General features: G+C 35.6%; 2 protein-coding genes and 3 long non-coding RNA genes across 28 annotated transcripts; 1 reads left to right on the top strand and 4 right to left on the bottom strand.

The window, feature by feature from the left end:
• The first annotated feature begins 7,282 nt into the window (after window positions 1-7,282).
• LOC110914703 lies at window positions 7,283-9,027 on the top strand. Its single transcript, XR_002578522.2, has 3 exons — window positions 7,283-7,440; window positions 7,959-8,026; window positions 8,819-9,027. It is a non-coding gene; the product is annotated as an uncharacterized LOC110914703 (long non-coding RNA).
• Window positions 9,028-11,813: 2,786 nt separating this feature from the next.
• On the bottom strand, window positions 11,814-14,396 carry LOC110910320. Its single transcript, XM_022154998.2, has 3 exons — window positions 13,321-14,396; window positions 13,037-13,229; window positions 11,814-12,736 (listed from the first exon to the last, which is right to left on the bottom strand). Exons 1-3 carry the CDS (start codon window positions 13,735-13,737, stop codon window positions 12,222-12,224), a joined length of 1,125 nt encoding a protein of 374 aa, XP_022010690.1. The 5' UTR covers window positions 13,738-14,396; the 3' UTR covers window positions 11,814-12,221.
• A 9,346-nt stretch (window positions 14,397-23,742) lies between these two features.
• Window positions 23,743-25,292, bottom strand: LOC110914702. Its single transcript, XR_002578521.2, has 3 exons — window positions 25,147-25,292; window positions 24,579-24,632; window positions 23,743-24,053 (listed from the first exon to the last, which is right to left on the bottom strand). It is a non-coding gene; the product is annotated as an uncharacterized LOC110914702 (long non-coding RNA).
• A 5,852-nt stretch (window positions 25,293-31,144) lies between these two features.
• LOC110910318 lies at window positions 31,145-37,687 on the bottom strand. Of its 11 annotated transcripts, XR_002576006.2 has the most exons (16): window positions 37,528-37,687; window positions 37,253-37,392; window positions 37,120-37,163; window positions 36,892-36,955; window positions 36,548-36,695; window positions 36,384-36,419; window positions 36,048-36,234; window positions 35,891-35,958; window positions 35,548-35,605; window positions 35,374-35,445; window positions 34,196-34,354; window positions 33,875-34,050; window positions 33,666-33,760; window positions 33,393-33,585; window positions 33,044-33,204; window positions 31,145-31,445 (listed from the first exon to the last, which is right to left on the bottom strand). It is a non-coding gene; the product is annotated as an uncharacterized LOC110910318 (long non-coding RNA). The 11 variants fall into 11 exon arrangements; XR_004881473.1 differs by having other exon boundaries at window positions 35,298-35,445; window positions 36,048-36,419; XR_004881474.1 differs by having other exon boundaries at window positions 34,156-34,354; window positions 36,048-36,419.
• Window positions 37,688-38,439: 752 nt separating this feature from the next.
• LOC110910317 lies at window positions 38,440-44,719 on the bottom strand. 14 transcript variants are annotated; one of them, XR_004881469.1, is made up of 12 exons: window positions 44,607-44,719; window positions 42,901-44,289; window positions 42,759-42,839; window positions 42,556-42,627; window positions 41,612-41,676; window positions 41,456-41,538; window positions 40,855-41,055; window positions 40,109-40,314; window positions 39,915-39,991; window positions 39,677-39,727; window positions 39,459-39,550; window positions 38,552-39,086 (listed from the first exon to the last, which is right to left on the bottom strand). XR_004881469.1 is itself a non-coding variant. In XM_035984121.1 (11 exons), the coding sequence occupies exons 7-11, from the start codon at window positions 40,940-40,942 to the stop codon at window positions 39,083-39,085; spliced, it is 474 nt and encodes a 157-aa protein (XP_035840014.1). In that variant the 5' UTR covers window positions 40,943-41,055; window positions 41,518-41,538; window positions 41,612-41,676; window positions 42,556-42,627; window positions 42,798-42,839; window positions 42,901-44,289; window positions 44,607-44,716; the 3' UTR covers window positions 38,552-39,082. The 14 variants fall into 14 exon arrangements, 1 of the variants encoding a protein (XP_035840014.1); XR_004881467.1 differs by having other exon boundaries at window positions 42,798-42,839; XR_004881464.1 differs by having other exon boundaries at window positions 40,822-41,055; window positions 41,518-41,538; window positions 42,798-42,839.
• Between the last annotated feature and the right edge of the window lie 27,370 nt (window positions 44,720-72,089).

Genomic DNA, 72,089 nt, shown 5'->3' with positions numbered 1-72,089 from the left:
GTGACGGAAGAGGAGGGTAAAGGAAGAGGAGTAGGTTTAAGGGGGGTTGACTCCATTGGAATGTGTTTATATATAATATAATAAAAAATTCATTTTTTTTTAGTTATTTAAATTATTAAAATGGTTTTGGTAAATAAATAGGTAAAAAGACCAATTTGCCCTTCACTTAACAATTTAAATTAACTAAGTTAGGGTCAAAGGACATAACATGCAAGATTTTAAAACATTAAGTACAAAACTTGTCAAATTTAAAAATAAAGGACAGCGCCTGCAAATAGTTATAAAGATAAAGGACAAAATTTGCAATTCACTCTAAATATTTTTAAAATTAATATATCCATGACTAACGTGAAACAAAATAGAAACCACTTTTACTTTTATTTTCTTAAGATTTGCAATGTTAACAAAAAATAAAGCTTGAAATAAATTAGCTAGGAGCTTGAAGTATAATGAAATAAATCAACTACTATTGAACAAAAAGAAAAATAAATAATTTGATAAATTCAAATCGACCAACTCTCCGTTTGCTGGGTCAACAAGTCAATGTCATAATTGATCGACCCACATGAAGGTGGTTCAAAAGTACTTACGTAGCCAAGTTATGTAAGACTAAAGGGTATGGTTCGGCTCATCCTCACGGGGATGAGCCTCCACGTAAGCGCCACGTAGGCGGCTCGTGGGGGATGAGCCAAATGAAGGATGGAGGGGGATGGAGGATGGGGCCCCACCTCATTATTTTATAATTTCCTATGGTTTAATTTAATAACCCAAGTTAATAAAAACTTTATAAAATTTAAAAAACACAACATAAAACAACATAAATAATTTCATTTCATAACATAAAAAAATTACATTTCCTAAAAAAAAATACCGAAAATAAAAATAAAAAAATTACGTTTCCTAAAAAAAAATACCGAAAATAAAAATTAAAAAAAACCTACGACATTTGTTGAAGTTGAGACATTTGTGAGAAGGCGTTGGGTGTTTGTTGGAAACCCGAAAACGGAAATTGCGAAGCCCCCCACGAAGGATCCATAGTCGGAGTGTAAGCGGGACTCGAAAAAAAATTAGGTTGGTTCGGATTGGGATTATTCGGGTTGGGGTTGTTTGGGTTGGGGTTGTTTGGGTTGAATGGATTCATGATTGGGAGAGAATGGTATAAAAATTATGGAGTGTTTTTATAAAAAAAGGAAGAGAATTGGAGAAGAATGGGAGTAGAATGAGAGAGAATGGTATAAAAATGGATTAGATTGTGGTATTTATTTAAAATGAAAATGATTTTTTTTAATTAAAAATGCCGTTATCAAACGGCTAGTTTTCAAAGGAAATGGAGCGGCAACCCCGGCTGTGGGGTGCCGGGTTAGACGAGCCGAGCCCCAGGGGGGCGGTGTGGGGCTCCGGCGCCGGGCCTAGCCGGGCATCAGCCGGCCCCCATACCTTCTAGTCTAAGTAGTTCTCAATCCAACAGGCCAGTCCAATTCAATTACGAGGACACCAAAACGGAAGGTGACTCATTGAAAGAGTTAAGATATGTTGTATTTATTTTACATGTCTAATACTTGTCTCATATGATATTTTATAATTACAATTTTATGATTGATGAAAAATGAAAAATTATATTTCCAATTACATTAAGTATGTGAGCTTTGATAAAAGGACAATTGTGAAACATGATTCCTTACCCAACTAATAAAGAAAGCATAACTTCTTTAATAAAATTTTCCCTTTTTCCTTTTATTTTCCTCTTTAAAGTCATCAATGGTTTAAGTTTTAGACAACTTTTGTTGTTGAGACATCTATTTTACTATTTGATGCCTTTTCTTTTCATCATTAATAATGAAATTTATGATGATCATTGATTGGAATCCCTTTTTGGTAGTATTAGTTGTGATGTTGTATATATCCCTTTAATTTATTTTTATTTTGCTATTATGTTGTTAGTTCGAAAGGAAGTGATTTGACCTATGCAATAGTAAGCTTGTAAGTTGTAACACTCGTTTTTTTATTTTTTAAAACTGATAGTGTTTTTTAAATTGCATATCATTAAAAAGTGAAACCATATTGTTATACTTTGATCTTAATTCTACTTTAAACAATGATTACAAACATGAATCGTGTATCATTTGCATTTTGTTAAGAACATGTAGTGAGTAGCTAATTAATTTATTTTTCTCTAAAATCGCCTGATCGTAAAATTTAAAAACCTAAACAAATTCTAAAATCAGATACTGATCCCGAAGCCTATGGCATTATAGTCTAGTGACATCTTAGAGGTGAGATAAGCTAAGAGACCATTAGGTTCTGAGTTCAATTCCCACAATGATGGTTTTCTCAGATTTATTGGGTTTCCTCCTGAATTAGTGTATAAGCATTATTGCCTAGTGGAGACAAATATAATCGGGTTGTTCCGCTGGTGGCTCGATGATACTCCAGTGGTCCGTTAGCGATCCAAATTTGCCGTTAAAAAAAGACTTATCCCGAAATTTAAAAACCTAAACAACTTCAAATTATAAATCATGTACCGACCCTAAAATTTTAATTGTTCTTCGTAAGTTGTTACAAGTTAAAAATCGAATCAACACCAATAAAGCATTTTAACAATATCAATGATTACCATGGTATGTAGTGAACACATATATATTGTCTTGTGTATTTTTTTTTTTCTTAAGACATAAGTAATTTCATAACCTATTGTTTTCTCCATTTGATCAAATGTAAATAGTGTAGAAGATGTATATTCTCTATAGTTTTAATATACCTCTTACAATAACCTTGTCGGATATTGGTTAAGCTTTATCCAAAGTTGGACCAGTTAAAAAGACGAAAATGGCGACTTCGATAACCAACACATGCCCACTTTGACCGTAATCTAACATCAAGAATCATTTAAATATTAAATATTAAATATTGATCTTTACCTCATATTCTCCGCATACGACTGTCTTTTTGTCTCGTTTCTTTAATTTTATATGAAGAAAAAATCACATCTTTATATATTAATCCTATCATTTAAAAAAACATATATAGAAGATAGATTCTTGTAAAAGATGATTTTGTTTCTTGATAAATATTCAAGAAAAAGCACGACACGTGTGTTTCAGGGCGACGGTAAATGCGTCTCTTATATAAAAAAGTTGGTTTTTAAATGCATGGTTGTAATGGTGTGGACACACCATGATAGTCGCACAGTCCATTCATGCGTCAGGTATGGGTAACTAGAACGCATTGTTTCACATTATACTTATTGTTGTAGATGGTTTAAACACACCATTGCAATTCGTTTACTCACATCGTTGTTATTGTACGACTTAGACGCAATATTGTGGCTAGCCTTAGATACACTATTATAATCAGTACTACGTTAAGATAATAAAGTTATAGATTTTATAGTAATTTTTAATAATAATAATAATAATAATAATAATGATAATAATAATAATAATAATAATAATAATGTATATAAAAGTTGTTTTAGCTTAAATAATAATAAAGGTTGAATTGCTTTTTTTTTTTACTTTTAAGTCATCTGTTATTGACTACTAGTTACAAACTTTTACCACCTCGACTTTAACCAACCTTTGGAATAGTGAGATCTATTAGTAGGGGGTGTTTGGGTTAGCTTATTTTGGAGACTTATTGACTTATAAAAATAATAAGTTGTTTTTTGAGTGTTTGGATTATCTTATTTACAGCGTTTTTGTGTTGAAAAGTCATTTTTGAAAAGTCAGAATTTCTAACTTCTCACTTAGGGTGTAAGGAGTGGTTAAGACTGCGGGGTATGGTGGGGCTTGGGTTGGCCGTGGGTTGGGGCGGGTGATGACACGTCGAATGGGAGCCCCCCCCCCCTACTGCCTGGTACGTGTCCGCGGGGTATGGTGGGGCGTGGGTTGGGTGCACCGCGTGGCAGGGTGGTTTATAAAAAAAAATATATATACAAAATTTAAAAAAATCACACAAACATTTATAAAAAAAAAACATACAACTTCATTATTTATAAAATTACATAAACCTAAAAATTACAAAATAAGAAACCTAAAGCGTTAAATAAATTTCAAAAAGGTCCATCTTGTCGAACGCCTTTTTTTCCTTGCCGCGAAACTCTATGTTCGCCACCGCCACCCGGTCCTCGTGGCTTAACTCGCCCCCGGGAACGGCTTCATAGTAAGCCTTGAAACGGTCGAGCTTGGGACGTAGCTCGCGCCATTTATGTTGGCACGCGTTCATGTTGTGGCGGTCGTTACCGACGTTTAGTCGGTAGGCCGCGAAAGCTTCCGGCCAATATTTGGTTTGGCCCGGTGGCCGCCCCTTCATAGCGTCAACGACGCTTGTGACTAGGGCAAGTTCTTCGTGGTGGGTCCAGGATGCCATAGCGGGTTCGTGGGATGTTGGGTTTGTGGTGACCGGCTGGGGCAGCGGGTGGGTTTTGTCGAATTTTTGGGACCACGGTGGGGGTTGGGATGGACCACCCGGTTGGGGTTTGGGGGTATTTATAGAGGATGTTAGGGTTTGGGTGACCGGTTGGGGTGACCGCTTGGCCAAGCCAACGGTTTGAATTTAAAAATTCAAAACTTTTGGGATGGCCCGCTATGACGTGGCGGGTGAGCCAATGATATTCAGCCAACTAGGATGGCCAATCCGCCCCACGCCCGGCTTGAAACCCATGCCCCAAGGGCCACGCCGAAACCCATGCCCACCCGGGGTGGTGGCTTGGGCGTTTTCCCACTACCCACGCCCAAACTCCCGCCCCATACCCCGCAGTCTAAACACTTGAGAATGACAAACTAAAAAATCAACCAATCAGAGTGCACCACGTCAATCAGTGAAAAGTGTTTAAACTTTGCTGAAAAGTGTTGGCAATGGTTTAGATACTTGCTGAAGTGGTAAACTTTTAAAAAAAAGGAAAAGGGTGTGATTGGTTGAGAGATTGCATGGATCACACCACACACACCTATCTCTCTCTCCTTCCTCCCTTCACCGCAGCCCTCTCTCTCCTGAACACATCTCCCCGCGTCGGCAAAGGTACCCCGCCTGACCAAAGAAACCAAATCGGCAAAGGGTCGGCGGCGGTGTTTGCCGCGCCGCAAAACACTTTGCCGAGCCCACACCGAATACCCTTATGACTTATATAAGTTAATAAGTCATTTCCGAGAAGGAATCCCGGACACCCACTTAATGTTACTATATATGCTTAGAACAGAAAATCACATTTTATTTATTCCCATCTATATATTGGTGTTCTTTTTAAGTTTTAGCCGATATCGAAAACCGAACCCGGCCCGAGTAACTAACTTAACCAATTAATCTGAACCTGAGGGACAGTTAAACCCGAACTCGATATAGTTAATTTGGTCGGTTATTAGATAATACTTTCACCATTGAAAACCCGAGAACCGAAGAACTAACCCGATGAACACCCCTAATATTTATAATCAAATAAGGAGTAAACTGTTAAAATGGTCCCTAAGGTTTGCTCACTTTTGTCACTTTAGTTCAAAACTCAAACCTTTTAAATCTGGGTCCCAGTGGTTTCAATTTTGTTGTCATTTTAATCCAAAAGCAAAATCTAATTAGATTTTTTAGTTAACATCCAGTTTTTTTGTTTTTTCCCTCCATGTTAATGAAAGGCAAATTGGTCAGATTTTTTTAATTTGTTATAACAAAACGGTAAAAGACCATGATGCTCTTCATTAAAAGAGAGGAAAGATACAAAAAACTAGATGTTAACCGAAAAATCTGATTATATTTTGATTTTGAATGGAAATGGAAACAAAATTGAAATCACATGGACTCAGATTCAAAAGGTTTGAGTTATGAACCAAAACTCTGAGACCATTTTGGTAATTTACTCTCAAATAAGAAATGTTTTACAAATTGCTTCATAATTTTTACACGAAAATATCCTTATTATTTAGTCAAAGATCATATACACACAACTATGAACCATCTTTATAAACTATTGGTAATTTGCTCAAATATGTTTTATGAAAATATTTTTTTCTAAAGAAATTTAAAATGATAATTATTAATACATGTCTCATACACATAACAATAACATTATAATAGCATATTTTTTTACTAGTTTGAAGTTTGCAAAAACAGAATATAATAAATGAAAACATAACTTTAAGTATGACTTGTAAGTCACTTTACAAGACATAAAGTAAGTTTGTAAGATATATTATTTACCAGACTCTAAATCGTTTCATAAGTTATGACATTATAGAAATAAATTTTTAAAACCCCGAGTTAATATGTAATTTTTTTAACAAGAAAGTACGATGATAAGCACGTGACTAGTCTTTTAAGAACCGATTAAAGTATGTCGTAAGTTGTAACCCTCGGATTCATGTGGCACGTGAGGGTATCAGGGTCAGGGATATTGTGCCATTTAAACTTCTTTTATTTGAATTTTTATTTTGGTTTCATACTTACATTAATCCATGCCAATGATCTCTATATCAACTGGTGGGAAACTTATATTTCTCTTGTGAGATGCAGGTTTGACTTTCATTTAGTATAAAGTGAGTTATTGGTGGGCAGTGATAGGAGGTTCAGAAAAACCTGGGTTCGATCCTTGAGCCAAACGAGTTTTACCGGTAATTTTATCGTCGTGCCCATGGGCGGGTGAGTTAATAGGTTTTCCCCGGAATTGGTGGTGGACTCGGTTTACTCTCGGAGTACTCCGTTTGGTCCAGTGAGTGCCCCAAGAGTGCTCGGGATTGATTCCGTTTGCCGTTAAAAAATTTACATTAATCCATCATAAATTTATAACAAGATTTTATTTTCATTTAGAAAAAAATAACATATCTTATTAGCAAAATACTTTAATTTCAACATCCTAAATATAAAACCGTATCATTTAGTAATTTCGTCTCTCTCCGGTCCAGTGTTTTAAAAACCTGTTCAAACCGGCCGCTAGTATCGATTGAACCATCCGGTAGAACCGTTTAAAATGGCTGGTACACCTGGTGAAACCGTTTATGAGCCCAATTCAGTACGGTGTAAAAACCGGATTTTAAAACATTCCTCCCATCTATTTTATATCATACTATGTGGCATTCTGTAACACCCCAAAAACATAAACCCGTATATTATAAAGTTCAAAGAATAGATAAACAAGAGTTTACCAACTAGGAATTTAACCTAGTTAAATTCCAAGTCTTGAATTAATGCATGTTATGGTTAAAATAATTAAAACTAGAGAAAATCATAATTAAAGGGGCTAAACTTGTCAAAACTCAAAGATAAGTTACTAATAGTAACAAAATTAACCAAACCTCCCAAATTAGGGAGTCTGGTCGATCAAGAGAGGAAGGGGGCGACAGGGGTTCTCCAAAACCCTAAGTTTCACACCAAAATCTCTTCAATTGAAGCCCCAAATCAGTTCCAAATCAAGCTCTAATCACATATTAGTAAACACCTCGTTGTAAGGATCAAAAGGTATGTGAAATTCAGTAATTTTGTTACATCACAAATTCTAGGTTAATTGTGAAACATGAGAAATTCAGCTTGATTGTTGATGCATGGCTGAAATTAGAAGGAGTGTGAGGTTTAGGATCAAACCCTAGATGATTTCTTGACATTACCTTGTATGATACTTGTAGGGATTACTTAATCACCATTGTAGGTGATTAGAGAACCTTAAGAAACTTGTTTAATGCTGAAATTATAACTCTTGTTTTGCATAATCTGAAAATTTGGAAAGATAAGTTCTGAAAAGATAATGTCAAGATGCATGCAAAATTTCTAATATAGTGAAATTGGATGTTGAATTGTAAAGTCATGAACATGTTTATGAAGGTAGAAAAATCTGACCCACTAGGTGTTTGTAAAAATGCCTAAGTGGGGATTTAAATGTGAAATTTGGATAAAAACGCAGAATTTATAATGGTCCATAATGATGTGATTGTGGTCATAAAAAGGAGTTCTAAACATGTTATAAAAACTGAATTTTCTAGGCAAAGAGTCCGGTTCATCTAGCGGACAAGCCGGAGGGAGTTCACGAGGAAAAGACGCGCTCTAAAAGGTATGAAATTTACTGTTTCATTACATTATACATATCGTAGCTTTATGAGTTGGTTAAAGAGGAATGAAAGCATGATGACCGAGAATTTCCATTATGTCATGAATTTGGCTATTGCCCTAAACAAGTTATAAACATGAAGTCGAGCGTCCGTAAGGTGCTTATACTCCGCACCCAAACGGGTCAAACAAGTTTTGGGTAATAAACACGAAGCATGACATTATTATATTGTGCGAATAATACATGCGGTGTAGGCCGTGTAACGAACACCATAGACAAACTTATAAGCCTTGTTCTTTTTATAGATGCTAAGTTTTGGTTCGATGCATGATCATAGTACGAAAGATCAACTAGAAGTCTTGCAATTAGCGTGAATGTTAATTTCCGTAACATGCCCAATTAAGTTATAGTTGAGTATTGTGATAACCGATATACAAATACGAAGAACTAGTCCAGCCGTATAACGATTCATACGAAAGTATGCTGTTTCGACTCATAATGAACCAGCAAAAAAACTGCATTTTTAAACAAGGGAGTTATGTGCAGAGTCTACCGTAAATTACGGTAGTACCGTAATTTACGGTGACCTGCAATTCTTTTACGGTGGAAACCTACTGAGTTACGGTAGGTCCCAAATGTCCAGAAGTCACCGTAATTTACGGTGACACCGTAAATTACGGTGGGACCCTGTTTGATAAAAATTGTTTTGATCATTTTCTCGAATCAGTGTTCGGACCTGGTTCGAACACGTAATTTCCAAGAAGTGATAGTGCTAATGCTTGTTTAAAATGTTAGTTCTCAGGTACTCAAGTAAAGGATGAAGGTCAAGCAAGCGAGCCGAACCGAACACACAATCTTTTAGAACGCTTCCGCAATTATGACTTTTGTTTTAGATACTAAGTAAACTAATGGTAGTTACCGTCTTGTATGGGATTTTATAACAACAATACATGTATGTTGTAATATTTTGGGTTTATACTATGAAAGTTTTTGTAAAGTCGTCATTTTGGCGTTAAATGCAAGGTTTTTAGGTTGTTAAATTTGGTAATATAAACTGGGTCTTACACATTCTTCGTGTGATGATGGGTGACCTCGGTATATATACAAAATATAAAATATTGTTTACAATAATACTGATCAATTGAGAAAAGTTAAAAAAAAAATAAAGTTTTGAATTGCAGGCCTCTGTTATGAATTACATGCCTGAGTATGGGTGGTAAAAAAAATAGAAAAATATAGATATCGGCTCATACTGAAACCAAAAAAAATTATAAGAATGGATAACGGTACCGTTATTGATGTTGTTAGAGCGATATCGGTTCGGTTTGTTACGTTACCGGTACTCGATAAGAAAATTTATTTGAAATGGTTTTATTACACATAAGTTGTGTGACATAACCCAAAAGATAAAGTCATATTTTACTTCAATTGCAAACTGTAAAAAAACAAATACAACTTTGTTGACGGGATTTAGACATAAATACGAGTGCATTGGCTTTTAAGTCCAATGACCGACAAAAATCTTAGCATGTTTGCTCTAAATCAATTTTATAGTTATATCCACATACATATACTCAAAAATAATAATTACTATACGGCACTGTAACAGTATGAAGAATAATCAAGAGCACAGTAGGCAATAAATCATATAGATGCTTATGTACCAACGCGATCTCAGAGTGGTAGGGATGCTAACGAGGTGTCGACGTTAGTGTGGACTAGGAAAAACATCATGTCAATGGTCTTGCACGTTGCAAACAATGAAAAACTTGTAGGGTAAGGTGCATTTAGGTTGATGGATATATACACAATCCACCAAATTAGGTAAAGGGCATTGTGGACCTATTCAAGATCATTAAAATTCAATATATTGGGACCCATTGTCCTTTATATATTCCTTCAAGATCAAAAAGAAACATCCCCAAAAGACTAACCAATGTCACCTACCTTCAAATACAAGTTAGTGTCTTAAAAGAAAACACATCATAGAAACTTTAGTCATATTAATATATACCCTTAGATGTAATAGAAACTTTAGTCATATTAATATATACACTTGGATGTAAAAAAATTGTCACCTCAGGGTTATAAACACATTGTTTGAACCTCCATTACTATAACTAGAGGCGTAAACAAGTTGTGCTGAGACCCGAGCTCGACTATACTTGAGCTCGACTCATCTAACATTCAAGAGTTTGAGCTCGAGATTGGCTCGTGATTAGTTTTTCAAGCTTGAGCTCAGTTTGAGGTTCAACTAGTTTATTTTTTATTACTTAAATAAATATATACATTTATTACTACTTATTTATACATTTTAATTATAATTTTTATATACAACATAAAATTGATTAATCGGTTATTTTTATCGTAATTTTACACATAATAATAATAATTACTATATTAATATATTTTTATAAAAATTGTTATATTAGTCAGATCGTTTGGGCATGCGAGCCAACTCGAATTTAATAAGCGAAGCTTAGGTTCATTTAAGCTTAGCTTTATTCGAGTTTTAGGAAGGTGATCTCAAGTATCACAAATCACGAGTGCTTTGACTCGTTTACACCCCTACATCTATCATCTATCATCAATACAACCCTAAAAAATGTCACTCGCGGAAAAACACGAGATCATGACTTCTAATTACCAACACATTGATACAACTCTAAGTTCACCTTTTAATTACCAACACATTGATACAACTCTACATTCACCAGAACAGTATACAACACAAGATCACAAGACTTCAATCACTAAACCATCGATACAACTCTAAACAAAGGTCACCCGAACATGAGATAAAGATGAACACAGGATCAATCAGATAATTGTGGAAGTGGTCATTTCTTTTGAGTGTCTTGATAGTCATCTAACTTGGCCATAAGATACATGAACATTTAATCGTGTATTGATGTCACGTTGAATAAATTGAGGGATAGAACTATAACAACCAAAATGATTTTTTTCGTGATTTTGTCATAGATCAGAACTTTCATCACCAGCCCATCAATACAACTCTAAAAAACATGTTACCAAACATTAAGAAACCAAAGATCAAAACTTAACCGCCACGCTTCGATACAACTATAAAGAACTGTCACCCCGACATAAAAAAAAAAAAAAAAAAAAAAAAAAAGATCTAGTCACCTACCAATCCGATAGGACTCTAAAAACCCGTCACACAAACATTTAATGAGAAAGATCGAAACTTTTAACCACTTACGTTTCGATACAACTCTAAAAACCCAGCACCCTGACATTAAAATAACGAAAGATCAAAACTTTGAACACCTACCCTTCGATACAACTCTAAAAGCCTGTCACCCGGACATTAAGATGACAAGAGATCGAAATTTTAATCACATACCGTTCGATACAACTCTAAAAACCCATCCCCCGGACATTAAAATAGCGAAAGATCGAAACTTTGATCACCTACCCATCACCCGGAAATTAAAATAATGAAAGGTCGAAACTTTAATCACATACCCTTCGGTACGACTCTAAAACCTATCACCCAGACCAATTAAATAACGAAAGATCAAAACTTTAATAACCTATCCTTCGATACAACTCTAAAAACCCGTAACCCATATCAAAAATTAAAACCCGTCACCCAGAACATACAAATCACAAGATTTTCGACACTCGCCATAACTACAACTATGATCTAGCATCAAATTGTGCTAGAAACTAAGATAAACAAACGAAAACAACTTTTTTACAAAGTAGAAAAATAAGAAAAGAAACCAGGGGAATCAGGTGGATGCAGGATATACAACAAACCACAGAATATTCAATTATATGTTTATTTATACTTTCAATTATTATAAAAAGCAGTTAGCAAAGATGGACCCTTACAGCAAAAAACACCAAGGGGACTTCAGTCTACCCATCTTATCTTTTTAGACTATATAGGTTTCTCTCTTTTTTTTTCTTTCTTTCTTTCTTTCTTTTTGTACTATTTCCTGGTGCCAAGATGACCCAAAAAAAAAAAAAAAAAAAAAAAACAACAAAAAAAGGAAAATAGTCAAAATACCAAAACCTTAGGGGTCCAAGTCAATCTAAATCCCAATTTATCCAAATCATTTTAGTGATTTGGGTTCCATTTTCAAGATTTTAGCCAAGAAAATCAAGAACCACAAACTGGAAACTGGATTTGGAGTGAATTTAGACCAACTGAACCCTACCACCATTATCATTTGCCTTCGATCACAGAAGCTAGACCGCTAACAACTTTACTTCCGATCTTTGGTACCTTTGGTTTGATCTCTAACGGCTCAAACTGTTTCACAGCCTCCTCGGTACCTCCCACGGCTTCAAACTCATCATTCAAAACCGGGTCTTTCGGTTCTAGAATCGGGTTGGATTTGCTTGCGGTTTCAGTGAACGATTGGTTATGGTTATTCTTATCGTCAGTCGGATTGTTGACCAATCGGTTGCAAGGTGAGAGCCATTTAGCTTTGACATAATCGGCTCTACGCCATGGGGGAAGAGGCATTCCTTTCTTCTTCAAGCTCTGTTTTGCAGCGTCAGAAACTACGTTGATGATGTTCTGGAGACGTTCGGGTTTACCCACGAATATATGAGGAAGTATTTGAAGAACTGCTCTGTAGCTTTTCGTGGATCTTGCAATTTCAAACTCTGATCTGAAATCTATGTCCACAATCACTCTATCCCCTTCTAGCATAGCATCAATATACTCATATTCCCCTGTTCATATACAATCCCCAAAATATTATTACATATTACATAAATTCGACGAAATCAAACCAATTCAATCAGTAATGGGAGCAAGAAATGTTCATTAAACTATAACAGCAATCAAATAACATCATTAATACAAAATTTAATGAAATCAACTAAACTAATTGTGAACAGTGAGTAACTGAAGCCATAAATGTTATAAAGTAAAGTAATTTCCTCAAAATTATAACTTAATCAAACATTTAAACTACCATTTTATAAATTTCATACAAAGAAACAATAAAATTTGGGGAAAATCTGTCTTACCAGCAGGATAAGTAGAAGTTTTCTCCCACCGGGATTTACAGATAGAAACAGAGTATCCGGCAGCCAAGAGCCCATCGGTAACAATCTTTCTGCTAATTTCATCTTTCTTCTTGCAGATCTTGTTCTTATCCACAATTTTAGCAACATCCGCCAATAAATTCCTCTCAAACACCGTCTCACAAGCCACCAAACTCTGTATAAAATGTTCAAAATCAACGTTTTAGGGTTCCAATTTCCAAACCGTACAATTTCATAAGATACTTAATAATATTATTATTTATCACCTTAAGAGGGTCACATGCATCTGTGGATGAACTAATAGAGTTTCCGAAACAATTAAACGAGTCAAGTTCATCTTCAGAGCCATCGGAACTGCACTCGCCGGTGCCGGAATTACACCGGCGATGATTGCACCGACCACACTTGTTCAAACAAACAGACTGTTTCTCTTTCTCGGTACTTTCCTCTATGAAATTCTGAACCATTTTGTCCAAACAAACAGAGCTCGGCTCGAATTCGTCTACAACATCCTTGCCGCATTGCGTTTCGCCGGCGCCGGACCTGTCCGCAACCGCCGATGACCTCAAAAAGCTCGAGAAATCAAACAAACGTCTCAACCGAGACTTCTGCACTGTCTTCACCGACTCGAAACACTCAGGCGATGAACAATCGACCGGTTGTATCTTCATCCTCAACGGCATAACAAAAACCTCTCCGATTATCACTTAATTTGAAGTTTTGAACAAACGAAACCCTAGAAAACCTAAAAACCCTAATTTTCAAAATCAACAACACTAGTACAAAATCAAATTACGGAATCTAAACGGCTGTAATAGTAAAAACACAGCACACGAACTAGTATATCATCAAATCACGCGAAATCAATCGGCTCAAAACCCTAAAACTCTGATAAAATCAAAAAAACATGAAAAATTATGTATTTATCTTCGAATTAGCCGGATTAACATACTCTTTGTGTTCATTTAACATCGATTTGTATGATAATTGATGAAATAACTTCTAATTTCTGCTAATTTTGTTCGATTTCGCTAGGGTTTTAGGTTAGGTGAGAACGGCATCTACGAAGATTAACACATCACGGAGACGAACGGCGGACGGAAAAGTCATCTCCGGCGAAATCATTACACAATTTTACAGTCAGATTATCGCCGGCGACGGCGTACGGTGATCGGAAAAGTTTTCTGGTTGTTGAGTTTTTTGAGTGGTGTTTGGTGTTAACAGAGAAAGCTGAGAGTTTGTATATATAAGGTGTTTTATCTGTTCTGCTGACGTGGATATAATTTTGCCTACGTGGATATTGTTTGCTGACGTGGATATTGCTTTGACAGTCATTTTTCTGATTATGCTCTGCAGATAAACGTCCGTTACAAATCATAGATGTTGCCATAGGTTGCCACGTCGCATTCAATGTGAAAAGACGGGTTTGCCCTTTACCTTTTAATAATTGACACCAAGCTAAGTTAAATTCTGTACTCATCAAAAATACAAAATCCGGAAATAGTTAAGTCTATCTCTAATAAAAATGGATAAAAATAAAGGAAATTTTACACATCAGATTTTATATAAATCTTTCAAATCATGCAAACATCTTTTGTAAATCTTTTAATTACTATATTATCATCAATTATTTTTCAGAGTCAGGTTTCTGCGTAAAGTGTGTTTTTCCTATAAAGTGTAGGAAGCGATCTTGGTCATTAGATTTATGTGTTTAATGGCTGATATCAGGTTGGTGGCAATTTTTGTAATATTTGTGTGACATTAATTAGTTGTTATAATAGGTTAGGGTGGCATCCTCCCCTTCGCCTTAGAGCTTTCTTCGTTCTTTCCCTACTTCTTTGATCCTTGTTCGAGTTTAGGACATTCTGACTTAACATGCCCCTTTTGGAAACAATTGAAACAGGTCTTCGGGTTGCTAGGGCACTTGTAGGACGTATGCCAAAAATAATTTTCACACCCCTAAGAGCCGCGCTATGGCCAAAGCGGAGCGCTTAGGTCGACAAAAGTTGATACGAGGTTTGACTGACTGACTGACATGCAGAGACATAAAGGTGATACGAGGTTTCAGTTGTCCCGTGAACCCTAAGCGCCGCGCTTTGGCCATAGCGCGGCGCTTCGACCCCAAATGCTCACTTTAAATCCCTGCTCAGACTCGACATTCATCATTCGATTTGTTTTTTGTCGATTTTCTTTGCTCTATTAGTTACATGTTTTGAAAAAACGATGTCGTGGTTAAGCAACTATCTTTTCGGTCAATATTCTGACGAGTCAGTTGTTCCTGATTCTTATGAGGGGACCGCTATTTCTGACTCGTTTGAGAAACCGGTGTCGTCCAACTTGAGGGAGACAGAGGTTGTATCTGGCATTCGTTATCGTGATAACACGGTGAAGCTGGATTTGAATACCCCTGTGGAGGACCCTTACGCACAACAAGGTTATTCGAATTTCGGTTACGTTGGCGAGTATAGCTTTGTACAGCAGGAGTGTTATCCAAACGACAGTTACGGTTGTCAACAGAGCTTACAAGGTTATTCGAATTTCGGTTACGGTGGCGAGCAACGCTTTGTACAGCAGGAGTGTTATCCAAACCAGAGTTACGGTTGTGAACAGAGCTTTGAACATCAAGTCTATTCGAACCTCGGTGACGATGGTGAGCCGGAGGATGTGTCTGTTGACGAGGAAGGTTGTTACCCGGTTACATTTTCGATTGATACAACGCAGACCTTTTCGTCACGTAAAGAGTTGGTGCGTTGGGTACAAGACACGGCAAAAGACAATGGTTACCTCATTGTGACTAAGAGGTCGAATAAAAGAGGAGAGAATTACAAGATTTGGTTTCAATGTACTTTTGGTGGGGAGCATAAGAGTATAGCTACACAGAGGAAAACGGGTAGCAAGAAAATAGGCTGCCCGTTCAAGATGATCGGGTTTTCGGAATCATCCGGAAGTGTTTGGAGGATCGAATTGACGAAGGCGAAGCATAACCACACTCCTATTGAAAACTTCGAGGGTCACGCGTATGCGAGAAGGCTTTCTTCGGAGGACAAAAACCTGGTTAAGGAGTTGGCAGAGCAAGATATTCCCAACCAAAGTATCTGGCGAACGCTGACAAAAAACAATCCGGCTAGAAAGCTTATTCCGAAAGATATACACAACGCTGTTCAGAAGATCAACGCCGAAAGAAATGTCGGTAAGTCACCGATGCAAAAACTTGAAAACATTCTTATCGAAAAAAATTACACTTGTTACATGCGCACGAATGAGATATCGAACGAAGTTGAAGACGTCTTCTTTGTTCACGAAAAATCATTCACTATGTGGTGTGCCTTCCCGCATGTGCTAATGATTGACGCCACCTACAAAACGAACATGTACAACCTGCCATTTGTTCAGGTCGTAGGCATGACGTCGACAAACAAATCGTTTACGGCTGCTTGTGCGGTAATTTCCGCTGAGAAGTCAGAGAACTACCTGTGGGTGTTGCAGAGGATCAAGTCTATGCTGGCAGGATGTATGGAACCGCGCGTGATTTTAACAGACAGGGATTTTGCGCTAATGAACGCGTGTGAACAAGTTTTTCCAAAAGCGCATAAGTATCTTTGTCGGTTCCATATTCAACAAAATATTAATAAGAACAGCAAGAAGAAATTCTCTGACAAGGAGTGGAAAGAATTCGTACGTACATTTTGGACATTGTGCGAGTCTACGACCGAGGAAATATACAGGTATAACTTGGAAAACCTTGAAGCACAGCTGAAAGAAGATGACCGTGAACGTGAGTATTTCTTACATAACTATGTTCAAATTTTATATAATAACAAAAACTGACTATTTACATTTTTTAATTTTAGAGGTTTTTGATTATTTGAAGAAATCCTCGTTGGATCCGTACCGTGAAAAGTTTGTATCTTGCTGGATTAACAAAACTATCAACTTTCACCAAACTACGACCAACAGGGTTGAGGGCATGCATGCAACATTAAAAAGTCACTTTCCAAGTCATCGCAACACACTGGATAAACTTGTACTGTATGTTGATCATGTTGTTGATAGACAATACGCCGAGATTAGAAGTAGCTTTGAAACAAGCCTCCGAAAAGTGATGACGCACCACAAGAATCAGCCCATGCTTGCATATATTCTCAGAAAGGTTTCAATATATGCGATTGAGCTTTTGAGTATGGAACTAAACCGTAAGGAAGACGGGTTGAGAGCCTACGGTGCAAGTTGTGGTTGCCAACTTTTTACTAGCTGTGGTTTGCCATGTGTCTATCGTTTGGAAAAGATGGAAAATAACGGTAATTAATATACTATAATTGACCTTTCTCGGTATGATTTTGCCACCTAATTTGTTTTCATCCACAGGTCAGCAAATCCGGATCACACACATAGACGTGTTCTGGAAGAAGCTTGACTTCAAGCCTGCAAGGAATAACATAGAGGATATCGATGTAGACGCGGAATTTGAAAAATTGAAACAACAGATCGATCCAACACCCCCTCAAGTGAAAAGGAGCTTCTTTGAAAAGTTTCAGCAAATCCTCAATCCAAGGAACAATAACAAAAAACCTCCTACTGTTCTGAAGAAAACTCGTGGTCGCCCAACATTGAAAACGCAGGAAGAAAGAAAGGCTGAAACCGCTAGAAAAAGCTCTTACATTCCGTCAGAAGAAACTTGGGTCGAGGCCTCAGACGATCTTCCCCGTCACAGCTCGTACATATCACCCGAAGATTCTAGAAGAGAAAATAATACCAAACCGCTCAACCTACACCCTGATTTCCCGATGATCAAGCTCGGTCCTAAGACAGATATAGCGATCCGCAACTACGCATCTCAGATTCCCAAAGTGATCCATCCATACATCGTTAGAATAAAGGACATGAAACCAGATGGTCATTGTGGGTTTCGATCGGTGGCTGTTGGGTTAGGAGTGAAACAAAATTCATATTTGATGATCCGGAAACAACTTCTAAAGGAGTTACGTATGAACGAATCGCTTTGGAGGCAGGTTTTCGATCCGGAAAACATAGGACATTATGATGCGCTGGTTACACGGATCGATTTCAAGGGGGTGGGACGAGCAGGTATCGAAAATTACATGACGATGCCTGAGATGGGGTTTCTTATTGCCCAACGATACGGTGTGATTGTTCACACCTTCGACATTCGTGGGAGCGATACAATTTTCCCTCTGCTGGGCGGGCCAAACGAAGCTGAGCAACCTCCCCTGGTGGTTGCGGTTGTGTTCGTCGACAATGGGCATTTCATACATGTAGAGCTTGGAGGTTGTTATCCAATGCCTCCCCCAAACCTACTTTGGAGAGCGAACAGAACAGAGCGCGCAACAGCCTGGCACACATTATACATGGATCAGATTAACGCATACGAAATGCTTACGTATTGTTCCCCCTGACCTTAATGTAACCCCATATGTTCACGATGTATCTTAAATGTGTTTAATAATAATCACGTTTGTGTTTGTTCAATATATGCGTTACATCACGTTTAAACCGAATGTCACCGACACGACCCAATCAGATTCAATACGCACTTGTACGACCCAAAATGACAATATACATCATAATACTACAATTAGTGAAAAGTACGTCATGTTCATGTACGGTAGGCGGCTGATACACATAACACTTCTCACAGGAGTACTTGTGCTTTCAAACCAAAATGATACGAAATAACGGAATAAGACATCACACGTAACCGATTTGATCCGGAACTTGCAGTATAGTCCATATATATTAAAAAATGATGTATAATGGAAAAAACGTAAAATTTAGACTATTAATCGACGCGTTTGTGAATTAAAAACAATTTTAAAAAATTTAAAAAAGGCCCAAAGCGCCCCGCTTTGGCCATAACGCTTCATTTTGGACACCAAAGCGCCGCGCTATGGCCATAGCGGGGCGCTTAGGTCCGTCGTTATACACTGAAGCGGGGCAGCTTCTCCCCCACTTCACCCAAAACCAAAAAACACACACATAAGGTGCGATTTCACACACTAGAGCTGGATTTCGATTTTTTCAAGCTTTCAACCGCTAAAAGGTAAGATCGAACACCCTTAATCGTTTCGGTATAACCTACATGTTGATTATTGTGTTGATTGGGGCCGGTTGCACAGATTCGGGGCTGGTTCTGTTCTTCAAAATGAAGAACCAAAGCACCGCGCCGAGGCCATAGCGCGGCGCTTTGGTTCATGTTTATTTATTTTTTATTTGTTATTAGTTTAATTATTATTATCTGTTTAATATTATTTGTTTATTAATATTTGTTTAATATTATTATTTGGTTAATATTATTTGTTTATTTAATATTATTATTTGTTTATTTAATATTATTGTTTGTTTATTTAATATTATTATTTGTTTATTTAATATGATTATTTGTTTAATATTATTTGTTTATTTAATATTATTATTTGTTTATTTAATATTATTATTTGTTTATTTAATGTCATTATTTGTTTAATATTATTTGTTTATTTAATATTATTATTTGTTTATTTAATATTATTATTTGTTTAATATTATTTGTTTATTTAATATTATCTTTTCAACGTGCAGGGATGGATTCCTCCGATGACGAGATTGAGCATATGGAGGCTGAGGGAGAGGTGGGGGACGAGGGAGAGCCGGCATGTCCGTACCTGCAGTTTCCGCAGGGGTCACGGGCGAGGGGGAGATGCGCTAGGTTGCGCACCATAGAGATTGGGGAGCATGTAGGGATAGACTGGGAGTTGCTGACTACCTTGGGAGAGGTCGAGCGGGCGCGTGATATAGTTGGACTAGATACTCCTTGGTCGCGCCTATTTAAGTTAGCGATGGAGGACTCGTACCCTGAGCTTACGGTCGAGTTTCTTTCTACGTTTACATACGCGCCGCATCCGGCGGATTACGTGGAGGACCCGGATTTTCCAGTCCACGAGGTTACATTCCGTCTCGCTGGTCAGGAGTTTCAGATGAGTGTGCGGGAGTTTGCTGTCGTTACAGGTTTGTACACAGAGCCTGAGCTTGATACTGATTTATATACGCAGACGGTTACGATGATGGACAGGCAGACGCTTATCAGTTTCTAGAGGACCATTTCCAGGGCTCCCTTTGGGAAATCCTGGCAAAAGGCCACCACCATTAGAGACCCCTTGTACCGATACCTGCACCATGTTATCGCGTCAACTATCGTGCCGCGGGGTTCCAGCAAGGAGAAGGTCAACCTCAGTGACCTTTTCTTTCTATACTGCCTACTACGCCGCCAGCCCTGCGATCTAGCAGCCAGCCTGGCAGATTACTTTTCTACAGCATACCACCGGCAGCTCCGCGGGCAGCTGTACACTGGCTCATACATCACCGCCATTGCACGCTCGCTAGGGATCGTGCCCGAGCATGATCCGCTGCTGTCTGATCCGGTCCCGTCATCCAGGTTGGGCCGCGCGTTAGTATCTAGCATGCAGATCACCCGTACCTTTGATGTCGGTCTGAGGTTCAGGGGTGCTGACGTGCTGATTTGGCAGCCGGAGGTATTGCCGGAGGTCATCCCGGTTGTTATTGAGGTGAGGCCTGGAGTGTTAGCCCCTCCTGATGTTCAGCAGGCCGCTCGGCAGGCTCAGCTACAGGCTTTGGGCATCGATCAGCCTCAGGCTCAGCCTCAGGCTCAGCCTCAGGATCCGGCTCAGGAGGAGCATGTCGAGGAGATCCCGTTACCACCAGTTCAGCCAGCTCCTGAGCCGCCACAGTACCCGCAGCACGTTTACGCTGACCTGCCTCCGGCAGCGCGTGAGGTGGCTCGGGACTTCGACCGGCGCCTCAGACGTCAGGGCGCACGCATTGACTGGATCGTCCAGACGCTCGTTGATCTACGAGAGCTCGCTGCGTTGCCTCCACTTCCCCTCCCACCGTCCCCACCGCACGAGGATTAGTACATTACTTTGTTTGTTTAGTGTTTTGTTATGTATTATGTACTCAGTTGTACCTTTTTGTTGTGTATTGTATGTACAAACTGATATATATATATATACATATATATTGCAGTTAATCTTCTATTTACATCACGTTGGTTCTGGATTGTTTACATTTAATTCTTATGGCTTTCTGTACATTTTATTTAACGTGTTCGTTTAATTTAACAAAATAAACAACGTTAAGAAGTTATATTATACACATTCTATAAAAATAATGACGTAATGACGTAATTATAAAACAACTATGAATTATATGTAATAAAACTAAAATAAAAATTTTTCCTCCAAAAATCTCTATCAAACTAATTCAAACAAAAATCCCTACCAAACTAACCCACATCAACCCAAATCCAATCTGTTTAAAAAAACATCCAAAGCGCCCCGCTTTGGCCATAGCGTGGCGCTTTGGATGTGCAAAAAGACAAAAGGCGTGTGCGAATAGACCAGGCCTTTAATAATTGACACCAAGCTAAGTTAAATTCTGTACTCATAAAAATACAAAATCCAGAAATAGTTAAGTCTATCTCTAATAAAAATGGATAAAAATAAAGGAAATTTTACACATCAGATTTTATATAAATCTTTCAAATCATGCAAACATCTTTTGCAAATCTTTTAATTACTATATTATCATCAATTATTTTTCAGAGTCGGGTTTCTGTGTAAAGTGTGTTTTTCCTATAAAGTGTAGGAAGCGATCTTGGTCATTGGATTTATGTGTTTAATGGCTGATATCAGGTTGGTGGCAATTTTTGTAATATTTGTGTGACATTAATTAATTGTTATAATAGGTTAGGGTGGCATCCTCCCCTTCGCCTTAGAGCTTTCTTCGATCTTTCCCTCCTTCTTTGATACTTGTTGGAGTTTAGGACATTCTGACTTAACATGCCCCTTTTGGAAACAATTGAAACAGGTCTTCGGGTTGCTAGGGCACTTGTAGGACGTATGCCCTTCTTCCCCGCATTTATAGCATCCTTTCTTACCCAAAAGGCATTCCCTAGTATGAAGTTTCCCACATGTCTTACACGGAGAGATACCACCCTTTGCCTTGTCCTTCTTTCCATGGTCTTGAAACTTTGCTTTCTTGGACGGACTAGAACTTGTCCCATTTTCATTCGATCTCTTTTCACCTTGTTCTTCTTGTCTTTTAATCTCGATTTCTCATCCCGTGCTAAATTGATAAGCTCGTCAAGGGTTTCACATGTCGAGGGAGTGATGAACTCCCTAAATTCCGCCTTTAATACGCCGTAAAAGCGATTGGTCTTCATTCTTTCAGTCTTCACAAAATCCCCACGGAACTTCATCTTATCCATGAAAGTATTTGATATTTCATTTATTGACTCGTTTTTCTGTCGAAGGCGTAAGAAATCCTCCTGAATCTTATCAATAGCTGACTGAGGACAATGGTATCTCATAAAGGGCTCCTTAAACTCTTGCCAAGTCATCTCACTTATTTCCTTGCTATGCGCATCCCACCAATCTTTCGCCTGAAGAGTGAGTTGGCCAGTAACGAACATTACCTGATCTTCCTTATCACTCCGACTTCGTATAAATACCGCTTCTATATTTGAAATCCATCTTTGGCATACGATCGGGTCGATTTTACCATCATATGTTGCGGGATTGCACGCCATGAAGTCTTTATACGTGCACCGTCGTTCTTTGCTTTTACTTTTAGATCCCTCAATCGGTTCTTTCAATTCTTCGATCTTGCTAGTCATCATGGCATCCACGACTCCCAACACCCGACTTTCTACTTCTTGAGCTAATCGTGGAAGATTAGCTTGCATAACCCCTTCCACCACCTCCGTGACCTTATTGTTAAATGCTTCTTGACGAGCCGTATCTTCATCATCATTAACGTTTCTTGCATCAGCCATCTACACATTATCATGTTTTCGTTTAATACAAATCATAAGCTTTCCATATAAAACATACTTCGACCTTTGTTTACTACAATTGTAATCGTGCAATTCGCAATCTTGATCATCTAAGTCTCATTATTCAACTTATGTTATTTACATCGTTACTTTTAATTCTTTACGAATTCTTTTTTGTTGTGATCACAGATTGTGATCATAAGTATCTTATCCTTATGTTTATAAGGATCTTATATCACTATCTAAATGTCTTTTAGATCATACGAAAATCCTGATCATGAAAAACAAGCAAAACAAACAAATTTCAGCGGACCACATTTCTAACAGCCGTCGGCGACGGCTTTAACTTCCGTCGGTGACGGGTTCTAAAAAGTGGTCGTCGCCCATTTCATCCGTAGACAGCAAGTTAATGCGTCGGATCAATGGGGGGCGTAGGCGACGGCATGGAAGCCTGTCGGCGACGACTTCTCGATTTGCTAAAACGCTGCTGTGACATTATTTGGTTAATTCGACCATTTCCCGGGTTTGTTTTCAGCCATACGGTTCTTGGAACTCCCGTATGGCCCCCATATATACTCATCCACGTACTTAACTTATATTTTACATCCCAAACATATTACACATACTAGTATTTTACCAAAAACTTAACGTGTTACCTCATTGGCGATCTTGGAGCGAGCACACTTTCAAATGAGCCGTCAGTTTGAGTTCAAGCATCACATCACATGCTCGAATCCCTCAAACCTCGACTCTGATACCAACTTGTTAGGTCCGCATTTGCGTCTAATAGAAATGACATCCAAAAGACGCTAGAAACATAAACTTTTAAAAATGTACAAACTTTTCACAACCGAAAGGTAAATGTTCTAATATCATTAATGCATGATTTTAACAAAATTTGGGCATGACCCATCCGTAAGACGAGTGTATCCCTGTGTTAACCATCAACAAACAAACAAGTTTACGACCCATTCGATTAGACACGACTAAAAACCATACACCAAGTGTTAAAAAGTGTATCTACTAACAAAAGTTATACAAAAACAAGCATTTGACCCAAAATATTAATACGTAATAGCGGAAGCGCTTGATAATCATAAAGTGTGCATATGCTCGCTCCAATTTGCCAAGTTGCCTAAATTGAGGATTTACCTACATTTGACATAACAAATAGGTTAGTATTTCGCCACTAACGATTCTAGGTAATAAACCCATTTGTTTCTTTCTCGGATTAACATCCTTCAATTACTTTACTAGCCGTTAAACGGTTCCTTACATGCTTGCCTCGAATAGAGTCTAAGCATACTTTACTTAACATACCTGTTAGGAACGGGTACTTGCATCATTACATCACCTTCATTCGATTTGTTCATAATGAACAATTATAGACATTACATTCTTACATCATACTTCGATCCGAGAAAGACGGATCGAGTAGACTTTCGTCCATTACATACATAACTTCCCATACCTGGTTCAACTAAAAGCACTGGATATGATGCGTTAACTTTCGTATTTTAATCATTCCTCACAATCCGTTTATGACGGATTTCACCTTTACTTTCAACGATCAATAAATTCAATTCTAACAACTTTGACATAACAACATAATACAAATAAATTTATTATACATAAGACAACATCAAATATATAGAAATGCGGTGTACACTAACGTACCTTGATCTTGTGAGTCTCCCGTTTTCTTAGTGTTTGAGCTTTCTTCTTTCACGCCTACATTAAACGCATTCATTCAATTAGCCCAACACTTTCATTTCATCATTTACATAGATTTCTCATTTTCAAGTGACAATATTATCACTAACTTTTCAGATTTTTACACATTTATTCTCTTAAGCATTTCATCAAACACTTAGTGTGCGTTACACTAATAAGGCATAATGTACAAGCATCCAAAGCATGACTTTACTAGTTCATCTTGTATGTCATCAATAATCAATCAAGTTCATACAATTCTTTTATTCTACATCAATTTATCTAGCATGCACGTATTACAAGCAAGATCATATATCAAGATTACACATATTTACTTCTACTTGGTCATCTTTTCATGCTAATTTTTCATTAAGTGGGTTTATACAATTATCTTTCAATTGACCTAAAATCAAACATGATTTCTACTCTAGGGAGTAACCCTAACATCCAACTTACACAAATCATACCACAAACTCATGATTGGGTTGAAACCCTTTTTCTACAATTCACCAAATCATGAAATTCGACTTACCACTTCACTATGTATGCTTAGATGATCGAAAATTTGAGACATGCAACTGATTATCCTAGAAATCCGTTGTCAATTGATTGAATTTAGCAAGAACAAGGGTTCCCCCTTGTCTCCCTTTGCTCTGGTCGAACTCAGCATACCCCAGGGTGTGAAATTTTGTTTTTTATTTTATTAATCCTTTCACTACATCAATTTTCACAAATGCCCCTTCTAATTTACTTCTTTTATATAACTTACTCACAACTCATTGTATTACTAGTTCTTATAACATTTTCCATTAACTATATTAAATCTCTAATTTATTTAACTCATGTGTCTAGTAAATCTTTTTGGGGTGTTACATTTTTCATCTGTTTTCAACTTTTCTTCGAGTTTCACACAAACTTTGATGCAATCTGGACTCAATCAGACTCTCGGCTCGTTCCTTGGTCAAGAGCCGGCTTGAAAACGGATTTCCACCGGAGAGATGGACCAATTAACGGGTCAAACATGTAATTTCACTAAAAACAGCTCGTTTGTCCGAAGGGGTGGTACCCATCCGATCGAATGAACTGAATTTGGTATGTTTCGGTTGTTTGACACGTCGTCACGCCGTCTCCGTTAAACTTCGAACTTTGTACTTAGAAAATTTTACAAAATTTCAACCATTGAAAGCTTAAATAAAGTGGCTATAGATACCTGAATAAGAGAAGAAATTTATGTTTTATTTATTTGGGTTTATCCCTAGAAAAACATTTAAATGAAATACGAGTTTTAGCCCATTTATTTAATATTAAGAATTTGGTGTTTTAATAAACTCTGAAATTATTTCTAACTACGATCCTAAATAAAAAAAATTGTTGCGTATTTAATAAACACCGGTACCACTTGACTGGTTCACGGCTCCCGCTCCTAAGGTGGGGTTAGGGGTTGTGACACTCTGCTATCTAGGGGATTTACTGGGTATGGTTGCTGTTGTTGTTGTAAAGTTTATATAAGGTCCAGGCTATCGAACTTAATTTAAGTGCGGTTGTAACATCCCCGAATCTTAATGTACTGGTTATAACATGTGAAATATGTAATTTATATTTCATATATTGTTAAACCAGTCAGAAACAAGTAGAATATTTATTTGAAATGTGAACTATCTTGGCGATATAAGAGACCGTTTAATATTAATAATAAAATATATTGTTTTTGAACTCACTCTGTTTTTAATTAAACTTAGGTTAATACTTAGATAAAAATATTGTCATTTTAATGACATATTCGTCGTTTTATAAAATGTTATATTTTAAAAGTTATATGGCATAAACGAGTTAAGCAGTTGAATTAATTATAATACTAGGCTATAGACCCGCGTATTACACGGGCTGGTTGTATATATGTATATATTATAAATCTCTAAATATATCATAGAACTGAAATTACATTTTATATATGATAGTGGAAACAGTCAATTAGAGTCGTATTTTATCGAAAAGATTTAACTGAGTGACATGTTTCATTTTAAAAAACAAAAAATTGAAATGACCAAATGTGTTTGAATGCTCTCATTTTTTATTAAAAAGAAATCCTATGTCATACTTTTGATAATATGTTTTCGTAGTCATTAACAATACATCAAACATTACAAAATGTCTACATAAAAAAAATGCACAAAAGCTGTTGAAACGTTAGTCTAACATGACTCATATCCATTTGGCCCGTAAAAAATCACTTGTTTTGACATGAACCCGTTACAACTTAAAAATAATGATAAATAAGATTCAAACACTTTCCATTAAAAGAGAAACACAAATCCTTTTACAAATATGTGATTGAATTGAGTAAAGTTCATAGTATTCACATGAAGTATAAATTATTGTAAAATACAAGAATAAATCAGAACCCCCAACTAATATGTGAAATATAAAATTTAAAGATCATATGAAATTACTTAAACATAATTATTCATTTTAAAAGTATTAAAATCATAGGTTTTAAAATTATAGATAACCGCCGTTAAAAGAATAGTTGAAGTATTATTTTAATAAAAGCTTTAAGTATTTTTTTAAATTATCAAGCTTGAATTTTAATTAATATAAATATCAATAGCATAATATTATTAATAATAATCATTAATTAGAAATAGATATTTATTAAATAATATTATTAATGATTAATGATTTGCATAAGAAAAATGCCATGTGGCATTAGTTGAAATTTTGAATAAGAAAATGACATGTGGCATTAGTTGTAGTTTTATTAGATTTAGATAAATATATATTATATTATTTAAACCTTTGAAACGTAGTATGTAATCAAGCAACCAGCCAAGCAGGTCACATTTCAACTCACATCGCCAAAAACATGATACCCACCGTCCATTCTTTTCTTTATATAGGAGTTTTTATGTAACCTTTTAGTACATCAAATTTTAACGGGAATGCTCTAGTATAGAGAATCTCGAGTACGTGGTACTCATTGTAGGTGTTGCTAATAGTCGTTTTTGCTAGTAGTGTTCAAGATCGGATTATCCGCTTTTCGGATATCCGAAAATTTCGGATAGTGAATATTTATATCCGAACCCGAATCCGAAATTTCAAATATCCGATTTTCGGATATCCGAAATTTCAGATACGGATTCGGATATCTAACCGGATATCCGAATTAAAAACAAAAACAAAAAAAAATCAATTTTTTTGCTTCACAACATAACTTGTATTCGATGAATCCAGCCATCAAACAATCAACAAGTCATTATAAAATTCAAGCTTCAATAATTTAAAGTTTCATCCAAGCACAGACATTCGAAACAAACTGATTCGTGAACACAACAATAAAAATGATGAATCCTGACATAAGCACTAAACATCCAATATACATCTTTGTAGACCTGTATTAACATATAATATATATTATTATGTAAAATGATGAATCCAGCCATCAAACCCACATAATTTCAATATGTAACACATCTTCAACCAACTGATCATCATTGCTAGCCCGGATCAGCTGCTGCAGAGCTTCTTTGGCTGAAATAGAGTGGCGAATCGACCCGTCGGATTTAGGGCGACCTAAATGCATCTTGGAAACGAACCGGGTTGACCTCTGAGGGGAGAAATCGGCAGCAAGTTTGGATTTTAATGATGAAACTGGAGCAGAACTAGGGTTCCGGTGGGGGGTCCAGCTGCGACGGCGGTAGGGAGTGGGACAGGGGTTTGGTTATGGTGGTGTTTCTTGGTGGTGGAGGGTGGATGGAGGTGTGGCCGTTGTAGGTGCGGCGGTGGTGGTGGCTGTGGTGGTTCTGGTTGGGCTTAGCGGTGGTTAAAATGGGTGGGTGGAGGAGGCGATTGGTGGATAGGGTAGGGCTTGATGGGCGAGATAAGAAGACTTAGATGGAGGTTCTGATGTTGCGTGAGTGTGGATTTAGGGTAAAAATAAATGGGTTGGATCATGATGGGTGGACCGTAAACAAGTAATACATATGTAAAAAATATTTTTTATTTAAGTTTTTCGGATTCGGATAATCCGAATATCCAAAATTTTTGAAAATTAACATCCGAATCCGAATCCGAAACTTCGGATTATCCGATTTTCGGATATCTGAAATTTCGGATATTTCGGATACGGGTTTTCGGATATTTCGGATTCGAATTCGGATTCGGATTTTTATGAACACCCCTAGTTTGTGTAATAAATATATGTTATGTGAAGGAGGTGTTCGGGCCATGTAAGGCTTGCAACACACCCAAACATAATAAATAAATGAATGTGATGTATCATACCTGCACGGGCATTAAGGTATTCCGGATCCATGGATACGTAATAAGGTATTGAAACTGGGGAAACCGCGGTGAGCCTTCATAGTATGGGTTGCCCAGTAGTAAAATACTCATAATAGGCAGTATGCCACCGTCATGAGGTATTGAGGCCGGGGAAACCGCGGTGAGCCTTCCATATGGGTTGTATAGTAGTAAAATACGCTCATAATAGGCAGTATGCCACCGTCTTATATAATGTCAGTACGCTAGCCCAGTACAGATATTTGTTTAGTATGTAAGGTGGTGAGGATGTATACCCACAATTGTAAAAGTAAATGTGGACATGCAAAGGTAAACAAGGCATGTGCCAACCTTTGTTTATCATGTAAATAGAATTAGTAATATTCATTATTCATAAAAGAAATGGTTGTTTTTATATAACTATGTATGAGCTCACCAGCATAAGCTGACATAAAAATCCTTTTAAACATATTTCACGAGATTATCGAGTTCATAAGGAAAGTTGTGATTCCGATGCTAAGTCAGGTATCAATTGTGCATGATCACTCGAGTTACGGGTGGGGTGTTACAGTTGGTATCATAGCCTGATGTTTTAGCGAATTTGGTGTTATAGGAATGCCAAAGCTTTAACCAGTAGATAGTTATAAGGTTACTAGCAAACTCAAGCTAGGCCAGTTAATAAGTTTTCAGGAAAAGTTCTCATATGGTCCTTTTAGTGGCGTAAGAAGAAATAACTTCTATTGTTCCTTTCTATGTTCTCTCTCTCTCTCTCTCGCTCTATATATATATATATATATATATATATATATATATATATATATATATATATATATATATAGGATCACGCTAAAATGAGAACCACCTCGAGTTGTAAGAACCGCAAGAACTTTTTGATCCGGGCCTTGGTGGACCAATTTTTTTTTTCAGAAACGTAGATGCATGTATAAAAACAACATTTGTAAAAAAAAATTCAAAAAAAAAAATGTCGTGGGTGTAGTTTTGAGCAACACAAGTTTGTGTTTACAGGACCCGTAAATTTTCCGACCAGATTTACGGGTCCCGTAAACACAAACTTGTGGCGCTCAAAACTACACACACGACATTTTTTTTTTGAATTTTTTTTACAAATGGTGTTTATATACATGCATCTACGTCTATGAAAAAAAAATTTGGTCCACCGCGCCCCCTACGGTGTAGTTCTCACGGTTCTTACAACTCGAGGTGGTTCTCATTTTAGCATTCCCCTATATATATATATATATAACTAGGTTATCACCCGGGAATACTCCCGGGTTGTGAATCTTTATATCTAAAAAATAAATATATATCTATATATATTAATTAATAAAGATATACCATGTAGTTGTGAATTTTTGTAACCCAGGAACTTTCCGGGCAGAAAAAATCAATTTATAATCTAATTATGTCATTAAATAAATTAAAAGACATGTTTTCAAACGTTATTAAGTGTTTAAATAAATAAGTTAAAATTTGGTGTCAATACTATGTGGTACCAATGTTGAAATTAAAAGACATGTTTTCAAACTTTATGTGCCGTAAAGTAACACTTTTTTTCCATGGGGCGCCTCCTTCCTTTTCTTTACATGTGCACCCCTATGCTATGCTATGCGATACAGTACCGGTTAAGCCAAAACACTTATGAAGAAATGATTTGAGCCAAACCACCTTTTTTTACCATAATCCCAAAGAAATAAAGACACTTATGTTTTTACCTTTTTTAACCAAAACCCGATTACCAAACCTGACCCAATGCTACCTAAACCGAGTATTTAACACAATTGTACATGAAGCCATACATAACCTAAGTAAAAACACAACAAAAACTTTCCACATCAAACTTTCCACAACAAAACTTTTAAACACATTAAAAGAAGATAATTGAGATATATTTCCTTTTTTAAACAGCCAACAAATCAAATTTTATTAAAAAACATATTAGCATTGTGCTAATCCACATCCAAAAACAACCAGACACCAAACTACATCATGGACCAAAAAAATTAACACGAAATTTCGTCAGTTTTCCCATGATAAACCAACGGATTTTGACTGATGTTTAACCTATAGGTATGCCAAAACTCTAATTTCCTACTTTAAACTCTCCACCTTAGGTTGTTTACGGTTGAAGATAATATTGTTTTGACTTCGCCAAATGCACCACACGACCGTTAGAATAATGGAGTAATAATATATCAAAAATGTGTTTTAATACATTACTATAAGTAATAATATATCAAAAATGTGTTCTAATATATTAATTTCTCAACACCATAAGTAATAATATATCAAAATATTATGAAAGCATAATAATTCATCCATAAGGTACCAACTTCTAAAGCAACACTTTAAATATGTTCTTTTCTTACTCTTAAATATGTTTTGCAGGCAGTAATATTCATTAACTTGCCTACAAATAACTCATTCTTCATACTTCTACATTCATTGTTCTTTTCTTAGAATGACCTTTTGAATGTCTTGCTGATTGAAAGGGCAGTCAGAAGTCTTATCCATTCCATCTTAGTATCAAATTACCTGTTGCACGTATTCAAATTATTAGAAACTTAGAGCTACAGGTGGCATTCCAATATAAGATGCTAAGATGCATAATCTAACAACACTGCAGTAGCTTTTTGAGACATATATATGTCTTTCGGCATTCACAATAATAGTATGTTGTAGAGTTGTAGCAACTAATATGCATGCAGGTCAGGTAAATGATGCACACGCTGCGTCTTGGGAGTGGACCTTGTGGCTCAACACCATAATATAGCCACCCCATGTCCTTAATCTCGTTCGTGTTCGTTCGTTTAACTTTAACTGAACAAACGAACGAACACGAATACTTTCATAAATGGCTTTTTTGTTCGTGTTTTTTTATATACATATTACAACACTTTCCAAAAAGTGAACTGTTGCTTCCCTTTGATTATCTCCATGCCAATTCATTTTTTTGTAAAATCGCCAAAAAATTAACTAAACGCCTAAAAGTTGTTTTTTGGGCGGGGTATGGTGTACTCCAATGTGATGGACATCTACAAAACATAAAGCAATAAATCCCAAACCCAATTTCCAACTTAGACTTAGACCATCCGTAGTGGTATCAATTTTGGCACACCCTAGGCGTGTTTAAGCGTTTTTTTTTTTCAAAAATTGGTCCTCCGCGTTATTTAAAACACGCCGGTGCATGCTTTCTCAATTCTTGTTTGTCCAATAAGAATATTCCAACTAACATTATTTGTTTTATTTTTATTTTTTTAAAATAATTGGGTAATCATTGATGGGGCATTATTGGGCATTATCCCACTACGCCTATTTATGAAAAACGCCCATAATGCCCCTTTGCTGACTGGGATGACACGTGTCGCACAATGCCCATGGATGGGGGCATTATTCATGTGTACCACTACACATGGTCTTATAAACCAATAAAAGAATTTTTATTTGCCCATAGATGATAGCTACAACACCAAACTTTACCAACCCATAGAGTAGTCCACTTTAAAGAAAACCACCAATGATGGTCCGAAAAAACTTGTGGGCCCAAACTTTGTAAATCCAATTGTGCTTGTATCTAATATTTTAGTCTAGTCTAGTTAACTTTCCAACCTATCCTAGCCGTATGAGTATTACAAACTAATAGCCGATCATATATCCACTTAACCACTATCCATTCTGTTTGGACCCAAGCGTCTTCTAGCAATTTAAAATATTGCGCTGAGCAATGAATTTTGACCCAACTAACACTCTCATTTATATCAACCCAATCCCTCTCTTATCATATCTTTCCGAGTTAGATCCAATAATAAAAACCCCATACCAATTATAAAATCCTGCACTGTGACTCGGTACCGAGATAAACAACTTGACTCCAGCCTCAATTAATAAATAAAAATATATTTGTATCTTTTACTGTAATGTACTGTTGTGGGCTTCTAGTTGGCATTTATCCGCGATGCAAGTTCAATGATGAATGTGCCATTAAATTACAATCCAATTTTTATAACGTATTATCTCAATATATGATGTATTTGCGTGGAAAAGGTGTACTCAGTTATAATCAATGAGTATCATATTTTATTATGCACTTAATATTGTTATTATCGACATTCTACATTCAAGAACATGTTTACCTGAAAAAGTAGGAAGACTGATATGAGCATGAACCTAATGATACAAACTGGGGTCTATCAAGCCTGGATTCTCTTCACTAAATTCACAAAAGTTGTTTCAGTTGCATCAATTGCCTTTTCTATCACTTCATTGGATAATCCTTCATGTTCAGCAACAAATCCTGAGATATTAATATGCATAGTTAATATACGTAATTCACAGGTACAACTAAAATATCTTGATTAATCAAATCATGGAGACCAAAATCAGAGTGTTGGACCCATCCTTTTTACTTTTATATATTATTTATTTTATCACGTGGACCCGATTTTACTGCCATACAGTGGATAACTTGTCTCCGTTACTAACCTGTAGCGGTTTCCTTCAAGTAAAAAGGGCATAACTTTCAGAAGCTGACAGAAAATCATGTGATTTTTTTTTGCGTAGAAAAGCTTCATATGGTCTTGACCTGGTTGCCTGGGGTAGATGTATGGAGCGAGTGGGCATGCTTAGCACCAGGACAGACAAATGGTCTGTTACACTTGAAATTTTGACCAGACACCTGCAAATAGGGAGTATGAGCCAACATTTATTAAAGAAAAGAAGACTGATTGACTGAATACATATTGGACCTCGTTTTACCTCATTGTATATTTACAATTAGATGGCTAGGTTAAAGCCTTGAAGCAAGCGATAGTGGCTAGGTTCAAAAATTTGGTCAGCTTTTGACCCGTATCCTTTTAGTGATAAAGCATAAACCGTATCAACACATATATAAAGAAAATTTTATACAATTAAAAATATATATATTTTTAAGGTTATTGAAACTATATCCATAGAACATAGCTTACTTGTTGGCCATTAGTGAGACGTGGAACTGGTTGCTGAGACTCATGTTTAGCATATGAAGAAAGGTCAGCATCATCACCCTGTTAATGGTGTCTAGCTTTGTTGTCCCCTTAATCATAATTGAACTCAATGTCCAAGTCATCATCATCCTCCTCATCCTCATCAACCTGAGGGCTCCCTAAAAAAAGCATTTACTTAGTTTAAAACATAAAAATCTAATAATCTATCATTGACCAAAAGTCAACATAAAAGCATGTTCATGATGAACATAACCTAAGTGAACCTTTGTGTCTTCTATATCTAGTGTTGCATTAAGGTCTGACCTGATTCTTGTCTCTCCTTTCGTACTTATAGCATGGCTTTCATACTCGGAAGGCACACCTGTTGCAAGCAACAAATGTATCACCACTTTCAGTTAGGCCTACGGTGTCACCACAAATCTGGCATATCTGCCCACTCAAATTCTTCAATGGCTTGGGTTGCTGCATGATTAACGCATCAAATGAATCACTAAAAACAATAATCGATCCACATATCAAAAGTCATTATCAAGACATTTGACTAATTAGAATCGTATGATTAGTAGATTAAATCTAACCAAAAGAACCTCAATGAAATCAAAATAAGATTAACAGAAACAACATCAAAGTTAGGCTAAATTACAAATCCATTACAGCAAAAAACATTCTATCAAACTCAAAATCAAATAGAAATCCAACATTAAAATCAAATCAGATAAGTAAACCACAAAATCGAAGTACAAAATAGAAAAAAAACGAAGAACCATGAAAGACCACGACGTAGAAAAGAAAGCAGGTCACCGACTTCGGAGCGGAACCCTAGCCACCGCAGAACCGACTCTCCGACTAATTGCCTTTTAACTCGAAACAAAATGATATTTAGCCAAAACGGTCACCCTAATCATTTCAACTTAAATTTGTTTTGCTACCCTTACCCCTCTTTGACCAAACCAATCTAATACTTTTTCAAAACGGCCAGCTTAAATAGTTAAACGTGTGAGCAGGTTTTGTACACCCAAACCTGTGCTAGGCAAAACATGTATATAGATGCAACCTTAACAACTTTTAAAGACACCCTAGCCATTTCAACTTCATTTTATTGAACATACATCAAACATAGTATATGTGAAAAAAATGATTTGAAAGAAAATTAGAATATGGATACCATTATCGCCGGTAGCAGGTGGATCTATTTTGTTACTTTTTTTATAGGCCAACTCCATATTACCCTTGCCCATTTAGACTTGAAACAACTTGATATTTTTCTCAAAACAGCCACCCTATTTCAGCTATCTCCTAACCTGTTTTGACCTGAACCTGTTTTGTTACCCTAAACCCTTACCCATAACACATTTCATTCATCACCATTATGACCCGAATATGTTTTGTTACCGAAAATGCTTACCCCCAAACTTATTTATTTCATAACTCGTTTTGACCAAAACCTGTTTTGTTCAGAAACAGGTTGGACAGTTTCCGACCTGAACACATTTTGAGCTGTCAATCAAAGCAGCAGACCACCCCATCAGCTATGCGGATATCAACGGAAAGATCTATGAAGCAAGATAACAAACTTAGACTAAGAAATCATATTTCTTAAAAAGATATTAGAACATAGTGACAAAAATGACAATAAATGAAAATTCTAACTGTACCAGTTGCAGTTGCAGAAGCCTCTGATCTTGCTGTCAAAAACTTGATTACCCCAAAAAGCTGCATAAAACACCAAAATAACTTTATGATTTTTATCTAGAAAGTTGTAAATAATTAAATGCATAACCAAATTATTCGAAGTAGAAAAAAATCTCAGTTAAACAAAAGGCTACAAACCAAATTACAATTACATTACAATTAGAAATAAAATATAAACTTTAAATTATGAACAGTATAGCGAATTCTTTTTGCATAAATCAACCTATTCATCAAAAAAGGGTCATGTTGTCACCCTAAGATTTTAGTGGCTGCCAAACAATAAAAAAGATGAAAAAACACTCTCACCCGGAATGCAGTTGTTCCAACTATCTCTAGAGCAGTGTCGCCAGCATTACCTAACCTATTCACCCAGTCTGTAACATAAACACAATTTACAATTAACAATTAAACCAAACTTAAAACTAAACGTCAAGTCCATTTTCAAATAGAAAAAATGAATCACCTGGAAGTTTAGGGACACCAGTCTGTCGCAAAATTCATCGCAGAAGTGATTGCAATTCTTTAGAACATATTAACATCTGTGTTCCCAAGAACAAACGACTCCCGATATGTGTACATGGAATTTCTCCCAAACAAACACTTAAAAACCTTATCAGTTTGGGCTGCTTCTAATCTACCTTCCAAGTTAGCTAGATCACCAATAACAACCTCTTAAGTCAGAATATATAGAAACTCAAAATATAAGCTCAATATGAAAATGTTATTTAACAATACAACGCTCAAGGTATCTGCCCAATTTTAAAATAAGATATGAATATAGAGTATTATCCAACGACACCTCGGTTTGGTCAATCAATGCATGCAGACCTTCAACCTACATAATAATCGAATCAAAACCATGAGAAGAACATCCAAGTGAAAAAAAATAAGTTTACCCTTACTCAAAAGATTAAGCCAATATTGTCTACAACCATGAGTCAAAAACATCATATATAAACATACTGTTGGGGCATATATCCATTCACACACAAGCTGAGACACTTATTTTTGCAGGTGACCGTTTTTCTCTAATAATAACTTGTTCATAGTAGATAGTTTCTTGTTAACCGTCTGAAGGCTAAAAGACTCTTTCCTTTGCTTCTATCGACATCTAAACACAAAATTATACAACAACTATAAATATTAAAAAACAAAATTATATGCATTCAATTTCCCCTTTTATTCTAAACTAAAAAAATGTGAAATCACTTGTTCTCCCTAATTAGTTATCACATATGAGATTCAAAGATCCATATTCTCTCTAAATCTAAACACAAAAAAGTAGATCATAGACAAAAAAAACTAACCTCAGTTGTCCGACCAAAAAGCATTCCACGTTCAGACACCATCAAATGAAAATTCCTTCAAGCCCTAGAAATAACACGTGCAGGTAGAATTCTTTCAGTACTTATCATCAAAATACTTCTTGCTAACATGAATCCGTTATGGAACAACGAAAAAGATATGAGGTAGATTATATGCGAAGAAACTAAATAACATCAGAAAGAGAAATCAAAAGAATAAAAAACACATACCTTCAATAGCGGAAGAAGATCCGATTAGAGAGATTAGAAATTGCCTGGAAGTGACGGCCAGATCGAATTATCCTAGATGAACGAATCACAAAACAAATCTAAAATAGTTGATGAAGAAATCAAAACAACATACCTTCGATTTTCAAAATTGTTTAGAAAAGAAACCTTGAATCAGAAATCGTGAATGGGATTTAGGCAAGATCGATGGAATCAGAATCGCTTTTTGAAAGTTAGGGTTTCAATTACAAATAAAGATTGATCCACTCTTCAATTCTGTATCACAATCGTGGAAACAAAAGAAGAATAAGAAAAAAAGAATCCAACAATGATGCTAATAACATTCGAATCACTATTTTATAAAAAGATGAATCTACATAATCTATATAACATAAACACGACAGATATAACCTTGGATCTTGTTGAGATAATCAAGAAGATGAATTTAGGTCACAACGAAGAGAGATGTTAATCGCCGACAGAAGAAGGATGCACGCTCTCCTTTAGGGTTTGGAGAAAAAGGAAAACGTGAATTGAGAGAAAGGATTTATAGGATCCATATTGTTACTCGGTTTCTTTGAAAACCCATATATCCTACCCGAATGTAGCCGGATCCCGCGTCCAAAGTGATTTTATTTGTGTATTGAGAGTTGAGAATGGATTTCCCTCCTAAACTAAATTGCCACATCATCCTACATGGCCAAAGACAAATGCCACATAGCCCAAATCCATCTCATTTATATATATATATATAGATTGTTATGTTATAAAGATGTATAGGACATACCAGTAACTCCGTATAATCATATCTTATAGGAAAGAGGCACTGTCTGAACATAGAGATGGATGAGGATCTAGACATGAACAGTGGTCTAAACACAAACAAATTAGCAGTAAAAGAGATGAAGTTCCTCGTAGGGCTCGAACTCCTTCTCACAGTGTTAGATTCCAATCTCATGTGATCATGCATTAAATGCCGAAGATATCCATAATATAGTTGTGGAAGTGGCTAATATAATAACGAATGCACAAATCGGAAATGTTAACCAATTAAGAGAACGACCTGAAGAAAGCTCGGCTTCCCCCACACCATTAAAAGGGGAAGGAATGGGCGAAAAAAAAGACTATTGTAACTAAAAAATATAGATATACACATCATACGCTTATTTTCCATCTTTACAACATTAAATAACACAGCAACACAATTTTGGTAATGTAATTTAAAAATATCACTGTCATTGTATTTTTTTTTAATTTTTTTTAATTAGGTTTACTTCAAAATTATCCTTATCGTGATAAATTAAATTTTAATATATATATATATACTAGGTTAATGCCCGCGTAATACGCGGGCTTCAACCGAAACCGTATTATTTACTTTGAAACAAAATATTCTGTACAAATACATACATTGGAAGAAAAATACAAAAAACTATTCAAATGCCGGAATATTTCGTTTTTTTTTTTTTGAACGGCAACTCACTATTTATATATATAAATAGAACCAGCAAGGGGCTGAAAACACAAAACAACTACAAAGAAACGGAAAGGAAACAGAAAACAAAAGCACAGCCATTACAAAATTTCCGAAACACTAAACTCAGCCCACTTATCCCAGTCCAGCTTTGGTAACTTCATTCGATGAGAAATCCAAAGGAAAACGTCTTCTTTTATGAGATCGACAGTTCTCCGGGTTGGAACAAACTGCCCCTCAAAAACTTTAAGATTCCTTGCATTCCAGGTTTGCCACATTGTAGCCTGAATAACCATGTAGACGACTCTCTTCCATCTAGCCGACCCTATGTTGCCAGTCAAAGCTTTCACCACTTCCTTTAAACTACACATATTAGTCAGAGGGGGTATGCACATCCAAACCGCAATTTGCCACCATATACTTCGGGCCCAAATACAATTAACAAAAACGTGATTCGCATCTTCTGTACCGTAACTCCATCTATCACAGCAATTACCTGCATATCACATAATCATCCGTACATTATTATTGTTCAATAAATGTTTTAACCTACCAACACTTTTTCATCCAGTTTTTTATTTTTTTATAAATAATAAATATGTTAACTTTGATTACAAAAATCAAGACTACTTCAATTTATTATTTTAAACAACATTTGTCCCATTTCACTCGTCCCTTTTTAGCTCAAGGTAATAATAATCTGAATCGGTGAGAAACACTTTAAGAGGTTGTATGCAATAAAAGTGACTTTTGATAACTTGCAACCCGTTTGACCCGTTTCCTTTTTAAGTATTTTTTAAAAAATCTAAACCATTTGACTCGTTTAACATAAAACACATACCAAATCGACCAAATTATGAAAACAGACCTAAGGAGGGGTGTGACCAAGAAGTTCATGTAATAGCATTCTTCAGCTAAAGGATGTTCGGCAGGAAGTTCATACACGATTTGATTGAGAACCTGACAATTTTACAATCTTAATAATGACATATATGAACCAGAATATATGTAACCGTCTAATAACTTTATGTAAAGTCTATTGTTCCGTAAGATTTTGCACAAACTTTTTAAATAGGAGAGACCAACCTCCGCTTGGCGTCTTGCTTCCAATCTTACACCACTCGCATCATACATCACCTGTCATCAATTTCAACTTTAGAATCACAATATACAAATTATAAAAAGTGATAATGTATACATATAGACAAAGTAATGTAAGGATTTTAGAAGATATTATATGATGACAAAATCCCCTAAAATAACACGTCTACCCAATTCTTCTATTTGAGGAGTGAATCTCAAAGCATCGAAATTTACTGGGCACCTTAGCTTTTGAAGTTCAAGGGATTGACCGTTATTGGCAAGCCGAGCATCGGTTTTGTTCAAGTGCACAACTTTGTACTTTTTAATCAGCGGAAGAATTTGTTTGCATTGTGTAAAAACAGAACACCATCAATTATACTGTATATATTACATAAAAAAACAAAACATTTTTTATAAGAAATAAAGAAAAAGTACCTGATTATGATAGTAATAGATATCAGACAAACTAACAGGAGGCATGGTATGCACAATTCCTAATTCAACTCTCTGTTTAAGCCTTGGCGGAAGCTCTTTAAGTATCCGGACTTCATCTCTCAAAGACGTAATAAAATGATCGACGTCAAAAATGTGCTCAAGCTCAAGCTTTTGAGTTTGACTATCATGCATTCCTGTCGGGGTTGCTGTCACGTTCATTCAACAAACAGAATAACTCATGTTCCATACCTAAACTTTTATATAAAACTCAATGTTTTGCTTCATAAAACCTCACACATTTTCTATCAAAAATACGAAAAAAAAGGAAAAAAATAATAGTTGCCTGAAAATAAAGAAAATTGCCGGAAAATCAAGAAAGTAGCCGGAAATATTTACTATGGATTTGATTAATTTTTAAGCCACTTAGGCTATAACCTAGTGTTTTCTATAGGCCTTTTTAAGAAATAAAACCACAAAAGCCACTTAGGCTATAACCTAGTGGTCAAGAGAAATTATCTCTTGTGAAGAGACCAAGGTCCAATCCTTGGGAGATGTAAGTATTTAAAGGGAAAAAATAGCCGTTAAAAAAAATAAATAAAACCACAAAAAAGGAAAAATATAATATTATATGTGTACATATGATCATGTAATTTTTCTTTATATATAAATCTCAGCGCATATTTTTTAAACACACTAATGGACATACCCATTACCTGATACCCGACGGGTAATTACCGCATAAATACCTGACGAGTTTTGGGCCGGTATGCGTATGAGATTTGCCATACCCGTCCCATCCCGACCCATTGCCATCTCCACCGACTCTGACCACATTTAGAAAACTTTATCGCAGCCCGGTCAAAACCAAATCCGTCATCATCGCAGTTGTTTGGAGAATGCACTATCTCTGTCGTCTCCCTTGCTCTAGCATATATATCTATCTTATTCTGCAAATTAGCACTACATTGGTGACTCGGGATGACAAAAGACGGGTGTTATGTGAGCTTGAAATGCCCAAAATACCTCTAACGAGCTGTAACTAAAACGTTGTATTAATATATAGTAAATGTTATATTATTATTTAAAAAAAATTCCACTTAAAAATAACTTAAGTGATGGTCTAACAACGAAGATATGCGCCCAATAGAAGGACTTCAAATCACGTATCTTTGACCATGAAGATCTGAATATATTTGTGGACTAATTATGTTGGATTACATGATTGTTAATCATATCTATTTAATAAATAAAACCCACATAATAAACAATAGGGTCCATTTTGCTTCCAAACGAAGCATACTTTGGTTTCGTTTTATTAATGTAATAAAACTGAAATCACCTTATTACCTCATGTAACGCTAAATTTCAACACGTAGAAAAGTACATACAAACTTCAGCAATCAGCATACCTTGGATCAGCCGTTGCTTCCCTATAATCAATATACACATACCCCAGTAAGCTTAGTTTATCATGAAGCATAACATGATCAAGAAATGACATACTTTCGCCCTGAACGCTCATTTCGAGTGATGTGTATGAATGGATCCACTCCTTCCGGTAACTGAACCTTAGAACACAATGTTCATTGTGTTAGTTGAAAAGAACATAATACATATAGCAATATCAAAAATCATAGTGGATTGAGGTGAAACTTATCACAAAATTGTGTACAATTCTAACACCTATAAATGTGAATCATAATAACATCAAAGGCACTAAGTGATGCACGCAAATCTCTTCAAACAATCAAGATAAAGGAACACTACAAATGTCCTAGATGTACAACATATTCAAAAATGGTTAGATGAGGTCAACAACTCAGTTTACTTTTATTTAAAAAACACACCACATAACATAAATATTAGTATTCACATTTCAATAGTATATAGTAATACATTAAAAAATGCAATTCCAGTTGCAAACCAGGTTAACTTACTTCAGCGTTAAGGTCAAAAGTCAAAAAATTGCATGGAAATTGGAATTAGTGTAATGTATTATTGTTCTGATTCCAGCATGTTTTCATGGTATTTCATATACATATCTTCAAAACCTAATGCATATGATTAGTTCCACAAATCAAACCTTTTACAATAATCATGATTGTTTCATTGGAGCATTTAATCAAACAACTTATGTGCATAAAATTTAAGAACCATTATCAAATGTGAATCTTTTTCAATAAACCTAATCTTTCCAATTCATTCACATCATATCATGAAAATATCAATAATGATCCATACATGTATCTATTAAAAATAATGCCACAACTTTTTTTTTCATTACATTTGCTAAAACTAATTGGGTTTCTTAATCCCGAGTAAATACTTTCTTGAATCCCCTGGAACATCAGGTATAACTAATTATTCACGTATTTAGGAACAAATACTCTACTCAACTATGTAATATCATAAAAATTCTTTTTGACCAGTTAATGAAGAGGGTATACCTGCAAACTTCAAGCAAAACCCTAAATAACATCCAGATCCAGCCGTCACCCAAGCACACCTTCATTCTTATTCTGCATTCAAATAAAAAAACACCACCAACAATAAAAAAACCCTACCATGATTAAAAAAATGTTGAAACATCGGATAAAAGAAAACGAAATCCTATGTAAAAGATGGGGATATCGGAATCACGAATTAATACCGTCAAGGAAGACTATTATCTAATGAAGATTGATTATACCTCTTCACTAAATCGCCGATTTGATCTCGAAGATTTGATTTCCTGGTAAAAAAATTCAAATCAATTCTATAATCGATCATGAAATAGTCAAATTAGAGAGTACCGTAGAGTTAGATCTTCAAATACGTTGATTCTTGATCAAAATTATTTGATGTTCGGTCATCGTGTTCGCCAGAGAAGAGAAAAGAGAGACTTTGATTAGGGTTATGAGAGAATGAGAGAGAGTAGCGTATGTTAGAAGCTATATTCAATCCTAATCTATGAGTTATGCCAAGTGTATGATGACATGGCTGCTTATTTGGCATCAACCATTGGGTGACATGTGTCCCCCAATGGTTTTGTTTATTATATATATAGATGTGTGTGTGTGTGAAAAGGAAAGGTGGATTTTGTAAGAAGGTTTCACAAATTTAATTTAAACCATACTTGTCAACTTAGAGATAAAGTAACACGAATGCTAATGTAAAGATTTTAAATAAGCAATGTTGCCACGAGACATTCAAGATATTAACTTGATTTAAAAAATCAATTTTAATTAAAAGTAATTTATTTAAGGGTATACTAGTGGGAATGCTCGCTTATATCAAATGGTGCATTAAATGCATTACATGGTCAAATAATCTAATGTGTACTACTCGGACAAGTTAGCCTAATTTTCTCTAACCTACATGGCTCCTCTAATTGTAATAAAAAATAGAAAATAATTAAGAGCGTGATTATAACTCATATTAAAGCTAACATATAAAGATGCATAGGCTTGTTAAAAAGTTGTTATAATCCCAAATATTTCAAAGATTTTTTTGTAGAAATCTGAACAAAAAGGTAAGATTAAGGAGCAATGGAATTACCAGATTGTTGTTAATAGTAGATCCAAGCATACATATTAGTCAATCCAACATAATTTCAAACAAACCATATAAAAATGTACATATTAGTCAATCAAACTTGTGTTCCAAATGAATCCTCTAAAAAAATAAACAAAAAAACCCTTGAACCCATGGAAACGACAATCAAACCCTAGATACAACCAAACGAAAGCCTGATTTGAAGTCATAAGATTCTTGTTGATGGTGGTTCAAGTAAAACACCAAAATTAAACCTCGTTAAAAATATGTAACCTTCAATTAAAGAACAATGAATCACCAAAATCAAACTTCGTTTTAACATATCAAACACTAAACTTAAGAACACTGAATCACCAAAGTGAAACTTCGTTTAAAATATTAGACCCTAAATTTAGGAACTCAGAATCAAAAGAAGTTAACATTGATCAATTAGACAAAAACTAATTAAATTACCTCTTGAACCTTCACAAAATCACTCGAATCGCCAAGAGATAAATGATTCTGAGCCCTACTAACATTTATAAAGACGATACAAGACTATACACAAAAGACTTCTGGTCCTCGTCTGGATGCAATGTCTCACATATCAAATGCGTCGAAGAGAAGCAAGTCTCTTTTCAATATCATCAACATCATTTGGCACAGAGCTGCACAGAAAAGTTATTTACAAATATATATATATATATATATATATATATATATATATATATATATATATATATGAACTAACTAAGTAAAATGAAATCTTTAAAATTGAATATGCTCTCATGACAATATATGCAGTTTAGGCAATTAATGTTTTCTTTCGTTACGATATCATTTTATTGTGTTATCCAAAATGCCAAAAGTTAAAAAAAAAACTGATTAATGAGACTTCAAAGTTACAATGATCAGATATTCATTGCAATTAGGGGTGGGTATAGTAAAAGTTAATGACTTTCATTATAGCTACTAATTGGCATACCCGGGGACAGTATTGTCACCTTCTTGGGTCCGAGTCGACCTTTTGGTGCAGAATATAACTATAAGAAAACAAACAAACATTATTAGAAAGTTGTATAGTCATTCTTTCGAGTAGGATGGGTAAACGAGTTATAGAAAGTTGTCAATTTTCTTGAAAAAACCACAAGTCATGTGTAGAAAAGTTGTATAGATAGTAAGTAAAAAATGTAATTCGTTTAATAAGGCATTTAAGGAGGTTGTATACTAAATATACAATTTATTTTACAAACCTTAACCAAAATTACATGTGAAGCGATGCGTACACCAATCTCATCAAGTCATATACAAAACTCACCTGTGAAGCGATGCCTACACCAATCTCATCAAGCACCTACACAACAAATGGGCCAAAAGTGTTATATTTTTTATTCAAGGATGCTAAAAACTGACAACATAGTTGCATAATTTCTACCTGGTTTGTAAGCTCCTCTGTTTCCTCTTCAGCCCCGTCTTTGTCTAGGGTTTCATCAACTGACTCAGACTAAATCTCGATCTGTCAACAATAATTGAAATTACCTCTTCAACCTAATAATCGCCTTCACCTCTGATAGTTGAAACAAACTGGCGTTGACAAGTAATTTATTTAAGGGTGTATAATACACTGACATTCTTTATAATCATTTATTAGAGTTAAAACAATAAAAACAAACATAGCATTTCTTAAATGTATGTGATTCTTGTATAAGACCCATTTTATAACCATTATGGCTCCTACTATTCTCACACTACTATATCTTATTTACACACATTTTTTACTCTATCTCTCTTTATATATATATGTATGCATAGAAACAGATATAAAGGCGGATGTGTGAATATTAACTTTGTTTTATTATCATTAAGATGCCGCTCTTTTAATTTTAAAGTTGTGAAACCATAACATAATCAGATATATTAAAACTTTTAAAATGGTGATTAAAAATATTGATTTTTTGTTTTTTAGGATTTAGCCCGTTTAAAGTTCACCATAAGTTTCCAAAACGATACATTTAAAAAAGAGTTAAATGTCATTTTAGTCTCTGTGGTTTGAGTCATTTATCAGTTTAGTTTAAATGTTTCATTTTTCACATGTGGGTCCAAAAAAGTTTCATCGTTGCCATTTTAGTTTACTGGGTTAACTTCATCCATTAATTCTGTTAAAGAGGAGGGCAGTTCGGTCATATAAAATGAGCGAATTGCCCTTCTAGTTAACAGAATTACATATAAAATGACCGAATTGTCCTTCTCGTTAACAAAAAAATAGACGAATTTAACCCAGTGGACCCACAGGCGAAAAATGAAACTTTTGGGACTAAACTGGCAAAATGGCTCAAACCATAGGAACTAAAATGACATTTAACTTTTTAAAAAAGTTCTAAATAACATTTGTGCGGATTTCAAAACAATTATTGGACTACGATAAAATGTTTTTAATTTTTTTAACGGCAAGTAACGGCGTGCTAATCACTGCGACACCGGGCGCTGTGGCCAAGATCGACTACTCGACCGCCGCCAGCTCCTTAGTTCTCCCAGATGCGCGGAAACCCGACCTCCACCTGCCCGAACGCACGACAGTGAAATAATCAGTAAAACCTCCCCTCTCATCCAAGACGAACCGACGCCACCCTTATTCGCCTTTCACCTGGATGCCGTGGAAATTAATGGAGAGAGTGGAGTCGAACCTAAGTCACAAGTAACACTAAATCTTTTCCCACTCACTCCACCACTTGTTCATTGGCAAAATGTTTTTAATTTCTTTTTCTATAACTTGAAATGGTATAAAAGTTAAAACAATATTATTTTGATTTATAAAAATGTATTTGGTAAAACTATTATAACTTTATAAGTAAAACATATTTATCTTTCATTGTCTTTAACATTTCACATATGTATATGGAGATTGTCTTAATATACAGTTAGACCACACATGAGCTAATTAAAAAGTGCAAAATTTACAATCATGTCATTATTATGTAGACATTCAAACATTAATTACTAAACTACACATTCCACATTCATAATAGTGTAGTAATTCAAATAATATAAAAGAAAACAAAGAAATGGATTATAACAACCGTGCCGAATAGCACCAATACCATATCGCCGACAGCGACAATCAGTACTGAAGTTACGGTGTAATAATTTAAGAATTAGACTGCAACGTAAAACATAGAACGGAATAATTAAGTCGATTTAGGACCCCGCATGTTGTAACGAACCTGTCAAACAGGGAAAAGATAGACGACGTAAAAATGTTGAACCACACACGCACGTTGAGCCGTGTTAACTCGCAAAATCTAGTACAAAGCGTAAATGTAAAAACGTTGAACTATACACACGTTACGCCGTGTTAAGTCGCAAATTTTAAAACGAAAAATCAACAAAATATGAAAAGTGTGGGGACCAAAGTTGAAAGTACAAAACTTGTAAGGTTGAATTGCAAGAGATGAAAACTTTTTGTGTCATAAGTAGAAAAACAAATAGCTTTGGGTTAAAAATGAAACATCAATTTTTTTTTAAAACCACCCTAAGCATAAGGTACACACCTATATGCATACAAATGTTGTTTATTTATAATTTGTTAATGGTGAACCCTATCACAACTTCGACATTCAATGTCGTTAAGGATATAACGATAAAGGAAGGCTCGATCCCTGATGAAACAATGGTTAACCGGGCAGCGTTAACTCACTGGTCTCGTCAAGAAGGGTTAATCCCTTCCTCTCGAGGATCGCTGGCTGGATCACCGGTGGGTTGATCTCCTGCACAAGGAAACAAACCGTGACTCGTAACAAGGAGGATGGGGTGGGGGTGCTCCTTGTTACCACTCTCCGGCGTGAGAATCAGTAATCTGCTTAGGAAGCAAAGTATGATAGTAGTAGTAGTGAGAGAGTTGTGAAGAGATACCTCAAACCTGGTTTGGGGTTGGTATTTATAGCCGAGGAGTGAAGGAGGAGGATGATGGACGGACTGACGACGTGCTGCACCTTTCAGGTGTGTCAGGCTTGTCGGTTGTGGATGTTACGCCACGCCAGTCCGTTGCTTACGTAGCCCTGACAGGTGACTGCCATTGGTGCCACTTGCACTGTGGTGTCAGTCCCACTTGTTGAGCGTATAGGATGCGGTGCGAGCCGCATCGCTGCCTGCGGTAACATCTGATGTTATCGCGTCTCTTGCTTGTGATCAAGAAATACGCGAGATGCGGTGCTGGCCGCATCGTCGCCTGTGGTGACTGTTGCTGTTATCCAGCTTCCTTGTATTGATAGAAGTGTTCACTGGACGCGGTGCGAGGCCGCATCGCTGTGAATACTTCCGTTTTCATACACCAGATGTGATGCTATGTCGCATCACTCTACCGTTCTCATGTTCCAGGTAAGTCCTCCTCCATCACTAGACAAATTGGATTCAACTCTTGTGTCGATGCGTTCTCGCATGGGCACAAGTAGGTTGTTGGCTAGTGGGGGTTTTGATAAGGGTAATGGTCACTCGCGGTCGATGCTGACGCGAGATCTGGGACCATACCCCTTCAATCCCCTTGACGCCCTTGTTATTAGGGGTGTAATGGCTTAACCAAGAGGATAATAGTGACATGGCGAAGTTTGGGGGTCGATTTTTCCCAATTCGGAGGGGGGGGGCGAAAACGTATATACCTAAAAAAATTTATACGAATGTACTGTTCATAGCACTACGCGTCGAAAATTTCGGGGGGCGGGTGCCCCCTCCCGCCCCAAGGAAGCTGCGCCCATGATAGTGACTTGGCATGGGCTTAACGTCTTCTACACGGGTCTAGACACTTTCAAATCTAGTCAATGGCCTAGGGCTTTTTATAAAATAGGGCCTCAATTTTATTTTATTTTTAAAAAATTTGTATATAGCATGCGTGTATTAGGCTCAAATGAACAAAACAAAAACAATATTTATTGCAAGACCTAACTAAAGAACCAATTTTAAAATAAAAGAGACGCAATTCCAACTCCAAACAATATGCAATTTATATTTAATTTAGGTTGACATCGTCATTCTCGCTAACCGTAATGTCGTACATGTTCATCCCGCTCAATGGAGTCACAAATTGGGGAGAAATTAGAGACGAAATTAGGAGAACTTAGTGGTGCCGCAAGGATAATGCAGGTTGTTTAACAACTATTTTTTTATAGGAATCTCAATATATTCTGATTCACTCAATCTCGTCTGCCTATATCCCTAATTTATACTTTTAAGTAAAACTAACGTTTTTATACCAATTCAAAAGGCTCTCGCCTTTATAGTTTGCTTAAGGTTTTCAGAAACATTTCCCTACTAGTAGGTGCAAGCAGCCTTTAAGTAAAGAAGTTATATTTGAGTATTGTTGAAGTTTCTAGGAAAACAAATTTGTTTTTTCATTTAAAATTAAATTAAAAAATAGATAAATAATATTAACCCGTGAGTTCTGAACGCAAGGGGTCACGCTCCCATGAACCAAGACCACAAATGCGTGACCCTTTATTCACCAAACTACCCTCAACAAACGAGCATTATTACAATAATGACCCCTCTGGTGACAGCAAAAGTGGGAAGGTAGACAAAGGATAATTTGGTCATTGTAATAAAACACGAGTCGTTGGTGTTGGGTTGGTAATTGGTTGAGTGGTTGTGCTGGTTCGTTCGAACCGGGGGTAATTATGTAATTTCACTTGCTAAAGCAGTTTTAAAAGTCTGTGGGTCTGAACTTTGAATTTTGATCTCAAAACGGTGTCGTTCGGTTTCAAAATAGATGGGTAGTATTGTAGTAATGTCATTATGTGATATGGGTCCCACGCGTCACTCTAATAGCCTTTTGGGAGGAATTTTCTCTTTTGGGAGTTATCGAATATTCGTATGTAACTTTTGCTAAGTTACAAGAATTACCCCTGGAGTATTGTTTTTGGCATTTCGTCGAAAAGTATAAGCTCGAAATTAATTTGTTGGGTAATGCCTAGTTGTCGAGTTAAAGCGTTCTATGTATCTCGAATTCAGACCGTGTTATAACATGTAAACCGACTTGTAAGATGATGAACCATTATCAATGCCTTAAAAGACATTATACCGTGTTTTGGTGTGTAGAGATACGTTTTTTGTCAGTTATGTTAAAAATATGTAATAAATTTGTACGTTTTGATGTAATTGTAATATAATTGTGCACACCACATTCTCTCTCATAATAGATTATCATAGAGAGAGATGAGATTTGGAGAAAAACATCCATTAATGCTAATAAGTTGTTCTTGATATAAGATCATCCATAATCTTAGACCATAGGGTATGGTGGGGCTTGGGTTGGGGGGCATGAGTTTGGTTTGGCCATTGAGAGCCTACCATGTCATTTACTAACCCGCCCCACGCCCGGCTTCAAACCCACACCAATGGAGGCCACGCCAAAACCCACGCCCAACCCAAGCCCCCGGGGTGGTGGCTTGGACGTTTTCAGCCAACTCACGCCCCAACCCAAGCCCCATACCCCATGGCCTTATGGTCTTAGATTTGTCATTCGCAATGCCACATTATTACTATCATGGTCGTTTTTAAATACCAATCAATTTGTAAGGACAATAAATGAATCAAACGAACACAAACAAAGGTATGCTCTTATTCGTTCATTTAACTTTAACCGATTATTAACATATAACAAAACAAATTTTTTTTGTTTATGTTCATTTATTAAGAAAACATTCATGTTTGTGTTCGTTCGTTTAATACCTAAACACAGTGGCGGAACTTGAACGGAAAATTAGTCGAGGCCGAACTCTTAAAAATTCAATATTTTACACTACAAAAAAACTTTCAGAAAAATTAATACTACGAGCGACAAATCAGTGGGGGCAGAGGCACCCCGCCCATGCCTAAACGAACAATTCAATAAAGTAAACGAACATAAAAAAAAAAACTTAAAACGAATATAAACATAAAGCTACAAATGAACAAATATAGTCAGAAATCCCATTTTATGTATCTATATAAATAAATACAACTATTATGTATCTATCTATTAAAACTTAAACAAACACAAAAGAACGTACATAAACGAATATGAATAAACAAACATAAACGGACCGCGAACATACATGAACGAACAAAAGGTGTTCATGAGCACTTCATAAACGTTTGAGTTAATTACAGACTTTTTCAATTAGAATAATAACAACGCTTGTGCAATAGACAAAACTTCATAAGGACCAATGTTGTAAAGCATAAAGTTCAATAGACAAAACGAGTATACCAAGAAATAATTCATGGACCATCATAGCATTTCTCTGATTCTCTTTGTAGGCCCCAACTGTAGTGGCTATTTTGGGAATTTCGTTGAAGCCGAAGCGGTGAGTGACGTTGATTGCGTACGACACGCGGCAAACGTTAAGAAAGACGTGTGATAGGTGTATGGCGAAGATTGCTCCACGTGTCCATAAAATGTGCGTCGCGATTGATACCCACGTGGGTCATTGCTAACTATAGTAAGTTTGTAACCATACCCATTAGGTCATGGATATGGGGCGGGGGTTTGGGCGTGGGTTGGGGGAAAACGTTCAAGGCATTACTCTGGGTGGGCTTGGGTTGGGGCGTGGCCCTTGAGGCTTGGCTTTCAATCCGGGCGTGGGGCGGGGGGACATGCTAGCTGGCTTGCTCTTACTGACTTGCTCTTTTTGTATTACTTTTTTTAACAATCTGCCACACCCAACCCAAGCCCAACCCACGCCCCGCCATACCCCGGGGACACGTAACCAAGCGGTGGGGGGCTCCTATTCCACGTGTCAACAAATGCCCCAACCCAACCCAAACTCAACCCAAGCCCCACCATACCCCATGGTCTTAAGACCGTAGGGTATGGTGGGGCTTGGGTTGGGGGCATGAGTTGACACGTGGAGTTGGAGCCTCCCCTCCCCCCCCCCCCCCCCACCGGCTAGTGACGTGTCCGTGGGGTATGGTGAGGCATGGGTGCACCGCTTGGGTTGGCAGATTATTAAAAAAAATAAAAAAAATTATAAAATTCACACAACTTTTATAAAAAAAACCTAAAATTTCATTAAAAATTTTAAAAATTATATAATCCTAAAAGTTACATAATCATAAAAATTACATAATTCCTAAAAATTACAAAATAAAAAACCTAGAGCGTTAGATAAATTTAAAAAAGGGCGATCTTGTCGAACGCCTTTCGCTCCTTGCCTCAAAACTCAATGTTCGCCACCGCCACCCGGTCCTCGTGGCTTAACTCGTCGCTCGGAACGACTTCGTAATAAGCCTTGAAACGATCGAGCTTGGGCCGTAGCTCGCGCCATTTATGTTGGCACGCGTTGAGGTTGTGGCGGTCGTGTCCGACGTTATGTTGGGGGTTGGGGTGACCGCTTGGCTTGGCCAAACGGTTTGAATTTAAAATTCAAACTTTCAAACACCCGCTATGACATGGCGGTGGACAGCGAATAAGAGGACGCCACATCGGATGTCAAGCCCGCCCCACGCCCGGCTTCAAACCCAAGCCCCAAGGGCCACACCACAACCCAAGCCCACCCGAGGTGGTGGCTTGGGCGTTTTCCCCCAACCCAAGCCCCATACCCCATAGTCTAACCTGGAATTAGTTTCGTACAATAAAAGTAACGGTAAATTACTTTTTGAGTCCATGTGTTTTAGTAGTTTTAACTAGTTGAGTCAAAATCAAAAAGTTTAACGACCTAAGTCCCTATAAGCATTTTCTTTAACCATTTGAGTCCTTTTGAGTCCAAATTTTAACATTTTGAGTCCAATTTTTTGGACTCAAATCGTTATAAAATGAACAAAATTGGACTCAAAACGTTATAAAATAAATGGCTAGGGACTCAGAGCGTTAAATTTTTTTATTTGGAACTCAAGTAGTTAAAACCACTAAAACACAGGGACTCAAAAAGTAATTTACTCTAAAAGTAATTACTCTCATAGATCTTTTTTCCTTTTGGAAGATACAGGATCGAAACAATCAACCTATTGATAGTTGAACAATGAAAATAGATGGCGAGTGCCCGATCGAATTGAACGGGTCATGTATATATTAGAATCAAAACTGAAACCGAAATGTCTTAACAAATAGGTGTGCAAGGTTCGGTTCGATTTTTTGGCAAAATCAAAACCGAAATCGAAATGTCGGTTTTCAGTTTTTAAAATTCAAAAATAAAAAAATAATTTAAAATTTTAGAATCTTTTCTTATATATTTACATTTAACATTCTAATCTATTTTTATATTTCTTCAAAGTTTTTATTAGGCCATAATCCTTTATAATACTTTGAAGATTATTTAATTTTTATATTAAATTTTGTTGTTAGTTGTAGGCAATAAATAAATCATCTTAATTATAAATAAACATGATTATGCTTTTATTATAAACTAGAATTACTACCCGCCGCAATGCGGCGGGAATTCTTTAGTTATAACTAAATCGATTTAGGATAAGCACGTTATGTTGAACCCGTCAAACGGGAAAAAAGTAGATAATGTAAAAATGTTCACCCACACACGCAAATTGCGTCTTGTTAACTCGCAAAATTTAGAACGAAACGTAAAAACGCTATATCAAAGACACACGGTGCGATGTGTTTAGTCACAAAATTTAGAACGAAGCATATAGCGAAAAATTTTGGGAAAATGAAAACTATAAAGAACCAAAGTTGAAAGTAAAAAAAGTTGTGAGGATAGATTGCAAAAGATAAAAAGTTTTATGTTAAAAGTAAAAAAAACAAATAGTTTTGGGTTAAAAGTAATTTATGAAATACTTTTGGGTGAAAAGTAAAAAAACCAATTTTTTTAAAAACCTCCAAAGCCAAGGTTACAACAACCATATGTATAATCATTTTTTCTTTGAAAAACCTCCAAAGTCAAGATTACAACACATAAGTAAAAAAAAATCAAATTGGTTAAATCGCAAAAGATGGAAACTTTTGAATTAGAAGTAAAAAATCAAATTAATCAAAGGGGTTAACTTACCAAAAATTAAAACTTTAAAGTTAAATTGTCAAAGATTAAAAGTTTAGTGTTAAAAAGGAAACAAAGATTAAAAATTTTAAACTTAAATTGTCAAATATTAAAACTTTAGGGTAAATTGTCAAAGATTAAAACTTTAGGGTTAAAAGAAAACAAAAATTAGAAGTTTAAACTTAAATTGTCAAACATTAAAACTTTTGGGTTAAAAAGAAAATTTTCCATTTTTTTTTTTTTTTTGAAAAACTCCCAAAGCATAACTTACAACACATACATGCACATATAACTTGCTTCTTTATATAGTGTTTAATACTTAATATTCATGAATAAAAGTAACAATATATAATAGTATGGGTTAAACACTTAAACATTAAAATATATGTTTTTTTCGTTTCGGTTCAGTTCGGTTTTTCTCGGTTATTGAAAATGGTTATGCGCAAACCGAATCGAAATTTTTGGTTATTAAAAATTCGAGAACCGAACCGTCAGTTTTTGTTTCGGTTCGGTTTTGTCAGTTATTTCAAGTGTGGTCCGGCTAAAAAGTTTAAATCTCTTCAAAATTGTACAAAGTTATAAAACACTATAATTTCAACCTTAAAACACACCCAAAACCCATAAATGATAAAGTGAAGATTACTAAAACACTATATTTAAACCCTAACACTTCATAAAAAAAACGATAAACACACTATCGTACAACTATAAATATTAAACACAACATGATAATCATAAACACATAATGTTAGTCATTAGATAATTAGAGCGTTATCATCCAAAATACAAAACAAAACACACATATATGGTGTTTTTGAAATCTTTATTATGTTAGTTGTGGTTTTTTGGTACATTTTGTGTTTGACATTATGGTATTTTTTGGGCGAGGTGAGGTGGTGGTGAAAGGTGGAGGTGGTAGAGATGGGGAAGATGAAAAAGCTAGGGTGGGTGGTGGGTCCCACAACTTTTTTAAGTATTAATATTTCTTTTAACTTTTCAATTATTAATTTAACAAGTAAGAGTATTTAGGTTATTTTTTTACAATAACTTAATACCAAAAACTAACCTCTATCTGATTCAGTGACTATCCGAGAACAAATGTGTAAAAGCTGGAAAATATAGCTGTAATTTTATAAGTGTAGAAACTATAAGTGGAAATGGAGCAAATAACCGAGACTATTCGGGCATTTTTCTCTATCTTTTCACTTAAAAACTTATATTTTTTGTCTATAAATATTGCCAGATTTACAGTTATATTTGTTAAAATATTACCAAAAACAGAAAATAATGACAATAATTTTTGTTTTTAGAATGAATTCTAAAAATTTCAAATAGTTAATGTGGTTAAATGATTTGAATGTTAAAAATATGTTAAATAACAATAAAAATAGATGATATTAAAAATATCCGAATTTTAATATATAATATTGTATACCTTTTAATATTTATGTATATGGGAAAAGATCAAATAGGAAGTTTATTTTGGCTAGGAAGTGTAGGAAGCAATAGGATTAGAACATGTGGCAACATTTAAAATAAAGATAAAAGAGTATTTTAGTCAATCCAACTCTTTTTTCTTCCTTTTCAAAACCCAGTAACTTCAAAACCCACCATTTTCAAAACCCACCATCTTCAACCATTTCTTCACTTTCTATCTCAAAAATCACAACATTATAGTGCGATTTTCATCACAAATCAATGATTCAAACACCCGATCAACGTGTTCTTCAGTTTTTTTTAAGAAACCCCAGTTTAATTTCATAAAAAATCTTGTTTTTTCCGGTGATTTTGAAGATAATCACTCGATTTGTTCGATTCGAGCGCTGATAAGTGTTTCTATCATTCAAACTTCGTCAATTGTTGAAGAAATCACTTCGATCCATGTAAGAAATTCTTTAATTTCATTTTTACGATATGGGTTTTTGATTTAGTCATTGCGTTTTACGATCTTGGCGGGGGTCCGGGGGCAGCGCCCCTGGTAGCGGGGTCATAGGGGCGGCAGCCCCTGGCGGGGTCCAAGGGGCAGAGCCCCCGGCTGGGGTTTTTTCCGATTAAATTGCTGTAATAAAAATGCATCAGAAAAATTAAATTTATGTAAATTGCCTCTGGAAAACTGCATTCGTAGACAGTGTTTCTGGTTCTGTAAACAACAGGTTCTGGTCACTGCGTTTTAGTTAGATTCTGGTTCTGTGAACAACAGCTTCTGGTTCTGTGAACAAGAGTTTCTGGTCATTGCGTTTTAGACAGTTTCTGGTTCTGTGAACAACAGTTTCTGGTCATTGCGTTTTAGAAATAAAACATTTTTGAAGTGTTTTTACTCATTGCGTTTTAGGTAAACACATTTTTATGTGTATTCAGTTCATTGCGTTTTAGAGAGAACAGTTTCTTTTGTGTTTTCTGGCCATTGCGTTTTAGAAATAAGACATTTTTAAGTGTTTTCTGGCCATTGCGTTTTAAAAATAAGACATTTTTAAGTGTTTTCTGGCCATTGAGTTTTAGAAATAAGACATTTTTAAGTGTTATGGGTGCATTGCGTTTTAGAAATAAGACATTTTTAAGTGTTTTCTGGCCATTGCGTTTTAGAAATAAGCCATTTTAAGTGTTTTGGGTGCATTGCGTTTTAAGTAAAACACATTCAGTCCATTGCGTTTTAGAAAGTACATTTTCTTTTGTGTTTTTAGGCTATTGCGTTTTAGAAATAATGCATTTATTTGCGTTTTCTGGTCATTGTGTTTTAGAAATAAGACATTACTTTGTGTTTTTGGTGCGTTGCGTTTTAGAAAAAGTCATTTTTTTACGTTTTTTTTTCATTGCGTTTTACGCATCTGGGTTTTCTCCATTGCGTTTTACGCAACTGGGTTTTCAAAAAAAAATTTCGAAAATATAGCAATAGTATACTCGTTTTAAAGATAAAAAACGCTCGTTTTTTTGGTGCAATTTTTATAAAAAAATAATGTCGTATGAAAAAGTTATTAACGTTTAAAAAATGGGGGGATTGGAGGAGAGAGAAACTATTGTGCTGGATTGACTAGAATGCCCCTAACAAACCCACGCGCCTCTTTTTTTTTTACTTCAATTTCATTCATTTAATCTTAGCCCTTGATTAATTAAATGGATGGTCAAGATCACTTCCTAGCCTTCCTAGCCAAATAAACTTCCTATTGTATCTCCACCCTTATGTATATTAATAAATGTAATTTAAGGTAATTTAAGGGCTATTTGACAACTTCTGAATGGTTAATTATTGAACCAGTAAGATGTCTGAACCATTAAGTGCTAAACTAGTAAGAAGTCTAAACCATTACGAGCTAGTATGATGCTTAACCGTTCAGAGGCAAATGTCTGACAATTCGAATTAGAGGTCTTAACCATTTAGACTCAGTATAATGCTTAACCATTTAGAGGCAAATGTCTGAATCATTTAGACATCTGCTCGCGAAACAAACAGTCTAAGTGATCAAGTGCTGAACCAGTAAGAGATCTGAACCATTAAGAGCATCGTTAAGAGATAAACAAACAACCCCTTAATTGTGTTAAAATGACATTCAATGAAGTATGCAAATTTAAATTGAGTTGACATTTATCTATTACATAAAAAAATTAATACACAGTAGAAAATCTTTTAAAAATTAACTTAACAGACTTTATAAATGTAACACCCCACGAAAACTCTTAAGCGCACTAGCTTCTTCAGTGACTGCTTGCCAAATTTCGGGACAAAATTTCTTTCAACTTGGAGATGACGTGACAACCCGTATCTCCGAGGTAAAAACCGTTCACTTTCTACAGTTAATTTATTTACGTTTCATAAACATTTTATTTTACCTAATGTTCTTAAGTGGAGGGTTCAAATGAGAAGAATTTTTTTGTAAGAAGAAAAAAGAAGAAGTTTCAACCAATAAGAATGCTTCATTTTACTTCATTTAATATTTGCATTTAATTTTAATATAAGGGTATATTGGTAAACTTACATAAATCATTAATTTGTATTCTTCCTCTTTAATAATAACTAAATTAAATGTGTAACTTCTTTTCAAAATATATACTTTTATCCAAATTAAAAAACAACTTAATTTTACATGTAGAATAGATTACTAGTTGTGTAGGATACATTACAAGTTGTGTAGGATATATTTCGAGGTGTGTAAGATAGATTTCGACTGTGTAGGATAAAATTCTATAACGTGTAGGGTATATATAAGAAAATTTTGATATGTGTAGGTTTTGTAGATTATATGTAGGATAATTAATGATTAGTTGACTAATTAATTAAAGAGAGAAAATTAATGATATGAGTTATAAATGAAATTGTATTTTACTAATATGCCCTTTCTTCTTTTTCTTCTCACATAAAATTTATTCTCAAATGAACCTTCCCCATGTTCTTAAATGTGTGTGTGTGTATATATATATATATAGCTATCTAAACTCGAGATATTTCATTGCCCTATATTCGTACGAACCACCCTACATCTATCCGTGCGAACCACTCTATACCCCTTCGTACGAAACCCCCTCGCATGAACCCACCTTCCACACTCCCCTCCACACGAAGGCTCCACGCGAAACAAAGGCCCAAACCCGTCCCCATAGACCGTCGGCCCAAAAGAGGGTTGCGGCCTATACCCAAGCCCACTTAAATCCCAAACCGCCCCCAAACCCACATCGTTTTAATGTTACGTAAATGTAGGATCGTTTTCTGACCCGAACGAGTCGTTCAGAAGACTTTTTTGCTCCATACGAGTGGCGGAAACAAACGTATTGAGTCAATTCAGCCAGATATTCACTTTAAACTGTCTTTTGATTGATTTGACAAAGATTTACAGCGAGTAGACACTTCGGCAGCAGTTCGGTACTGAAACCGGAAAAATTACAAATGAAATCATCAAGGCACCTATATATAGGCAGTTGGTTTCGCACGAAACCACTCATGCGAAACACTATTTCGTGCGAAATAATTCAAGCGGAATAGCCAGGCTATTTCGTACGAAATGACAAAGTCATTTCGTGCGAAATACCATATCCCTATTTCGTGCGAAATGAACTTCTAATATGTTTTCTCGAATTTCGTGCCCTGATCTATCTAGACAGATACAAGACTCGATACAAGACAAAGTCGACAGACGTATGCACCAACAGACTCCCCCTCGGATGTTGACGAAGTCTTCGGTGTCGAGTCTTCAATCTTCAGTCTTTATCAGTCTTCTCGAACTTTTTCGAAGTATCTGACAATGTAAAGCATCCTCAATCTTCACTCTTCTCTTCATTTCCAGGATCTCGACCTAGCTATTTCTTCACTCTAGTTCTCTTGATCAGATCTCTTGATTCCTTAAGTTCATCAGAATCATCAGATCCAAGATCAAAACCTGGCTCTATACAACTTCAAACTCCCCCTTGAGTTGTGCTTGGGATCGAAGTCTGGCTTTCACAGGCTTTAGATCGTGACCTGGCTCACATCCTGCTCAGATTCTGAGATCGAAAACTGACTCTCTCTAATCACAAACTTCTCAGAAATTGAAACCTGGCTTACCTGCACATCCTCTACCTCAAAATAAATTTCACAAATTTAAAATTTGACAAATTTATTTACCATTTGCAGGAATCAATCAATAACAAAATGATTTTACAATTTACATCTCTGATGAACCACTTGTAAAAATAACATTTTTCTTTTCAAACAATTTTTCATCTCAAATAAATTCTCCCAAACCTTTTGTTCATCATGTTTAGCACTTGGAATTTTGAAAATCAGCTTTTCAACATCAGTTGTCGAAAATAAGATGAAATAAAATCTTTTTGGATTTTCAAAGCTTTATGCTAAAATACACAAAAATCTTTTTGGATTTTTGATTTTCAAGAAAACAGCAAAGAAATATTTACATACAATATTTTTGTGAGTTTGTGTAAGAGGGTCATATCAGTTTATGAGACAAATCACTAACACCGTTAAGCTTTAAACATTTTAAGTTCTAAACGATTCACTTAGATTGTCAGTATACTGATTCCCTTAAATTTTTATACAAAGTTCAACTGTTCCGAGATACGAGATTAGTGTTTTAGGCACTTAAACTTTTTCGCGTGTCCCACCTCAGAATATACACCCGTATCCAGACTTCTATATTCAGTCTTACAGGTGAATGTACACTAATGATATCTGTAAATGGGTAATGCGAGACCGTGAGAGCTCAGGCTAGAACTTCCGTTCGTACAAAGAGATGACGGCTCGACTTGAGGTGTGTCCCGTTTGGGGATATTTTCTTCAACAGCACATGATTAGCATTTTTCAATGTTTCATCATTTTTTGTACTGAGGGCTGGCTTTTAAGATTAAAGCATATGCAAAGTATTATACGAGGACTAGGCTATTTCTCCCGCAAAATCAGAAGTCCTGGTATAATACCCCAGATATCACTACGCACAAAGACCTAGTATGTCAGAAATAGAAAATCTTTCAAACAAGATTTCGGGGGTTACCCATATATCCGAGAGATGTTCCCCACGATATAAGTAAGTATTTGAATTTAGGTTTATATCTCGAAAACAATCTACTAAATGTATAAAAAGCTACTGGCATATCCATAGTGAGACCGTTTATCACATTTTTGACTTTACAATTCTTTAGCGTGTTGTGATAGTCCATTGATGTACTATCATTTCCTCTTTTTCACACTAAAACTCGTTTTGAATTTATCATGTTTTTGGATTTTTCAAATTTTCTAATGTTTTTGGATTTTCTGAAAATTTTTACTCCCCCTAAAATTCAAAACCATTAAAAGAAATTGAAAATAAAGTGTACAAGTAAAGTGACAACTATTGTGAATTGCTTAAATTCGCCATCCATTTGGCATAAACAATCAGAACTCCCCCTTACAACAAACTATTTCCCATTATGATTTCAAAACACTTAAGTTTGTTTTAATCAAAATGGTTTTTCCGGAAAATTAGTTTTGTTGATTTTACCACTTGTAGGTTGGGGATTACTTCATCACTTTGTTTCATCAACCACTTTTATGAAAAATTTAACAAATTTAGGTTCTACCAACAAATACCACTTGTAAAAAATCAAATACAACTTAATGTCCCTGATTAACCACTTGTAAGTCGAAATATCACATTTACCAACCTGTGAATTTCTCAAGAAAGATGCCGATTCCTACTCCCCAATTACCAACCTGTGAGTTCCGGCAAGTCAGGTTTTTCAGTTAAAGAGATTCTCCCAAGCCTGACAGACCTTGGGAGATTCCGAGTTGTCAACACTCGGTTTCTTTCCTTTCATCTTCTTCTCATAATATTCCTTTACCCCTTTGACTTTTCCATCAATCATTTTGCCAAAAATATGTTTCACTTTGGGGTTAAAGGCCTTTTCAACATCAAATTCTTTCTTTTCAGAAAAGAATTGATTTGAAATCTCAACTTTGCCAACTTTTTGTTTAAAATTTTCAACCCTCAATGGTGGAGAATTTGCATCATCCATTGGAGGAACTGATTTTTCACTTTTTGATTCAAATTGTGGCTCCTCTGACTTTGTGGAATCAGATTTATCGCCAGAAGATAGCTCCTCTGATTTTAATGAATCAGAATCATTGCCATAACTATCATCAGATCTCTTAACAATCCACTTTTGATTGTCAAGGTTTGCTTTTCTCTTGTAAAATCTTTTTGAGCATTCACCAACCTCAAATTTTGAGTTTTTGAAAACTATAAAAGGTTTGGTTGGTGGTTCATTTTCAATCATCTTTTCTTTCATTTTAAGAGACACTCCCTGTTTTGATTGAATTGCCTTGGGACAATTCTTGGAAATATGCCCAACTGTTTTGCATTGAAAACAAGTTCTTGTCTCTTTCTTCTGAATATCTCTATTTTTCATTCCTTCTTGCTTCTTTGCAAGGAATTCTCCGTTGGTCTGTTTCCAGAATGAACTCTTCTCCTCTTCTTCCGAGCTTGCTCCTGAAACAAATACTGTTTTTGTTTTAGAAATTTTCTCATTTTTATGATTTTCTGGTGGAATAAATCCAAGACCTTTCTTTTTGAAATTACCGTTATGGTTTAGTTTCTTTCGATAACCTGAACCAGAACTGTAACCCTTTTTCTTGTTTTCTCTTTGTTGAACTCTTGAGGTTTATTTTTTAGGTTTATCATAAAGATTTACATCTTTTATTTTAGAAATATTAATTTCTGTTAGTTTGAAAACCTTTTTTATCATTTCAGTTTTGACACCTCTTATTGGAAATTCTTCATCAGAATATAATTTGTCAGAATCATTCAAAGTATATGCCACTTTGAATGTTTCATCATTCAAATTAGATTTTGATAACAAGAATTCTTTATTATAAACTCTTTTGCCCTGTCTGACTTTTGAACTTGACGTGTCGGATTCTGACTTTGACTCTGGTTTTGACTCCGACTTTGACTCCTCGGTTTCATCGTTATCCAACACCTGATCGACCACTTTCTTTATTAATTCTGACTCATGATCAGTGTCAGATGATGTAAAAGTGACATCAATGTTGTCTGGCAAATTTTCTGAAGACTCAGACTTCCACTGTAAATTTGTTGCCTTTTTTACTCTTTCTGAATTTGGATTTCGTGGAGAATATCCATTTTCAAGCGGGGGTGGACACTTGTTGTAACTGACACTCTGTTTCTTACCAGAAATCTTCACTTCAGTATCCTTTTTCTTTTCACAAGTCTTTTCTTCATATGTTTCTTCTTCAAATGTCTTCATGCCTTCAACGGTTGGATAAATCCTGTCAATAACATAATAAGTACATGAGTAACTTTTTAACAACCTATTTACTCTTTCTGTTTCAATCCTTTGGGTTTCCAGTTTTTGTTCCAGAACAGCACACTTCTCAATGCAATTGTTGACGACTTTCTGCTTTGTCATGAAAGCTCCTTGAAGTGTCTTCATAGCTGTTGCTTGTTCACTGCTTGTTTGATTGTACTGATTCATTGACTTGTTTAGAATATCATAAGACTCTTTCAATCTGTTCAAGTTGTGAATCAAAGTACTGTTTTGCTTTTTCACTGCTTCACAATTCTCACATTTCACCGGAATCTTTTGTGCATCAGCTTCTGTATCAACCTTAAAAGCTGGAACTTCTTTTACCTTTCTCTTTATTACAGGAACTTCTTCATCATCACTGCTGACTTGTTTCTTAGCTTTCTTCTTTTTCTTTTTAACTTTTCCATCATCACTGTTACCCTCTTCCATCATTCTTAAATGTTCTTCCATTCTTCTTGCATAATAATCATCATCATTATCACTATCTTCAGCAACTCGAGCGACAAAAGCTTTGGCTTCTAAAATCTCTTTATCCGGACAATAAGTATCCCAACTAAAATTTTCCCAGCTAAAACCTTCTGGTAATCTTTCATCATCTTGATCTATCAGAAATGCTTTGCTGTCAGCTGAAATATATTTATCCCAACTGGATCCGTTTGTTGATTTTTTGTCATCTTGATTCACCATACAAGCTTTCTTTGATAACTCCTCAATCGCCTTCTTAGCATGTGCAGTTTGAGGTTCTTGTTGTTGTTGAGCAACTTGATGATAAATTGCTTTCCGATAGTAGTCATTGTTGTTGAACGGATTTTGAGCTCCACTTGCTTCGCGGTTTGTGCACTCTCTCTTGAAGTGTCCTTTTTTCCCTGCAACGAAAACAAGTAACTTTAGATTTATCAAAACCTAAAGTAGAAACATTTGCATCACGGAAGTCATCTCTTCCTGTGATCTATTTGAATTTCTCAGCTCTTCTTAACACACTCGCCAAACACCACTTTATATCCATCAATTCCATCTCCTCAGCGTCAATCTGATCATAATCCTCTTTTGTTAGCATTGGATTCCCAATCCTTCCTGCCACTAAACTCCCATACGACTCCAACACAGTCCCCAACAAAGACATTTGACCTTTTGCAACTTCTTCTGAATAATCCTGATCATTCTCAAGATTTAGTACAATGTTGCATTGTACAACTTTGCCATTCTTTTTTATTGACAAGTTTGGATCAAATGATGGATATGAAGAAAAACTTGTTTTGCTGTTTGATCCTTTAGATGACCCCCCCCCCCCCCCCCAGATGAACTTTTAGCATTGAATGCAGTTTCAACCTTTGGTGACATGTTGGTCTTATCACTGATACCTCCTTTGTAATAAAGACCGATATCTTGTTCACCATCAAAATCTTTCATTCTTGAAATCTTCTGTTGTTCCATCTCTTGAGCTTCAAGTTTCTCAATAAACTTACTCAATGTCAAATTGCTAAAATCTTTCTTATTTCTCAACATCATCAGATATGTGCCCCAAGTTTCATGTGGCAAAGCATCAGCTAACTTTTCAATCAATTCCTCTTTATCTTTAGTGATGCTTACTCTCTTCATGTTGACTAACAAATTACCTTTTTCAAAAGTGAGTTTTTGTTCTTAATCATCTCTTTACTTCCAACAAATTTTGATTTTAATGCTTTCCAGATAGAGTATGCAGTTCTATTGTGTTGCAATAAAACCAAGATATCTTCCTTAACAGCTTGATGTAAAAGACTAGTCATCATTTTCTCATCTTTGTATTTCTTTTTCTCTTCAGCACTAAGATCTTTAATTGCAATAATCTCCTCATCATCATTCATTGGTCTAACATATTTCGTTTCAACACATTCCCAAGCATCCAAGTAATATGCTTGTACCAAATTCTCAAATCGTTATTCCCATCCTTTATACTCCTCGATATTCATGAGCTTAGGCGGTTTTTGCATGGTACCCGTTTCATTTTCTAACATTGTGTTCTGTGCAATACTCATCGGGGTAGTAAAGGCGTTGTAAAATTCCTCGTCCATGTTTCGGTTTTCAAAATTTCACAAACTTTGACTATTCAAACGAAATAGGCTCCTTTCAAACGAAATGACCCTTGGTGCAAAATACCTTTTCAAGCGAAATAACCAACCTGGTGCGGAATCACTGGTTTCGTGCGAAATAATGCAATTTCAAACGAAATAGGTGATTTCATGCGAAATAGACTGATTTCGTACGAAATACCCGGTTGATTTCGTGCGAGATGAAAGAACCTTAGTGATTCCGTGTGAAAAGAGTCTGAGAATGCTATTTCGTGCAAAATGAAACTCCTATTTCGTACGAAATACTGTTGATGTCATCATCTCGAGCTGATTTTGTCAAAACTGATCAGGTTTTTGTCCGATTTAAGTCTGAAACTTTCAAGGGTTTGTTAAAACACAGTTTCGCACATTATGTGTAAAATTCAAGTCATTTTGACCGTGAAAACTTGTTAATATTGAAAAAGAAGTTGTAGAAATCAGAATTTGCAGCTGAATTGGTAAGAACTCATCCTCCTGAGCTCTGATACCATTTGTAGGATCGTTTTCTGACCCGAACGAGTCGTTCAGAAAAGTTTTTGCTCAATATGAGTGGCGGAAACAAACGTATTGAGTCAATTCAGCTAGATATTCACTTTAAACTATCTTTTGATTGATTTGACAAAGATTTACAACGAGTAGACACTTCGGCAGCAGTTCGGTACTGAAATCGGAAAAATTACAAATGAAATCATCAAGGCACCTATATATAGGCAGTTGGTTTCGCACGAAACCACTCATGCGAAACACTATTTCGTGCGAAATAGTTCAAGCGGAATAGCCAGGCTATTTCATACGAAATGACAAAGTCATTTCGTGCGAAATACCATATCCCTATTTCGTGCGAAATACCATATCCCTATTTCGTGCGAAATCAACTTCTAATATGTTTTCTCGAATTTCGTGCCTTGATCTATCTAGACATATACAAGACTCGATACAAGACGAAGTCGACATACGTATGCACCAACAGTAAACTGCATGAGACTCATAACTTCTTAAACTAAACCTTAATTTGTGATCCCTCCCTCTCCATTTACTGTTGACGAAGAACAAGTTCCAAAGCTCCAAGAAATTCGATTTATATGCTCAATCGAACTCCCTTTCATCGCTATGTAATCACATCTTGAGTTTTATTTATAGTTCTTTTAGTTCATGCATAATTTTGGTTATTAACACTTCATATCTTGGCTGCGTTTATTCGATGTTCTTGTTGATTGTGATAATACTTGTAATTCTAATTGCTAAGGATCATGTGTATATGATGTTTAAATCGATTATGAGTTCGGTTAATCGTAGGGTTTCGTTTCTTTCATAATTTTAATTTAAATCTTGTTGGCTCTTGATGAATGGGTGTTATATGACTTAGTTTATGGGGATAATCTGTTGTGGTTAAGGTGTATAAGTCGTTTTGTTGGTTAAGAAATCACTTATGGGAGTCGAGTAATGAAACAAAATCTGTCTAGAATGTTACAGCCGACTTGTGTCGACAATTCTGGATTAAAAGTTAGCAAAAATCAGTATTTCTTGAGTGTACAACGTAGTTCCAGCAAATACCTTTCAAACTCCACTGGAATTGCATTTTTTCGACATCGTTTGATCTTTCAAATGAATTATTTCGTAACAAAGGTCCAGGCTATGTTTTCTGTCAGAATTTGCAACTCATTACTAATATCATAACTCAATGTAGGAATTGAGTTATTACCTAAAATTGTTTAATGTAGATAGTTCCAGCTGATATTGAAAATTGACAACTGGAATTTCGTTAAAAGAGTTAATGAGGATTTTTAAATGATTTTCGTCGTAAACTATCATTAGAATGTTACAAATCAGACCTTTGTGTAATAAATGATTTTTAGTGAATTTTCTGTAAGTATTTAAGTCATGAAAAAAAATATACAAGTGTTCATGAACTAATTGACATGTCTTGTTAAAAATATCATAACTTTTTGAGTTCGTTTAGTATTTTAAATAAATTCCGGAAAACTGCATAAATTCTGATGTGAAACTGAATCGTGCAGAAAGTGATCTTTAAATGCTTTAGGTATACATATGTGTTATCGTAGGGTGTAGTAATTGTTTAAAACCTTAGTAAGCGTCTATGAATGTATTGCACATAATTAGATGATCACATCCACTAATTTACACCAAGGGGTAATTGAATGTCAAATGTGATTTCATGGCTATGTGTTAGAATACGTGTAGGATTATGTGAATCTAAACTAAATGAAATGGTAAACATATCAAGAAGACATTGATCACTCCTGATTACCTTTCACACTTATTTATGCCGAGCAAACTAAGGTGAGTTTGCAACCTTTTACCAAAAGCATGCGTTCCTAGTTTGGGACAACACTTTTTACGATAGCTCTGGTTGGGGCTACACACGCGTTCCTAGTTGGAACCACAAAACATATTATCCACTGGAGGTGGAGTAGTACACTCAACTAAACGAAACACTATATCTGGAAGTCCCTACATGTTCAACGATTAGTATGTCGGTGAGGCAGGCAGGGTATTTGTTGATAGCGCTATTAGGTTTGACAAACCTCACACCGTACTGGGAGCCGGGTGTGAACTATTGGCCTTCATTTTTACACAATTTAGTTACGTGATGAGGGTTAATGAGGGCACAAAACGAAACATCAATATTCGGTACACAATTTAGTTACTTGATGAAGGTTAGCTACCCAAGTCATCCATAAACCAAAACAGTTGTGAACTTCACTTTTGCTTAACGAAAATTTGTGAATTCGCCAAATTTATTGTTGACACGTAATTGCATGCTTTGCAGGTCATTAGGTACAGCTGGGACGGACAGTTGCAATCATTGTCGTGGTTTAGTTTGATAAACTTTATGTTTTAAATTATTTACTAAACTTGTGGTTTTTAAGTCTTGTTGGGATTTTTAACTTTATTTCCACTGCTACTTAAACTGCGTTTTGAGAATTAAAACTTGATCGCTAATCATGTTGTTAGTGATGTTTTTATGATTTTAAATATTTGGTTTAACATGATTAGTGGTTAGATCATGGTCAGTCGCACGCTTCGCGGTAAAACCACGAATGTGAAATTTGAGGGTGTGACAATAAACATCACGTCAAAGTTCAGTTTTTTATGTACATAACTTGACGACTGCATGTGTTAACATATCACATCCAACCTGTGTAATATACATAATTCTAACCTAGTATTTTATAAATAAGGTTGTCCTCGTTGTTTACATCCTTTATAATGAACCATTGATCGAGTTTTAAATTTGGTTTTGTATCCTAGTGGGTTGGACTTAGAAACTTTTCAACTGGTTATATCATGCGGTTCAACCAGGTGACTAGTCAACACTATAGTTCTACAAAGATACCATCAACTCAAAGAATAATCCAAAATTACATAATGCCATAATCGAAAATCAAAATTGAACAAGAAGTGTTTCATTTTGGATAAGTAAAAATCAAAATTGAACATGAAGTGTTCTATTTTTAGATAAGTACAAAATCAAAATCGAAAATCAAATTTCCATTAATTTTTGGGGAGTTCAAAACGGATATCTGAAAATTCGGATATTCGAAATTTTTAGATACCAGCTTTCACTATCTGAATTTGTATCCGAAATTTTGGATATCCGATCGGACAGTGAATCGGATATTCGAATATCCAACTTTTTATTTAATTTTTATTTTTATTATTTTTTGATATTCGGAACCAGATATTTCGGATATCCGAATATAAGTTTTCGGATATTTCAGATATTTTTCGGATACTTCGGATATTTTCGGATATCAGAAAAAAAATTAAATTTTTGGATATTTCGGATATCCGAAAATCCGAAATATTTTAAAATCACTATCCGAATCCGAACCCAAAAATTCGCATATTTGAAATTTTGGATATCCGAATTTTTGAATATTTCAGAATCGGATAATTCGGATCGGATTTTTGGATACGGATAGTTTTGAACTCCACTATATAACACGGTTCATTGGTATTCACTACTAATACCGAATTTAACCACGGTTCAAAAACTAAACTGACACCTTAATTAGACCTAGGGCATGTTTGGGTAAGCTTATTGAAACAACTTATTGACTTATTGGCTTCTTAGAAAAATCAGGATTTTGTGACTTATTGACTTATTGGCTTTTCCCCCTCACATACACCCTCTTTGCCAAACATCATTTTAGAGCTTATGACTTTTCAAAAAGCCAATAAGTCAATAAGTTGTTTCAAAAAACTTACCCAAACATGCCCCTAACTTCATCATATCGATGATGTCTTTGTAGGGATGGCAATCAAACCCGAACCCGTTGGGTAAACCCGAAACCAGACATATTTGGGACGGGTTTAGGGTCGGTTAATCGGGTTTGGGACGGGTTTGGGAATAGTTTTTATTTTTTTCGCGGGTTTGGGACGGGTTTGGGATTTAGTGATATACCCGTTTACCCGACCCAATTACCCGATAAAGTGTACCCGTTTACCCGATTGTATACCCGATATAATTTCTTTTATATTATTAAATATGTATATATATGACGCATCCATTTTTTACACATATAGGTATTCTATTCCGTATACATTGTAGTTATTTGATATATATTTTTATAATGACAATACAAAATGTAACCGGTTAGTAGTTACCCGATAGATACCCAATGGGTTTTGAGATGAGTATACCCAACGAGTAATCTTTTTAAATTAACGGGTTTACCCGAAACCCGCGGGTATACCCAATACCCGATGGGTATTTACCCGCTAGAAACCCGACGGGTTTGGGACAAGCTTATCTAACCAGGTTTGGGTTTGGGATTACCTAAACCCGTCCCAAACCCAACCCATTGCCATCCCTATGTCTTTGGTATTTGATTAAACCGGTAATACCTGCCGGTTTGAACCAGCTTTAAAACATTGCTTTTAATCACTCTGCCTCTCTACTTGCTTATAAATTTTGTAATGATAATATATGTTCAATTAAAATTACGTCATGACCTTTGATGCAGAATTTAGGGGGTGTTTGTTTTTTCTTCAAACATCTTCAAAGGAGCTGATGTCTGCAGGCGCGCAGACGTTACCTTTGAAGACTGTTTGTTTTTTTCTTTTAAACAGATCTGAAAATGGCTTTTTTCAGCTTAAAAAAAAGCTATGACACCCTTTCTTCTAACATCTTCACACAAAAAAACCCCTCTCTTTAGCAGCAAACTGCTTTCCAATAGCCGGACACTCATCTTAACATTCCCATTCTCATCTCTAACAACCGTATACGACACCTGCTTCGACTCCTCATCCACCTCCGCCATCTTCCTCCCAATAAACCTCTTCACCTAGAAAAACGTATTCTCCGGATTCACCACCGCCTACCTCTTAGCTATCTGCCCTACCAACTGGTCCCCGTTCTTCGTGTACGCCACCACCGACGGCGGCGGCCGACCACCTTCTCCGCCACAAGTCTACTTCTTCTACTGTTTTAGGTGAAAAGGAAATGGATTTTTTGACCACCTTCTCCGCCACACTTATTTTTATTATACGAAGGATTTTTTGTGTGAAAAGGAAATGGATTTGGTTAATCCTCTGCGAAAAAGACGATTTTAGGTGGAAGACGCCATTGCTGCTAGAAATGGAGGTTGAATTTTGAGGTATGTATAAAAGGGGGTACGAAGATTGGGAGTGGTGAGGTTTTGGGGATAAAAGGGGAGGCGGAGGTTGGGAGGAGAGGGTTAAACATTCTGGAGGTAAATGGTTTAGGATGTTTTGATTTGGAAAATAAAACAAAGTTCATATAGTTTGTACAGACGGTATCAATTTATAAAAACAAACAGTCTTATGTTTTCAGCTTGAAGAGCTTCAGACCACATCTTTAGTTACAGACATGAAAACAAATGAAACCAGCTTGCAGACAATTTATGTCTGTAAAAACAAACAGCACCTTAATAATTGCAGTGATGGTATAAATGAATATTGACAATTTAAAAAATCACATTCTTTATTTATTTAGTTATATAGCACTTACTTTAATAAATTAAATATTAATAGTTTGTTGTGAGTTGCTTGCGGGCCCCTCCTTGTAAAATAAAGTGATGGTATCGTTTGCTTCTTGACAAAGATTAAAATAAAAGTTGAAAGCGTCTTCTTTTCTACTAACTTTGATCATATTTAATGCTCCTGTTTAATGTTTTATTTAAGAGTAAACTGCTATTTTGGTCCTAAGGTTTGGTTACTTTTACCATTTTAGTCCAAAACTCAAACCTTTTACATCTGGTCCCTGTGGTTTCAGTTTTATTGCCATTTTGGTCCAAAAATGAAATCAGGTCATACTTGTCTTATAAAATCCTGCAATTTTGTCATTTTCCTCAGGGGCAAATCAGGTCATATTTGTCTTATAAAATATGGTATTTATTTATAAAAAAGAAATGATCATTTTGCCCATGCGGAAAATGACAAAATAACAGGATTTTATAAGACAAATTTGACCTGATTTCATTTTTGACCAAAATGGCAATAAAACTGAAACCACAGGGACCCAGATGCAAAAAGTTTGAGTTTTGGACTAAAGTGACAAAATTGACCAAACCACAGAGACCATAATGGCATTTTACTCCTTATTTAAATTTAAATTCAAAATTTAGTCAAAGTCTAAATTTAAATTTAAAGTGAAACTAAATTTAAAAGTATACTGAAATAATAATTAACTAGTCTTAATACTCCACTTTGCGGTGCCGGGGATACGGGGAATAAAACTATGCTAAGTAATAATCAAACGACAACCAAAACCGAGAAAAGATGCAAAATAAAAACACAAATTTTTAACACCTAGTAACTCACATGATGTAAAGCGTAGAAGAAGTTAGATTTTTATGAACACATATTAGAAAGTCGAGGGATAAAAAAAACAGAGTCACCAAATGCGGCAACCAAACACCGTATTTAGTAGCAGCCAGACAATGACCAAATTCAAGAAAAAGCGCAAAACAAAAACTCATAGAAAACCAAAATTATTTTAACTTTTGTGAGAAATTATAGAAATTCAAAGTTTTGTTAAAAAATGAAAAATCCTAAAATTTACAAACAGAAAAAAATAAAGGGTAAATTGTCATTTTAGTCCCTAAGTTTTGTCCCAAATTATCATTTTAGTCTAAATAATTTTTTTCACCTATAGGTCCCTGTTGCCATTTTGATTCAACACCCTAACTCAGTAAAAAAACTCAGTTTAGTTAGGGGTATTTTCGTCACTTTGCATTTATCTTTTGTTTTTGCCATTTTTATCCATACATGTCTTACATATATGTTTTTTTTCCTTTTCACATATGTATATATAGGGTAAGGTTCATGCGAGAATCACCTTTATTGCGAAAACCGCAATAACCAATGTGAACACAACCTAAAATAGTTAAAAAAACCTAACCCTCCCCTCCCCCCCCCCAAAAAAAAAAAACCGCTACTTTTAGTAGCAAATTTTTTTTTTTTTTTTTTTTGCTACTAAAAGTAGCGATTTTTTATTAAAAAGTATTAAAAAAATAATAATTTTTTGTGTTCTTAGCTATTTTTTGTTGTGTTCACATTGATTCTCGTGATTCTCGCAATAAAAGGTGGTTCCTAATGGATACTTCTCCTATATATATATATATATATATATATATATATAGAGTAAACTGC

This window comes from Helianthus annuus, chromosome 15 (assembly GCF_002127325.2).
Source record: "Helianthus annuus cultivar XRQ/B chromosome 15, HanXRQr2.0-SUNRISE, whole genome shotgun sequence".
Classification (NCBI taxonomy): Eukaryota; Viridiplantae; Streptophyta; class Magnoliopsida; order Asterales; family Asteraceae; genus Helianthus; species Helianthus annuus.
Note: the sequence above shows the minus strand (reverse complement) of the source record. Positions and strands in the feature narration are given on the sequence as shown.

Excerpts from the sequence above, each read along its gene's own strand:
- LOC110910320 (XM_022154998.2), bottom strand. The coding sequence starts at position 13,737 with ATGCCGTTGAGGATGAAGATACAACCGGTCGATTGTTCATCGCCTGAG. Across the intron at positions 13,230-13,320 it reads ATGCATGTGACCCTCTTAAG|AGTTTGGTGGCTTGTGAGAC; the intron begins GTGATAAATAAT and ends CATTTTATACAG. Across the intron at positions 12,737-13,036 it reads AACTTCTACTTATCCTGCTG|GGGAATATGAGTATATTGAT; the intron begins GTAAGACAGATT and ends GTATATGAACAG.
- LOC110910317 (XM_035984121.1), bottom strand. The coding sequence starts at position 40,942 with ATGTGGTCAGAGTCGGTGGAGATGGCAATGGGTCGGGATGGGACGGGT. Across the intron at positions 40,315-40,821 it reads AATTACCCGTCGGGTATCAG|CAACCCCGACAGGAATGCAT; the intron begins GTAATGGGTATG and ends TGAACGTGACAG. Across the intron at positions 39,551-39,676 it reads AAGCAAGACGCCAAGCGGAG|GTTCTCAATCAAATCGTGTA; the intron begins GTTGGTCTCTCC and ends TAAAATTGTCAG.